Below are 59,288 nucleotides of genomic sequence, written 5' to 3' on the forward strand. Positions count from 1 at the left end.
TGGATTCAAAATGTGTTGGCCCTCTCTCTGTTCTATATATTATTAATCCTGCTGCCATCAGACTTCAGTTTCCAGCAGACATGTTCATAACTAATGTCTCCCTTGTAAAACTAGTGGTTTCTACTGAGTTCTCATCTGATTTGCACACTCCTTCTCTCATCATGGTAGAAGGTTATCAAGAATAAGAAGTGAAACATATCCTTGACTTCAGAGAATCTTTATAGATTCTTTGCAATATCCTATCCATATTACAGAAGGGGGTGGGGAGAGAGATTGAGATATCATCAATATGATGTACTAACAACATGTATTTGTTATAACACTATTTTATTTTACAGGGTGAATATCTGCAACACCCCACATTTGTAACTTTGTTTTCATTTTAGTGATACATCACAATTTAAAAGGGTTGTTCACCTTTGAGTTAACATTAAGCTGTGTGGTTAGTTCAGGGACTGGGGCCCTTGTTAAAGTCGAGGGTCGGATGAATTCAACACAATATCAACAAATTCTTCAGGATAATGTTCAAGAATCTGTCACAAAGTTGAAGTAATGCAGGGGTTGTATATACCAACAAGACAATGACCCTAAACACACTTCGAAATCTACAAAGGCATTTATGCAGAGAGAGAAGTACAATATTCTGGAATGGCCGTGACAGTCCCCCGACTTGAATATCATTGAAAATCTATGGGATGCCATCAAATTTAACTGAACTGGAGAGATTTTGTATAGACGAATGGTCAAAAATACCACCATCCAGAATCCAGACACTCATCAGAGGCTATAGAAGGCGTCCACTTGCAAAAGGAGGCTCAACTAAGTACTGATGTAATATCTCTGTTGGGGTGCCAAAATTGATGCACCTAATTTTGTTATGATGCATATTCATTCTAAATTTTATTTCACTGCTGAAATACCACAGTTTCCATAAGGTATGTTATGTATTAAAAGGAAGTTGATACTTTTAAAGCTTAGCCAATGATAAATAAAACTCAGAAGAGTTAAGAGGGGTTCCCAAACTTTTTCATATGACTATATCTCCAAAATTGCCGCTCAGAACTGCTCTTTTTTAGCTCAACCCTAACTCCTAGAGTGTACTGGTACAGAAGCTACACCTGTCGCTAGCTATCGCTTCATTCACAGGGCCCTGTTTCGAGAAAAAGAAAGTGCCTCTCCTTGCCAGCACTATATCAAAGTGAGGCAGGAAGTGGTCACCCTACCTGTTAGTCCAATAGCATCTATATGCAAAACTTACTTAGGTACATTCCTTTCTGCCCAGCAACTAAGAGAACGGTACCTGTAGGGATTTAAAGCCATTGGGGCTATTACCCTATGGGTAAATATGGGTTGTTTCGGGTTTTTTTGCAAATATATATCTGTATATACACTATGGGGTCTATTTATTAAACCTCAAATTTTTCTGGACACGTTTTTGAAGGGGAAAAAACTTGAATTTTTATAGGGGAAATTTTTTGTGATTTATTATGCTCTGAAGCTGCTAAAAATGTGACTCTAAAATACTCCAGCTAAAAACCTGTCGAAATCATGTAGAAATGAATGGCAGATGGTCCTTTAAAAAAACAGTAACATCAAAAAATAAAAGTGTTTTAAAGTAATAAAAATATAATGCAGTGTTGCCCTGCACTAGTAACATGGCTGTGTTTGCTTCAGAAACACTATTATTGCTTATATAAATAAGCTGTAAAGGTAAAAAGGATATCAAGGGCCCTGGTTGTCTGCTTCCTCTGCCGGTATATCGTTTGTCTGTTATCTGTTATTAAAGCAAGGATCCAAAGTTTCAAAAGGAAAACCAGCGCTCACAGCACGAGGTCAGATCCACGAAAAAAAGAGAAAGAGAATAAAACAGAAAAGAGAGATTTCCGCCAACATAGTGTAGTATTTTCCAAATGTGTACACACACCTTTATGTGATTAGCATGTACAATAAATAAATAAATAACTAAAAGTGTCCCTTGTATCCACTCCAACGTATTATCCACTATCCTAGGCTTTAGCTCATACGGATTTGAATAGAGGGGTACTCATGAACGTTTAACGGATACTGCGCAGTAAAGAGGTGTAGATATCAGCAGCGGATTTTACATGCGGCTCCAAAGCTTCATCCCAAATATTCCAGTAAAACTACATGATATTTTCATTACTTTAAAACTTTTTTGGTGTTACTGTTTACCTTTAACAATTGGAACATGTTTTTACCTTCAGGATTCTCAATAGTTTCAGACTACTTACATAGTTACATAGTTAAATAGTTACATCTGGTTGAAAAAAGACAAAGTCCCTCAAGTTCAACCCCTCCAAATGAAACTCAGCATCCATACACACACCCCTCCCTACTTTCACATAAATTATATATACCCATTTCTATACTAACTATAGAGCTTAGTATCACAATAGCCTTTGATATTATGTCTGTCCAAAAAATCATCCAAGCCATTCTTAAAGGCATTAACAGAATCAGCCATCACAACATCACCCGGCAGTGCATTCCACAACCTCACTGTCCTCACTGTGAAGAACCCTCTACGTTGCTTTAAATGAAAGTTATTTTCCTCTAGTCTGAAGGGGTAACCTCTGGTGCTGTCAGTCCTCTGGTGCTGATGTCTGCCCTCGCGAGAGGTCGCGTCATTTTCGCGCATCGGCGTGTCCGCGTCGAGTTGGTCGCGCGCGCGGACGAAGGTTCGTGGGCGCGCGCCCGTTTTTGACGCATGCGCACAGCGCGTAAAAGGACGCCGAGGCCTGCAAATCACTGCGAAGTGATCTTGCCCTGACACTAAGCGTTCCTGAACTTTTGACTGTCTGATCTATTGGTTTCCTGAATATTTTGGCCTGTTTATCGACTCTTCTTTCGGATTCTCCCTCGGTACCGCAGATCCTGTTTCCTGACCTTGCCTGGCTTGACTACGTTCTTGTTTTACCCTATTCGGCTACTTCGACTCGGTTTCTACACAAGTGCTGCTGAACACCTATTACCGGCACCTCTGTTACTCTCTACCTGGACTTATTCCTGTCTCCATTCGGGCTCTAAGTTCCAGTAAGAGGCATAGGGGAGGCTATTAATTCGTCAGACCTACCACAGCGCCTGATAGTATCACTTCGCCAAGTATGGAGTCTGACGGTGATCAAGCCTCTAAGCCATTTGATGCCCTCGTGCAGCAAATCACTTCTCTCACCAAGGCGGTGCGAGACCTCCAAGGGGGTTATCAACAGATCCAGGTGCAGCTTCAAGATCTTGCTTCTCCTGCCAACCCTCCTCCAGCTCCCGCATCTCAAGCTCTACCTACCGCTTCTGCTCCTGCATTTTCTGAACCCAAGGTGGCGCTACCTGAAAAATTCGCTGGAGATAGAAAACTTTTCCGGGCTTTTTTCCATGGCTGCCGCCTGGTCTTCTCCTTAAAGCCACAGACCTATGCCTCCGAACAAGTCAAGGTGGGAGTGATTATTTCTCTACTGTCTGGGGAACCACAAGCTTGGGCACATCGCCTCATGGAGAGTCAAAGTCCACTCCTGAATGACTCTAGTACTTTTTTCCAGGCATTGGGTCAAATCTATGATGACCCTAGACGTGACGTATCTGCTGAAGCAGCTATTCGCTGTCTTCGTCAAGAAAGACGACCCGTGGAAGAGTACATCTCAGACTTCCGGAGGTACGCTGCTGACACGGAATGGAATGATAAAGCTTTAAGACATCAATTCCGTATTGGTCTCTCTGATGCCTTAAGAGACGAATTGTCTCGTGTAGCAATGCCTACTGATCTGGAAGGCCTTATTGATCTGGTGATTCAGATGGATCAACGCCTAAGAGAAAGACGTGCTGAAAGATCTTCTTCCTGGCTTCTTCCCAAGGCTCCTTTGCTCCCTCGTTTTTCTTCTTCTTCATCTGCTGTGGAATCGGGTGAGCCCATGCAAATTGGTCTTTTGAGATCGGCCATTTCACCTGAAGAAAGACTTCGTAGACGCCAATTAAATCTCTGTCTATACTGCGGTTTGTCTGGCCATTTCTTGAAGGATTGTCCCACTCGTCCTTCAGGTAAAACAAGACTGTCTTTTTTGTCCGTTAACACCTCATCTAGGGGAGTTTCACCATTAATTCTTCCCATTTCTCTACAGTGGCTCCAAGGAAGAATTAAAGCTTCTGCCATCATCGACTCTGGGGCTTGTGACTGTTTCCTTGTGTCAGGGAGCCGGGAGCTCCCTCCAGGGAGGTTGTCTGGATCAAGGAGGAAGCCCTCTTGAGGGAACAAGGTCGCGGTATCCAAAGGGTTAAACGGAGGATAGTCAGGATCAGGCAAGAGTTCACAGGCAGGCAGAATACAATCAAAGTCCAAAGTCCAGGCAAAAGGGTCAGGATACAAGGCAGGAACAATATTAGGCAATAAGGCACACAGGAAACCCAGGATATGCTTCAGGAAAGTAATCCTATTCTTGGGCGCCATTCTGGCGTCTAGTTGGAGTTTTTATTTTCAAATTTGGCGCCATTCTGACGTCATTGACGCACTTGCGCCGACGTCGGCGCGCTGACGTCATCACCCGGCGCCGCTACCCACGTGGCGGCCATGGGCGCCGCCATTTTGGGAGCGACGCCGGCGAAGATGGACGCGCCGCCCGGAGCTCCTGGGCCTGCTCCGGGCGGCGATCGTTACAGTACCCCCCCCCTCACGGGGGGCCTCTGGACCACCAGGACTTGGCTTCTGGGGAAACTTGGAATGGAACTCCCTCACCAGACGAGGAGCGTGAACATCACGGTGTCCTTCCCAGGAGCATTCTTCAGGGCCAAAGCCCTTCCACTGAATGAGGTACTGAAGGGACCCTCTGGAGATTCTGGAGTCTAGGATTTTCTCCACCTCGTACTCGAGTTGACCCTCCACTGAGATGGCAGGAGGAGGAGACTGACCGCCAGAGAACCGGTTGGTGATGGCGGGTTTCACCAGAGACACGTGGAACACGTTGGGGATTCTCATCTCTGGTGGAAGCTGGAGTCTGACAGCCACAGGGTTGATTATCTCCAAGATGGGAAATGGTCCCACGAATTTTGGACCCAACTTGGGAGATGGTATCTTCAACCGGATATTCCTGGAAGAGAGCCAGACATTATCACCCACCTTGTAGAGAGGAGAGGATCTTCGACGACGATCCGCGAAAGTCTTATGAACCAGAGCACTCTTCTCTAGGTTCAACTTGGTCGCAGCCCAAATAGCAGACATATGGGCTGCGGAGTCGTCGGCAGCCGGGACGTCAGATAGCACAAAGTCTTGGGGAAAAGCTTGAGGATGCTGACCATACACCGACATGAACGGAGACCTTCCTGTAGAGGAATGACAAGCATTATTATGAGCGAATTCCGCCCATGGAGGAGATCAGACCAGTCATCCTGGCAGAGGGATACGTGGTTCCTCAGGAACTGCTCCAGGGCTTGGTTGACACGTTCAGCTGCCCCATTCGTTTGCGGGTGGTATGCAGATGAAAACTGAAGAACAATTCCCAGGTCTTTGCATAAGGAACGCCAGAACTTGGCAGTAAACTGGGTGCCTCTATCGGAGACGATCTCCACCGGGAAACCATGCAGGCGGAAGATGTACTGGATAAAAAGCTGGGACAACTCCACCGCAGAGGGCAACTTCTTCAGAGGGATGAAATGGGCCATTTTGGAGAAGCGATCAATAACAACCCAGATCACAGTATTCCCACCGGAGGGAGGAAGTTCGACAATAAAGTCCATAGAGAGGTGCGTCCATGGACGAGAGGGTACCGGCAAAGGCTGTAACAACCCACTGGGGCGGGAATGGCTAGGCTTAGAAGTGGCGCAGACATTACAAGCAGCCACAAAGTCCTTTACATCCTTGCGGATATCAGGCCACCAGACTAGGCGCCTCAGGAGTTCAAGGGTCTTAGCCGAACCAGGATGTCCAGCTTGCCTGGAGCAGTGGGTTTGTTGCAGGATGGCCAGGCGAAGTTCTGGAGGGACGAAGGCCATGCCAATCGGAGTATCTTGAGGAGCCGAGGACTGCCCAGCCAGAATCTGGTCGGCAAATTGGGGATACAGAGAGGCAATGATCTTGACTGGTGGAATGATTGGTTCCTGTCTCTCAGGGTCACGGTCCACCGGAGTGAAGCTACGAGACAAGGCGTCGGCCTTCAGATTTTTGGAACCTGGGCGATAAGTCAAAACAAAGTTAAATCGGGAAAAGAAAAGGGCCCACCTGGCTTGTCTGGGATTTAGCCTCTTGAGGGACTGTATGAACTCCAGATTCTTGTGATCAGTGAAAATCTGGACAGGAATTTCAGAACCCTCCAGGAGGTGACGCCATTCTTCAAGGGCAAGCTTGACTGCCAAGAGTTCTCGATTCCCGACGTCATAGTTCTGCTCTGCGGATGAGAACTTCTTGGAGAAAAACGCACAGGGGTGCAATTTTCCATCAGAGGAATGTCTCTGAGACAGGATAGCTCCGGCTCCGACTTCAGAAGCATCAACTTCGATGCAGAAGGGTAGTGCAGGATTGGGATGTCGAAGAACAGGAGCGGACATGAAGGCCTCTTTCAAGGACTGAAAGGCTTCTATAGCAGATGGAGGCCACAGGCTGGGTTTACCCCCTTTTCGGATGAGGGCCAGGATAGGTGCAATGCGGGAAGAGAACCCCCGGATGAACTGTCGATAATAATTAGCAAATCCGATGAATCTCTGGATTGCTTTGGTACTCAGTGGGAGAGGCCACTCCTGGATGGCCGACACTTTCACGGGGTCCATCTCAAATCCCTCTGGAGAGATAATGTATCCTAGGAAGGGGATCTTGGATACCTCGAAAACACACTTCTCCAACTTGGCGAAAAGAGAGTTCTTCCTCAGACGAGAGAGTACCTCCTTCACCTGGGAGCGATGACTTTCAAGGTCCTTGGAAAAGATCAGGATGTCGTCCAAGTATACGACTACGAACCTTCCTAGGAGATCTCGGAACACATCATTCACAAACTCCTGGAAGACGGCAGGGGCATTGCATAGGCCGAAGGGCATAACGAGATATTCATAGTGCCCATCCCGAGTGTTGAATGCCGTCTTCCATTCGTCACCCTCGCGGATGCGAATGAGGTTGTAGGCCCCCCGGAGATCCAACTTGGAGAAAATCTTGGCCCCTTTCAGCTGGTCAAAGAGCTCGGCAATCAGGGGCAGAGGGTATCTGTTTTTCACGGTGATCTTATTCAGACCCCGATAGTCTATACAAGGCCGAAGGCCTCCGTCCTTCTTCTCCACGAAGAAGAACCCAGCCCCTGCAGGAGAGGTAGAAGGGCGGATAAACCCCCGCTGGAGATTTTCTTGGATGTACTCCTTCATAGCGGTAGTCTCTGCAGGAGAGAGAGGGTAGGTGCGCCCTCTGGGGGGCATAGCTCCAGGCAGGAGTTCAACCGGACAGTCGTAGGAGCGATGTGGGGGAAGGAACTCTGCAGACTTTTTACAAAACACATCGGAAAATCCCTTGTAAGTGGAGGGCAAAGTCTTTAATTCCGCAGAGGAGACATTCACCTTCTCGAGGGGTTTTGGCGGAAGGCAATGTTGCAGGCAAAATAAACTCCAACGAGAGATCTGCCCAGTGGACCAGTCTATGGTGGGGTTATGCAGACGTAACCATGGAAGACCCAATATCACTGGAGTAGAAGGACAGGGGATGATGAAGAATGAAAGTTTTTCTTGATGCAGCGCCCCAACTTGTACAGATAGTTCCGCCGTGAACTTTGTGACGAATTCAAACTCCAGGGGTTTGTAATTCGCAGGGGAGAAGACAATGGAAGCAGAGGAATCTTCATGCGTTCGGCAAAAAAGGCATCCATGAAATTGCCATCCGCTCCGGAGTCGAGGAAGGCCCTTTCGAAGATAGACTTACTTGCCAGGTGAATCTGCAAAGGAAGGAGAAGCCTGCGTGAATTTTCTTGATACTTCTCCAGAGAACCTCGAGTGATGCCCCCTACATAAGAAACCTGAGACATACCTCGGGGTACAAAACTCTTGGCTTTGGCAGGACAGGCGTTGGCAAAATGGGAATGCCCACCACAGTATAAACAGAGACCTGCCATACGTCTTCGGAGTCTTTCCTGCTCGGAGAGGCGAGTCTTTCCTACTTGCATGGGTTCCTCCAAGGGAGACATCGACACATGGGTCACAGGAACAGCGGGTGTTTGCAGAATCGGCCTTTGAAAGCGAGGGGCCAACATGGGAGAAAATCGTCTACTGCGCTCTCTCTCCACCTGGTGCTCTCTGAGACGAGTGTCCACCTTAATGGATAGAGCGATCAACCCTTCCAGGGTGTCAGGAGTCTCTCTGGAGACGAGATCATCTTTGATGCGAATGGATAGGCCTTGGTAGTATACAGCCTTGTAAGCGTCATCACACCAGGAAGTCTCCGCCATCAGTGTTCGGAAGTCTATAGCATACTCATTGACACTGCGGCTTCCTTGCCGGAGCTGCAAGAGACGGGCAGGGGCGTTCGTAACCCGACCTGGAGCATCAAAGACTATACGAAAAGCTTGGAGAAAGTCTTTAACATCAAAAGTCAGCGGGGAATTCTTCTCCCAAAGAGACGTTGCCCACTCCAGTGGCTTGCCTTCCAATCGAGACATCACATACCCCACCTTGGAACGCTCGCTTGGAAACTGTGTGGGTTGGAACTCAAATTGAATTTGGCATTGCGTGGCAAATCCCCTGCAGGCTTGTGGGTCCCCACTGAAACGAGGGGGAGGTGGAATGCGAGGCTCACCTGTCGGGTAGCTTGTGTTCGTGGGGGCTGCCGCCATGGGGGGATCCCCAGTAGGTGGAGCAGTAGAGGACGCAGAAGGCACTTGAGCCAGCAGGACATCGAGTGCTTGCCCAATGCGAACTTGCTGGTTTTCGTAGTCCTCCATGCGGGATGCCAGTCCGCGGAGCGCTCGTCCGACATGAGGTGTGGCTTCCTCAGAAGGATCCATGGCCCAAGAATAATGTCAGGGAGCCGGGAGCTCCCTCCAGGGAGGTTGTCTGGATCAAGGAGGAAGCCCTCTTGAGGGAACAAGGTCGCGGTATCCAAAGGGTTAAACGGAGGATAGTCAGGATCAGGCAAGAGTTCACAGGCAGGCAGAATACAATCAAAGTCCAAAGTCCAGGCAAAAGGGTCAGGATACAAGGCAGGAACAATATTAGGCAATAAGGCACACAGGAAACCCAGGATATGCTTCAGGAAAGTAATCCTATTCTTGGGCGCCATTCTGGCGTCTAGTTGGAGTTTTTATTTTCAAATTTGGCGCCATTCTGACGTCATTGACGCACTTGCGCCGACGTCGGCGCGCTGACGTCATCACCCGGCGCCGCTACCCACGTGGCGGCCATGGGCGCCGCCATTTTGGGAGCGACGCCGGCGAAGATGGACGCGCCGCCCGGAGCTCCTGGGCCTGCTCCGGGCGGCGATCGTTACACCTTGACTCTGAGTTTGTTAAGAATCACGACATTCCCATTCGTCTCAAACAAGATCCCTTTTCTGTAAGAACAGCCGATGGGTCACCACTTTCTTCCGGGCCTGTGACACATGAGACGATTCCCCTGAATGTTTTGATTACTCCCTACTATTCAGAGTCTATTGTATTCAATGTCATTTTTTCTCCTTTGTTCCCCGTTATTTTTGGATTACCCTGGTTGAGACGTCACAATCCTTCAATAAATTGGTGCACTGGTGTTCTGCAATTCAACTCAAAGTTTGGTGTCACTCATTTAGCCACTGAGAGTTGTGAAAATACTTCCCTAGCCCTATATACACCCGGTGATGCTCGTCTGACAACAATACCTTCCTTTTTGCATGAATTCCTAGACGTTTTTGATGAGAAGGGGGTTGACAAGCTTCCCCCTCATCGGGTTTATGATTGCCCGATTGATCTTCTTCCCGGAGCGGCTATTCCCTTCGGACGTATCTACCCTCTTTCAGAACCTGAACTATTGGTGTTAAAGAATTATATTGACGAGAATTTAAGAAAAGGATTCATCCGTCCGTCAACTTCGCCAGCTGGGGCTGGCATATTTTTTGTAGAGAAGAAGGATCACTCTTTACGTCCATGCATTGACTATAGGCAGTTAAACCATATAACTGTCAAGAATTGTTATCCTCTTCCTCTTGTTCATGAACTATTTCAAAATCTTCGAGGTGCAAAGATATTCTCAAAGCTCGACCTACGAGGGGCCTACAATTTGGTGAGAATTCAGGAGGGCGATGAGTGGAAGACAGCCTTTAGATCTCGCTATGGGCATTTCGAATACCTTGTCATGCCGTTTGGTCTCTGCAATGCCCCCGCGACGTTTCAGCACTTCGTCAATGATATTTTTAGAGACATCCTCGATCAATTTGTTATTGTCTATTTGGATGACATACTTATTTTTTCTGCATCGTTAGAAGAGCATATTCAACATATGAAGAGGGTTTTCAACAGACTCCGGACCCATGGTCTTTTTGCTAAATTGGAAAAGTGTGAATTTAATAAATCTTCCATCGAATTCTTAGGCTTCATCATCTCTGACCAAGGAATATGTATGGACAAGAAGAAGGTTGCGACGATTCTTGAGTGGCCAACGCCTGACAGTCGCAAAGCAGTTCAAAGATTTGTGGGTTTCGCCAATTTCTACAGAAAGTTTATTAAAGACTTTTCTAGAATCATTGCCCCCATTACAGATTTAACCAGCTCTTCTAGACATTTTTTCTGGACTCCTCAAGCTCAGTCTGCTTTTCAAAGATTGAAAGAATTATTTGTCTCGGCTCAGATTCTTAAACATGCAGATCCTGCTTTGCCTTTTGTCCTTGAAGTAGATGCTTCTGAAGTCGCGGTAGGGGCTATTCTTTCTCAAAGGTTTGGATCCCAAGGTTCTCTTTTTCCTGTAGCTTTTTTTTCCAAGAAACTTTCATCCTCTGAGAAGAATTATGATGTTTCCGACAGGGAACTCCTCGCAATTAAGGCTGCCTTTGAAGAGTGGAGACATTTGTTGGAAGGAGCTGCACATCCTGTTTTGATTTTCTCGGATCACAAGAATTTGGAATATTTGCGTACAGCCAAACGTCTCAAGCCTCGACAGGCGAGGTGGGCCTTATTCTTCTCTCGTTTCAATTTTCACATTACTTACAGACCAGGAGCCAAGAATGGCAAGGCTGATGCCCTTTCCCGTATGTTTTCCGAAGAAGGTGAATGCCCTGAACAGACCCATACCATCCTCTTACCACAAAACTTCCTTTTGTTACAGTCTGAACTTATGTCTAGAGTCAAAGAAGCTTCTTCTGCCTCTGATATCGCCCCGGATCTAGAACCAAAGGATGGTTTTCTCTTCTCCAAGAATAGAATTTTTGTTCCTGAGAAACTTCGTGTGGAGGTTCTTCAATTTGTTCATAATCATCCTTTGTCTGGGCATTTGGGAACAAAGAAAACCATTGACTTAGCTAAAAGACTTTTTTTTTGGCCAGGGATAAATAAGGATTGTAGGTTGTTTGTCCGTTCTTGTGAGACCTGTGCTCGTTTTAAATTCTCTCGTTCCCATGGGACTTCTTCATCCTTTACCAGTCCCTGACAGGTTTTGGGGATCTCTTTCAGTGGACTTTATTGTGGAATTACCTCCCTCACAGGGTTTTAATACAATTTTTGTTGTAGTTGACCGTTTATCCAAGATGGCGCACTTTATTCCCCTCACGGGTATTCCTTCTGCTGCCTCTACGGCTGAGGTCTTCATTAAAGAAATCATCAGACTACATGGAGTTCCTGATGAGATCGTGTCCGACAGGGGAGTTCAATTCACATCCAAATTCTGGAGAGCACTCTGCCAGTCCCTGAAGATTAAACTTCTTTTTTCCACAGCTTTTCACCCTGAAATTAACGGGCAAACAGAAAGAACAAATCAAACCCTTGAGCAGTATCTTCGTTGTTTTACTTCCTTCCTACAAGATGATTGGTATCAACTTCTTCCATTTGCTGAATTTTCATACAATAACTCTGTGCACTCTTCTACCAAGGAGACTCCTTTCTTTGCCAATTACGGCTTTCATCCTCAGGTATTACCCAACCTACCCAGAGAAGTAACAGTACCCTTACTACAAGACCGACTTGCCTTTTTGTCAAGTAATCTTCAAAAGATCCGGCAAGCTATGACTTTGTCACAGAGATCGTACAAGTTTTTTGCTGACAGAAAGAGAAGAGGAGGTCCAGAATTTAAGGTAGGGGATCAAGTATGATTGTCCACTCAGCATGTTAAATTAGACTGCCCTTCCAAGAAGTTAGGACAGAAATTTCTTGGCCCATTTATCATCACTCAACAAATAAATAAAGTGGCTTTCAAGCTGAAGTTACCGGCATCCTTCAAGATCCATCCAGTATTTCATGTGTCTCTTTTCAAGCCAGTTGTCAAGAACACGTTTCCTGGTCGTTCTTCTTCTCCTCCAGTGCCAGTGTCTATCCAAGGGGTCGAGGAATTTGAAGTAGGTGCAATTCTGGATTCCAGGTACCGCAGAGGTCAGTTACAATATCTTATACATTGGAAGGGGTATTCTCCTGAAGAGAGGTCTTGGGAACCAACAAACAATGTTCATGCTCCTCAGCTTATTAAGCTGTTTCACAAACGCTATCCTGCTAAGCCTGGGCCCGTCCTGAGGCCGCGCCTTGAGGGGGGGCAATGTCAGTCCTCTGGTGCAGATGTCTGCCCTCGCGAGAGGTCACGTCATTTTCGCGCATCAGCGCGTCTGCGTCGAGTTGGTCGCGCGCGCGGGCGAAGGTTCGCGGGCGCGCGCCCGTTTTTGACGCATGCGCACAGCGCGTAAAAGGACGCCGAGGCCTGCAAATCACTGCGAAGTGATCTTGCCCTGACACTAAGCGTTCCTGAACTTTTGACTGTCTGATCTATTGGTTTCCTGAATATTTTGGCCTGTTTATCGACTCTTCTTTCGGATTCTCCCTCGGTACCGCAGATCCTGTTTCCTGACCTTGCCTGGCTTGACTACGTTCTTGTTTTACCCTATTCGGCTACTTCGACTCGGTTTCTACACAAGTGCTGCTGAACACCTATTACCGGCACCTCTGTTACTCTCTACCTGGACTTATTCCTGTCTCCATTCGGGCTCTAAGTTCCAGTAAGAGGCATAGGGGAGGCTATTAATTCGTCAGACCTACCACAGCGCCTGATAGGTGCTTTGTTCTGGTTTTCATTCGTTTATATGATAAAGTCGAAAGGAGAAAAACATCGAAAGAGAAAAACCTCACCATATTACTGAGCTGGAAAGAGTGACTGAAGCTGTGGTAGAAAACATGACCACTTAATTTGTTATATGGGAAGGTACTGATTTATTAACACATGTACTAAACTGTGCAGTTGTCAATAGAAACTATTTTTACAATGGTCTTTGCTTTCATTTTGCAACTTTTAGTAGACTTTAAACGCAATTGATAACTGGGTGCTACTGGCAAATGCACTTGTTCGATTTAGCATCTATGGTGAAGAATCAACCCTAATGTGTGCAATAAAGTGGTATAGCTTGTAATAATGTGGCTGTGAATCAAAAATAGTTAATCTGTCAGCTTTGTGTACAGTACATCAACTTTACTAACATCCAGGCTAAATAATAATACACATGCTTATTGGTCAGCCCTGCTGTAAACCTTTCACTCACAGCCAATTTTCCCTTTGAATCAAATGCCATAGTATTTTGATATATTACGATTTTTCACTAAAGGGGCATTTCCTAAGGGGAACTTTTAGCTTACCTATTTACAACTAAGGGATCAGTACATAAGCTTGTTCTTCTTTATTGGTGGTAAAGACAGCTACCCTTCATAGGAAAAAAACAGAAATCACCTTTTGTATTGCCTCCATTGAGTGTACCGTGTAGTCAGTGCTTTTGGGAACTAGCATGGTGATGAATGTATTTAGTGGCAAAGAATTTCTTGCAGATAATAATGTTGCTTAGATAGTAAATGAAAATTACGTTTTTTGCCTGGCAAAAAAGTATGAATAAAATGTTTTTTCCCTTTGAAAGTAAAAATGTTTTTAACGCTTTACTGATGGTAAAGCTACCGCACTTTTTTATAGACGTTCTATGTGCTAAATACAAAACTTTTGTTTGGATGTATACACATTTGTCTTTTGACTGTAAGTAAAGTACATTGAGAAATACCGTACAATACAGCCCTGTAATATGTGTCTCTGTCCACAAGAAGGAGCTGTTGTATCATAAATACAGTAAACTGGTGTGACATACAAAAAGGGGCCCCTATCCATGACTTTGCTAAGGAGCCTCACTGTTGAGAGTGAAAACCTGGAGAGGCAGCCCCATATGCTTTATTAAAACAAAATCGAGTTGTTATTGCCTGGGCAGGATTTACAGTTCCTGCTTGTAGAAAAACAGAGAATCACTATGAGGCAGATTTATCAAGGGTCGAATTTCGAAGTGGAAAATACTTCGAAATTCGACCATCGAATAGAATCCTCCGACATTCGAAGTCGGAGGATTTTATTCATCGTACGATCGTATTCCGATCGTAGTACGATTTGTCACAAGGTTAGTTTCAGAACTTATGACAGAAGTTATACTGTAAGTTGTGTAAGTCATTAAAGACAGAGTAAAGAAATACATCATATATATACATTATATATTCTGGAAATTCCATTACATTTCCCTCCTTTGGAACATTTTTTATGTTCAAACTTAACTACCCATGTGACATACAGTACATAAACAAAATTCAGCTACTACAATTCATTCTATAAAATAGCCTAAATATATTGACGTAGATATATTTATATATCTATAAAAAAATCCCTTAAAATGCAAATTTCATCTCTGCAACCCACCTTGACAGCCGTACACAATAGGTGACTTGCGAGTACTGTAGGTGAAATGCACCACAGAGAATTCTGATAAATCAGCAAAATCCACCTCTGGGGCACAAACAATCTTCTGAATTGACTAATACCTGAGAAGTACAGTATGTAACATAATATATAACAGTATAGAGAAATGCAATTGAATGGCTTGCATAGTAACATATCAAAGGGAACAAGAACATGTCACATAATTTGGCCAGAACAAATCTTCACTTGACATGATCAAAGTGAAGATGCATAAAGGTGGCCATACACGGGCAGATAAAACTGCCGATATCGGTCATTGGACCGATTTGACAGCTTATCTGCCCGTGTATGGGGGCTTCCGACGGGTCTTCCCGATCGATATCTGGCCACGATATCGATCGGGAAAGTTGGATTTTTACCCGACCGCCCCGTCGGAGCCGCTTGTCACATCGTAATTCGATCGTTCGGCCATACGGCCGAACGTTCGAATTACCCCCGATATAGCCACGCAGTTTAGTGGCATATCGGGGAAAGATCCGCTCGTTTGGCGATGTCGCCAAACGAGCGGATCTTGTAGTCTATGGCCACCTTTAGACGTTGTTAAATTCTTTAGTTAAATTCCACCTCTCTCTGAAAGCTGCACAGGGAAATATTTTGAGATTAGCCTCAATGAGAAACAAATACACAAAACAACCCCTATATTCAAGACGCAATCCACGAACACTCTTTGCAAGATTCAAGATCACAGTGAATCCATCCTTTACTGATGTGGGTATCTAGTGAGATATCTCTGCCCTATTGGTTATTGTGCCTGTAGTATGGGTTATTGCACTTGTGCAATAGTTAGAGGTGCTCAGTTGTGCCAAATGCATCTGCCCCTGACAACCTCAACTACACTAGGGTAAATGCTGCATTGTGGGTAAAAACATGGCATTGCACTCAAAACTGACCATTGTACTTGGTGGTTGAAAATTACCCTTATAGTTTGACTCGAATTTAGAACCCTGTACTTTATTGATGGCCAAATGAGATTCTATATGATTGGTTTCTAGGTAATAGGCTAGGTGATTTTGATCCTAGGTACAGTAAGCCAGGGTGAAACAGATCTAGATACACTGCATGGCAAAGTTGTCACAGAACTAGTTAAGGATCAGTAGAGGTGTAGGTGTCAGGTTGCTACCAAATGAAAAGTACTGATTTATGTATTTTTTTGCAAGAATATAAAATTGGCAGTTTTTTACGTACTTATCTGTCCACTTTGCAGAAACAATTGTACTAAACTGTGTTTTCTTCCTTGCTTGGTCCCTCCAATACTGGCTGTGTTCAAAGGTTACAGGCAGGCAACTGGGTTGTTGTAGAGGTTTCATCCAGAAGGGCCTGTAACTTTACTTTGCTGGCCCTTACTCAAGGAAAACCTACTTGGATCCATCCCTCACAGAGCAAAACATCAATTTAATGGTAAAACATGACACTAACCTCAGCTGAGATTATGAAGTGACTCAGGACCTCAATAAAGACTAAGACTTTAGGAACACCACATGTTGTTTGTAAGGAAGACCATAATAATGTCCTGACCACCAGTCCAAGGGTAGGTGTATAAGATGTCAGGGGCCAGGCCAACCAACCTCCTTCCTGGCACACATGCGCACTCTGTGACAATGAGCGCAGGGTTCCGGACCAGGATTAGGCAAAAGAAGAGGTACATGCTTAAAAACCCCCACTTTGTTGTGCCCTAGGCATGTGCCTCTTCTGCCTATCCCTAGTTCCAGCCCTGCAGGGGGGTGGGGCTACTTGTGGTAGTCAGCATGGGGTTCCACATAGTAATGAGCCTTCAGTAGTGGCTAATATTGTGTGCACAATAATCTTGCAAGTTGAAAAACAAATATCACATAATTTTGGATTGTGACTTAGAAATGTAAGGTTAAAGTCACGTGGACTACCAGACATTTGTTTTAACAGTTCAGGACTAAACAGGTTATGGTTAGGTAATACAGCATGTAGCTCCTCTAATACAATTACCCACTCTATGGATGGCTGACACACACTTGCCTTTCCATTTCAGCAAATGCTACCTCATCCACTATAGGTCAGCAGGCTGGTTTGGTGATGAAGTTAGCATTATGGGGCTCCAGGTCCAAGTTGTTCATGCTCCCTGGCACCTTTATTTCTGTAGTAATTGGCCCTTCCGTTGGATTGCACATGCTATTGTTAGCAAGAAAAAATATATATTCCAATCACCATATATACACACCTAACCATATTATTATCTATAGTGTATATGGTGTTCTTATCAACCATATCAGTCTCTATCAAGACACTGTAAGCTGGGGTAAACATATTTGGCCTAATGTTACAAATTATGTGTTTGCCTTTTAGTTTAGTACCACTGTGGAAGTCTTCAGTGCTTCGGTAATCTTCAGTAAGTAAGCACCGTATCGGAGGATGCGCAGTTGTAGCAATATTCTGGTCCCGAACAACTGTGCATGCGCCGAAAGTCACGGAAATAGCCAAAGGGAAGGAAGAGGACCCAAAGATTGCTGAAGCGCCTTAAGATGGTGCCAGTGAGCTCTGCTGCGCTGAATCTGCAAAGAGAGGTAAGTAAAGACTTAGGGGCAATTACTGGAGTTTACACCTAGGCTGGGGAGGAGCAGGTGGTAGGGGTTTTTATGAATAAAGGGTTTGGTTCTCCTTTAAGGCTTTGCTAATCCTGATGGCTTTTAGTAGTTACTGTGTCAAGACTTTCTAAAATTTTATGTACAGACTAGAGACTTGTTGTGGCTAGTGGTTGACAGAAGAGCGTAGTGGAAACAATATACACATTGTTGATAGGGCCTTTCTTCACCACCTGTAAGACCCTCATTACTTGTTAGTGTTCCTTCCCCTTACTTAGTTCTGATATAATGTAGTATGTAGTTACTCATTATTTCTTGGATGATTTTAACTGTGCCTCTAAGGGTTGCATTTACTGAAGCTGTAAAAAAAAATCTAGAGCTACTACGAAGTTCAGTTCATTACTCTTTTTTGTTTTCTTTCATATGAAAAATTTCATGTAAATAGCTCAACAGGAGGTTAGTGTTTATTCAACCCTACAAGCTTGATATAGTGTACTGTGTGCAGGACCATAGACCATTTTTTAGTCATCCAGAATACAATAAAGCCTTGTATTGTAATAGTTTTGGATAGAAGTATTCCTTATTACCACAAAAAAACTTTTTTAAACAACTATCAATGTACTAATGTACTATCAAGTCTGAAGAGATCCCATGAAAACTCTCCACTCCATAAGGTATACAGCAGTTGTTTCTGATTCAATACAATAATTATTTTTATAATAGGACATGCAAAAAACTTTTTAAATGAAATTCCTGGCAATTGGAGCCCAACATTGCATGGGTTTTGGGTGGATTAGGGGCACAATTGTGCACAAGTGGGGATACCTAAAAAACGTGCACACCAAGAATTGAGCACATCTTCAAACATATTAAGATTGCATGAATTATTTATCAATCTTGTTGCCCTGCTAAACATTCTTAAAACAGGGTAGCCCTGAATGTCCTTGTTTGCATTAAGCCATAAAATATTTGCATATATGCCTGTTGACTGCACATTTTTTAGACCATTGCTCTTTACAGCCTCCATCAATTAAGTTTTCTTGCTAGTGGCAACATTCTGTTCTCTGTTGAATGAAGTTATTTGGGTCAGGTCCCTAGTTACTTTTTTTATTTTGGCCTAGGGCTTAATTAAAAAATGTAAAGACTCCTTGTGACATATCTGCAGAAAATCATGTCTCAGGGTAACAATTTACAAAAGCTTATCCATTAGACACTGTGGAGGGTATCCACCGAAACTGGAGAAGGGTTCACTATATGTATGGTTACAGTAAATAAGTTTGTGTGAGTGCCATTTGGAGGCTTTGGGATAAATGTTTATATTTCTTCTTTAAGTACCTTATGTATTAAATATAGCACCATGTATATATAGATTCAACATTGGCTCACACATTGGGCCATAGTACAATTAGATGAGACAATTCTCAGGGTTCAGTTAATTATGTCTGTTGCCTTAAATTTGTTAGCAGCAGCTGCAGATTACGCCTAGCACCAGTTTTGCTGGTGATTCTCAAGTGCCTAAGGGGAGCAGGTTGATGGTACTTTAGGACAATATTTAAAGGGATACTGTCATCGGAAAACATGTTTTTTTTATCAAAACGCATCAGTTAAAAGTGCTACTCCAGCAGAATTCTGCTCTGAAATCCATTTCTCAAAAGAGCAAACAGATTTTTTTTATATTCAATTTTGAAATCTGACATGGGGCTAGACATTTTGTCAATTTCCCAGCTGCCCCTGGTCATGTGACTTGTGCCTGCACTTTAGGAGAGAAATGCTTTCTGGCAGGCTACTGTTTTTCCTTCTCAATGTAACTGAATGTGTCTCAGTGAGACATGGGTTTTTACTATTGAGTGTTGTTCTTAGATCTACCAGGCAGCTGTTATCTTGTGTTAGGGAGCTGTTATCTGGTTACCTTCCCATTGTTCTTTTGTTTTGCTGCTGGGGGAGAAAAGGGTGATATCACTCCAACTTGCAGTACTTGGGGCAGCTGAGAAATTGACAATATGTCTAGCCCCATGTCAAATTTCAAAATTGAATATAAAAAAATCTGTTTGTTCTTTTGAGAAATGGATTTCAGTGCAGAATGCTGGAGCAGCACTATTAACTGATTCATTTTGCAATTTTTTTTTCCCATGACAGTATCCCTTTAAAGGGTACCTGTCACCCAGACATAAAAATATGTATATTAAAAATCCTTTTCAAATTAAACATGAATCCCAAATTCTTTTTTAAAAAAAATATATCGATAGCCATTATAAGCACATTTAAAAATCTCAACTGTCAATCATATATTGTCTGCCTCCCCTCTATGCCTTAGTCATAGAGGCAGGGCAGGCAATTACTTTCACTTTCAATTCTGCACTTCCTTAATGTCACTGCATTACCCATATTCCCCTCCCTCCTCACCATTCAATGTTGTAGCCAGTATATGATCATGGGCATCAGGTGCCCCGTTCTGGTGCATTAACAAGAATTTAGTGTGATGTAAAGCTTTCCTTAATAACAGTGCTCACAGAATAGCACCTGCCTGCTTGATGTGATTATGAATGCTAACACTTAAAGAAACACAATTTAAATAATTTATATAGTGTAAGTGAAGTCTATTTTGCTTGACAAACATCATAAATTAAAATTAGGAATTATTTCTTGATTCCTAAAGGTCCCCTTTAAAGCATAGCTAAATAGAAGTCCTTCCACCTTAAGACCACTCTTATGTTAATTATTTGCTTAAAATATTACACATTGCCTTGTGGGTGGTGTTGAGGTGTGAAAATATGCCTTCATCTGAAGGAAATTCTCAAATTAATTTGACACAAATTTAGGCAATGATTGTAAGTGGTAGTCCCAACTCTCCTTCTAAGGTTGTGAGGACTACTTTAGAAATAATAACTATACATAAGGAAACTAAACTTAGCAATGTTTTTATGCTAGAGTTTCACTTGCAGTCTGTTTGCCCAGCAAAAAAACCTTTTTATTATTATTATTATTAATAATGTGTATTTTTGAGCACCAACATATTTAGCAGCACTGTAAAATAAATGTGTTAATACAATAAACAAACTGAATTACATACATACATATTGACCAGTAACCAATAGGTAAAGAGGGCCCTGCACAGAAGAACTTACAATCTAAAAGAGGAAGGAGTTGAGACACAAGGTGTAAGAGTGGGCAAGACCAGAAATAAGCAAGGTGAAAGGTGTAGCATATGGTATTGCTAAACTGATTGAGGGTAAACTTCTTTAAATAAATGTGTTTTAAGAGATCTTTTGAAAGCAGAATGGTTGGGAGAAAGATAAAACAGAGCATGGGAGACAATTCCAGAGAAGGGGTGCAGCCGTTACAAAGTCTTGAATACTAGCATTTGAGGAGGTAATGAGAGAAGAGCTGAGGAGCAGGTCAGTAGAGAAGCATAGTAAGCAGTTAGGTGAGTCACTAGAGATAAGTTCAGAGATGTAGGATGGGCCAGAGTTATGAACTACTTTAAACTGGTAGTGGAAGCCAGTGCAGGGATTGGCATGGCAGAGGAGGAGTGTTTGCTTAGGTGTATAAGCCTGGCAGTAGTATTTATTATGGACGAGAGAGGTGACAGTCTCTGGCACGAAAGGCCAATTAATAGAGAGTTACAGTAGTCTAGATGTGATATGATGAGAGAGTGAATAAGAATTTTAGTGGTATCTTGGGTGATAAATAATCATATTTTGGATATATTCCTTAAGTGAAAGTGACATAATTTAATAAATGACTAGATATGAGGAGTAAAGGACAGGGCATTAACTATGATAGATTCTTCTGGGATGTTATGGGTGTTAGTTGGGGGAAGAAAACATTTTCTGTTTTAGAGAGGTTTAATTTAAGGTAGTGTTGTCACATCCAAGTAGCAGACAGGCAGGAGGAGATTTGAGTTAAGAGATTTGGGTTGAGATCAGGAGAGGAGATATAGACCATTTGGTCTGCTGTGCTGATGCCGTGCCATTTACACTACAAATCAGGGGCGTAACTACAGATGAAGCAGACCCTGCGGCTGCAGGGGGCCCAGGAGGTACAGGGGGCCCCACGAGGCTCTCATTGATGAGCAATTTGAACATATATTGGTAAAACAGGACAAACACTGGATATGTTGGGGGCCCTAAAATTAATTTGCTGTGGGGCCCAGCAACATCAAGTTACGCCACTGCTACAAATCATATGTGACTAACAAGTACATTGAAGGGGTCATTACTTAGTGAACACAGTGTGCAAAGGGCAAAAAAATAGCATAGCATAGCACATACCATTTGCACTTTGCACACTGTGTTTTGCTGTTACAGAATGGCTGCAAGATAAAATGAAAAAATCCCCCCAGCTGCTGCGGGACACTTACTGATAAATCCAGCGATGGAGTAAAGGGTACAGGTCCCATTTTTTTAAACCCGGAAGTGATGCCATGCGCACAGTGCATGCAACGTTATTCTGTGTGTTTGGGGTGCAGTAAAGGACCAGTACCTATGGTGGCACAGAACCTAAATACATCCCTGGTAACTTGCTCAGTGCTGCCACCTGAAACAAGTTTTTAAACTCGCCTCCTTGGCACAGCACACCTGCCATCTGTGAATTCATGGGGACAATGGCCCAATCCTAATGTAGACAGCAAAAAAGTTAAGGCTTGGTGATGGGTTCTTTCTACCATAAAGAAAATTATGCCAGTGCCTCCCGCTCTACTGCAGAATATTTCTACCCTGCTGGGGAGAGAGCCTGAGAAGCAAAGGCAACATGTGCTTTGTGCCATGTTGAATCTGTGATAAGACTTTGGCATCAGCTGAAGCACTGCAAGAGGCAAATGTTGGTGATCAGCCTGATTTGACCCACCACCTAGGCAGATAAATTGACCATGATCCCATCATTTGCCAATTTTTTGCTAATCTTCCTATACCTGGCCGCCTTAAATTGCATTCATTTAAAATTTTTCACGGACCTTCCTTTTGTTTAAAAGACAGAAATTTAAGGGGCCGTTTAACAGTTTGGGAACATCTCCATTTTAACTTCACAGCATAGATATTCCCATGCACTAAGGACATTGTGGGGGATAATTTAATATGTAGCACTATTATATTTCAAGCACTTAGAGGAATCTACAGTATATGAATGCATAATAAATGGAACAGAGAGTGGTGTGACCTTTATTAGTTGTAAATGGTATTTACCATTCTGTGCAGCAGCAGAATCTAAAAAAAATACCACCTATAGACAGATAAGTGTTGCACATTTACATTTATTTGTGAAGATAATCAAATACATCACATTACAGTTGATACTGAGTATATACAGTAGGCACATATAGTTACTTCTTTAATGTCAGACCCCGAACATGAGTGACTATATATATATATATATATTTTTTTTTTTTTATATACATTTTTAAGGAAAGTAAAGAAAAGGAAAAATTTTATTATTAATTACAATAATTAATAATATATGTGAAGCTATCTGGGTATGACAAAACCGTTCTCCTTGAAATTCCATTTATAGTGAAAACAATAATTTACATCCATTTCTTTGGATCTCAGCATTAAATAAAGTCCACAAACTGTTGCTTTTATAATTTCAAAAGACTTGATACCAAGGTTGCTTTCAGTTATTAATTTTAAGAAGGACAAGGATAAAACCAAGCATCACAGTCCAGGATACAGCTGGAAAGAAAGACATGAAATATGTTATGTACCCGCATATACCAACAAAACCTGTTAAAAAGATTCTTTATTGTCATGGTGAATGGCTAAATTTGGCATTTATAAAAAGCATAACCTTAGTAATAGTAAAAGCTTTTATTTGATACGAGGATGCTGGATCTTGCTACAGAATGTATAATATTGATCAAACTGTACAGTGATTTATCACATTGATGTGCTATCCATGCCTTCCTTTAGCAGATATTTTTGCACAATCATATTAATAGACTGACGTTCAAGAGAGGATGAGGCCATAAATCCTATTCTATACATTTACTGCTCGCAGAACATGCCAAACCAACACCCCCTGGTAGATGCAATAATGTTCGTATTATGGGGAAATGCTGCATTGTGGGTAAAAAAAATTGGACTTTGCACATAGCACTTTAGTAAGTAAATGAGTCCTATAGAGTTGTAACGTTGCATAGTCAAATGGATTATTATTTAAAAACTAGCATGTCTACAATGAGAGTTCTGAAAAATGCAGCATAGATGCTCCTCTAGCCATGCTTTTGTATGCCTCCATAGTAATCTAGTCTGTTGTAGCTTAGAACTAGTTATTCCTGCTATCTGAATATATTGAGTTATACAATTCTTCTTTCTATAAACAAATCACACAGTATAATATTATTTACCACTTAAATGCACTGTACCAATATGGGAGCAAGGATGAATAATCCTACCTTTTTGTGATCCACTGTTCAAAAATCTGTTATCTAAAACAATGAAACATTTGTAGTTATTATTACAAAAGGCATTGTAATCTACCGTAAATTTGTATAAAGCTAAATTGGGAAAAGAATATGGTGTATATCTATTGTGAATGAACATACTGTATACTGCTTTTTACAATGTTACCCATTCACACACATAGTTAAAGGGCAACTGTTTCCAAAATATGTAATAGAGCCCACACTCCGGTTTGGGGTAAAAGTATATATTTTTTAAAATGCTCCCCCCCACTGGCGATAGGGTACTCGCACCAGCAGGAATCTCCCGATTCGAGTGGCCATTTTGGGGCACACACATACATTATGAGCGAATGCCGCAACTTGCTCATTATGCGCATGAGCTCAGACTAACATGGTTACTCACACAGTGTCTTAGCATTGGCGGGGTTGGCATTTAAAAAAAAACTACTGTTACCCCCAACCGGAGTGCAGGCTCTATCAGCCCACACCTTTGGTTGGGGATTAAATATTTTAACAACAGGTGCCCTTTACACACCTTTTCCACTTTCATTTTATTATATGGTCAAAAGTATGTAGAAACCCCTTCCTGTAATTACATTTAGCTATTTAAATCACACCCATCATTGCTGACACAAGCCCCACTACACCAAAGAATGCTCAACAATGCTTTCCTCTTTGTGGTAACAGTTTGGGGAGGCTGTGTCCCCCCGAAACGTTGAATATTTATTGTTGGTGGCATTAATAAAAGGGGCACAATCCCCGACTGCAATATTGGTGTGTGCGGACCGTTTTTCGAAACTACAAAGCAGTAAGGTGACCTGGCAAGGTCAACGGTGGACCAGCACCACTACGCAGAATAAGTGGAAGGAGGTGTGCGGTAATACTAAGTTTTATTGAAACAGTTTGGGGAAGCCATTCCAACAAAATAATAACCCATACACAGAATTGGTTTACTGAAACAGAAGTGGAAGAAATTGACCAGCCTGTACAGAGCCCCGACTTCAACACAACTGAACACTTTTGGGATCAATATGAATTTTCAAACTGACTTTAAACCATGACTGAAACCAAGTCTCACCAATAATGTTCCCATCTAATGTAAAGATTTCCCAGAAGACTATAGGCTGTTAAATATATTGGTTTGGGAAAGAGATAATGGACTGGACACATTCTTTTAGCCATCTAATATGCTTCTATACCCAACTGATATTGCTGTTACATGCATTTGGCTTCAAATAAAATATGCAGTATGTGTTTGTGCCACAGGAGCAAAGGCTGTTGTGAATGATTAAATACTCTGTAAAGTACTGTATATTTATTGTTTGTCAGTTATTTCTATTCATACTTTCTACTGCATAGTTTTATTTTCCTTTCTTGTATGTAAGCTCTATCAGGTATCTAACTTTCTTAACTGTTAACAATTAAATACATTTGTTTATACATTTTATGGCAGCAGTAGAAAATGCCAGAAACGAATGTGACACACTGTAGTAAAGCTCGGGTATATATCAAATGTAAACAGTTTGGACATCAGCAATCATATTTATTGAGCTAGGGAATTAAAGTATATATACATTACATTCGGACTTGTTTGCCTGTGGGAGGGGAACATGAATAAAGCTGTTTAGGGCTTCACTTACCATCAAGTGGAATATTTATCATTGTTTGTGTATAGGTAGAGGAAGCACGTGCAGTCTTACACTGTTAAGGAATAAAAGGAAAAGTTCATGAGATCTAGATGTCTGTATTTCATAGAGGATTGCAGTTTCTTCCCCAGTACGCTTCTGAGAGTGTGAATGATGTTAATCCACTGGTAAAAATATGTTTGGAGACCCTAGGATCACTGACAACACTGTACATATCACAAAGCTTTATTTTCATCTAACAGGTGCAATCAATAACTAGGAATTACTTATACCTCGCTTAATTACTATGAATTTTTATGCAACATGTTTATTTGCAAGGCTCTCGTTTATTTCAAGCAGAATGAAAAATGCCACAATATATCTGGTGCGATAAAGAGTTACAAAAATATCCTCAAAGCATTTCACAATAAATATAATGTAATATTTCACTCTCAAATAATTTACAATATATTTATTCTTATCCCCTCAATACAATACATATATTTTTTATATCAGTTCCTCCAGTCATAAAGTACTCATACAATAATAGCACTGCAGTATGTTGCAGATTCCTCCAGATTCTGACTGGTATTCTGCACAGTCAAGACTGGGGTATTGCTCATTATACGTACCTTATCGCATTGACTATTCGTAGTGTTTGGGCATAGCATAGCATTACAGAAGATGTAGACATTAGTTTGGCTCTGGAAGCTGAATGTGCTTAGTTTGATTCTGGCTTCAAGAGCTTTTCCATTCTGTTCTACCCATGAGTCTACATCATTTGTATATGCGCAACTGTAAGGAAAAGCCAAAAAACAATTGTCATTTTGCTTACAATATATGGCATTGGATAATCACATGTGAAATGGCTCAATGTAAAAAATGTGGAAATATTTATTGATATGGTTGTGTCAATAAGGGAATAAATTTTGGTCACTTATTTTGTTTCACAACATATTGTTCCCCTCTAAATGACCCTTTAAAGGAGAACAAAAGCTCAACTAAAGAAGTAAGCTAGAAATGCTGTACATTATGTTTCAGGGTTCTTTACTAGCCCTAAGCAACCACAGCTCTTTAGCAGGGAATATTTTTCACTCCAAAGATGCCCCAGTAGCTCCCCATCTTCTTTTCTGCTGATTCACTTCACATGTTCTGTGCTGCTGTCACTTACTGAGCTTAGGGACCCACTCACAATATACTGAATATACAGAATAGAAACTTCACAATATAAGGCTGATTAGTACTTACTAGTAATACAGTAATACAGATAATTACTAAATGTCAGTTTAGAAACCAGCGCAACTAGCATCCAAATTTAATAATCAGCCCTTTAGCATCATCTTAAATTACAGGCAAACCTCATTTTCTGTTTAATAATTTGCGACGGCCCCTAAGATTAGCTTAGTTCTCCTTTAAAATATCACTGTTAAAAACATACGATTATGAAGTTTAGATCTTTTTAACTGCCACCCTGAGCATAAATAAAGGCTTTTAGAGAGTGAAGCTGGAACTAAGGATTGATGTTCTGTATCAATACATTTAACATGTTCTGATCAAATTGCCCCTTAGCAAACCAGAATCAGACAAAAACATGTCCTTATTTGTCTCAACCAGATTTCAATTCAACACATTATTGTTTGTGTTAAAGAACTTTAGTTAAGCGTTTACTTACCCACCGCGCACAATATACACTTTGTTAATGTCTGATGGGTCACTGGTTGGGGTGGCATAACACTCTTCCACCCTTAGAGTAAATGCAGCTCCATCAGCATCTTTAACAAACAGTCCCAGGTAGATATATGTCCCCACCTCCACTGTGTCCTCTGCTTGTATTGGTGAAGTATAATCAGGATTATTATATGCAGACATAGTCAAGGCATAAGAACCTGTTCCATTGGGTCCTGAAATACTCACTGTGCTGTAAAACATATACATGCAAATATGTGACTACATTCAGTGGGCCCATAAAGTTTTTTTTACCATAGTTTTATTGTACTATACAGATATGCAGAATAGAATTAACCTACACCATGTAATTAACTACACAGAAACCATGATATTTTGCTGTAACCTCTTTATTTTCTTCATATTCTGAGTGGCCTATTTAATTTTCATGCCATGATGTACATTGGTTGCAATATGGGTTGATACTGACTCAAAAAGGTAAAGTTTACAAACTCAAATTAGAGTTTCTGAAACTTGAATGTTTGAGATTTATTAAGTGAAGGCTACAAAAGCGGTTTGTATAATTATTCAATCTCCACCCAACCACAGTTCTGACTTCCCTTTGTTGCACTATATGTAAATTGTCAAGAGGTGGATTGATCCTTGGCACTGCCCTAAGCATGAAAATTCGAAGAAAGTTAAAAAATATATGGAGATGCAAGTATACATTTTTTAAAATTGTAAAATAAAGATATATTTTTTAACTTAAACTTTTCTGGTCCTGCGGATCCATTTGAGTGCTGGACAGCCCTGTTCTTTCTTCGAATTTTCTAGGGTGCTGCTCTCTAAAGCTGGGGGTCTGGGGCTGGTATACCCAGACCACATCTACTACACGGTGAGATATTTAATATATATTCTGGGGCACCTTGTCTCTCTAACTACTGCCCTAAGCATGCCCCCTCACCCTTCCCATCTCTTACCTGATTGATGCATTCATATTATAGTTTATGTGCATGAACATAGGATAGTATTCTTCAAAAACTGCTGTGAGCAAAAAGTGAGGAAAGAATTCTTTTTTTTAATGTTGTGTTAAAAATATATTAATTCATCCAGTACAGGACTAAAGGAACCCAGTGGCGTAACTAGCCATTGACGTTCCCTACCAAATGTATTGTTTTGATTAAGAGGGATTGAAGGATTTATGGACTAGCCTTGTAACCATTATAATACATATGGTAGTACAATGTACAGTCCAGAAAAAATTGTTTAGTGGGAGCACTTACCGGACACTGGGCTCAGAGTGCTGCACACCCCACCGCCATCCCATGCGGTCAATTCATTCCAGGAAAAAAGCAAAAAAGCGGAGCACTGAGGAGACCAGTATATAAATTAAAAGTAGAAATGTATTTAGTAGACATAAAAACTCCAATTAAAGCAGCAAAGTATGGACCCTGGCTGCCAGCTTAACGCATTTCGTGGCTCCCTGCCACTTCATCAGAAGGCAGTGCTCTGCTTTTTTGCTTTTTTTAGTACAATTTACAGAAAGGTAGCCGGATTATGGCTCCTGACTGGGGTGCTTGAAACAGAATCAAAAGTCTTCTGATTGTGATGCCCTCTGCAAATGATGTGATCCATGTTGTTTACATATTCATTTGTAGAGATAAAAATATTACGATTGCACTAGGTCAATTAACCATAATATTTGAATAGAAAAAAAATGCTGTTTGGTAAAGCTGGAACTTATTGTCAGACTCTGCTGGGTATGAGCAGTGATGTCATCATACACATAGTAATACCCCCCCCCCCACACACACAAATCTGTCTCAACATTTCACCCACATGGCAATACAAGTTTCATCTGAACTCACATTGTTTATTAAGAACTCCTAATTTACTCACCTTAGAACTGGTTTGAGGGCATAAATAAGGCTTGTCTGCATTGTCATGTTGTAACTGCAGGTAAAATTGAGGGTCATGGGGTTCACTGTGATAACACTTTTATTCTGAATTCCAATATAAAGACTGTTTTTATAATACAACTTAGAGGAGTCAAACTGCAAAAGAGAGACAAGTCTATTAAAAACATGTCAGGAATGCGACTTAGGCATGTTTTATCTCTGTATTAATATAGATTTGTATCATGACAGTACAGAAAAGGGACCTCTTACAGAGAACACAGAGAATTTTCCATGAAATCAGTGATTCTGCTGGACAGGGGTAATATGTCAAGTGGGGAGCATAACACTAAGTAGCAGATCAAGAAGAGAATATTATTACCGTCATTTTGTTTCCGCACCATCCTGACTGCACTTTGAGCTGCATGCTCTCCACACGATTGTTGTTGATAATTTCCGGGTAATGAATATTGCAGATGTCAGAGTCATTATTGAGTAGGTGCATGTTTGTGTAATCAAAGCCCAGGTGGGTCAGCAAACACTGACTAACAGAGATGACCATTATGTTGGGAAGACAGGTCAGCAATGGACTGAAGTCTGCAAATTCTAATAACAAACTTTTGTTTAGAAAGATTAAAAATTACATTGCACTTGACAGATATTGTTTATCACTCCCTGTACAAGTCTTTTACAATCTAAGTTGCTAAACACACTCTAGGTACAATCTGGTCAGTGTTGCACCCAAGACCCCAAAACCATGTACCTCCATCTTGGGATCATATATCCGGTACTGTTATAATGTGAGAATGTATGTCTATTATACATCACATCACCTTGCTTATGTTAATATGGAGATAAAGCATGGTAATATGTTATAGGATTCTTTGGCACATTTGTATTACAGAGGGAAACTAGAGTTTGCTGCACGCTACTAGAGTGACATTTCACCACTCTCTATACAAGTATATGGAATTTTTAAGGATATATTTATGAAAGGGTAAAGTAAAAGTTCAGGGCCTCTATGGAGCCCTGTATTTACTGCCTACCCAAGCGCACAAGCACAAGTTCCATTTAATGAAAGAGGTTTTATTCACAACTGGCTGTGGAGAAATTTGCAGGACTACACTTGCGGTCTTAAATGACCCCTAAACTCTTTTAATATACAGACCGAGTTTTGGACAGTCTGAAAGATACGACTGATATAGCACAATTAGTTATTCTTGTCATTTGTATAAATTTGTATAAAGAGAGCCATGACATCCTTGCCTATCAGCCCCAACAGACACTGACATAATGATTTGTGTTGGTGAAATCTGAATATTGCAGATAAACATTGTAACTTGGTTGAATCACAAACTCAATCTTGAATTTGGTGCTTTCCATATTTAAAGGGTGGTTTGCCTTTAATTTAACTTTAGTATGTTATAGAATGGCCTTTTGTACGCATTATTGTAACTGGCATTTAGAATTTCTTTTTTAATTATATGCCTTCTTCTTCTGACTTCTTTTGACTCCAGCTTTCTAATGGGTTTACTGACCCCATCTTTTTATTACTCATCTTTCTATTCAGGCCCTCTCCTATTCATATTCCAGTTTCTTATTCAAATCAATGCATGGTTGCTAGGGTAATTTGGATCCTAGCAACTGGATTGTTAAAACTGCAAACTGGAGAACTGCTGAATAAAAAGCTAAATTACTCAAAAAACACAAATAATTAAAAAATGAAACTAAATGAAAATTTTCTCAAAATATCACACTCTACATCATACTAAAAGTTAATTTAAAGGGAACAACCCCTTTAAAATGAACAAAATATGGAATGTTCTACATTTAACAACGTAACTGTTGGTCCATTATTAAATCGATTGTCTAAAAAAGATGTATCTTAAATGGTTGTTCATCTTTGCGTTAACTTTCAGTATGACATAGAGAGTGATATTCTGAGACAATTAGCATTTGGTTTTCATTTTTTTTATTATTTGTGGTTTTTACTTATTTTCTTTTTATTCAGCTCTCCAGTTTGCATTTTCAACAATCTGGTTGCTAGGGTCTAAATTACCCTAGCAACCATGCATTCATATGAATAAGAGACTGGAGTATGACTAGGATAGGCCCTGAATAGAAAGGCAAGTAACAACAAGTAGCAATAACAATACAATTGTAGCTTTACAGAACATTTGTTTTTAGATGGGGTCAGTGACCCCCATTTGAAAGCTGGGAAAAGTCAGAAGAAAAAGGCAAATAATTGAAAAAAACTATAAAAAAGAAAACATGAAGACCAATTGAAAAGTTGCTTCTAATAGGTAATTTTGTACAACATACTAAAAGTTAACATAAGGTGAACTACCCATTTAAGGAGTTAAACACTGAACTATAAGTAAAAATCTGAAAGTATGTATTTTAGACCTGAAGTTAAAACTAAAACGGACGATAGAAACAACACAGTTCAATATATTTTGTTTATTTACAGTCCAGGCATGAAGCTTAAGTTAACCCTTTGGAGATAGATAAGAGAAGAAGAGACTTACTCTTGCCAGCATAAGATGAATCATTACAGACACAAGTTGCTACATCATTAACACTGGCACATTTTTCATCACTGAGACATGGTGGGTTACACGTTAATTCATCTATAAGATAAATATAATAGAGAAATGAATGGAACAATATTAGTACACCGTTTCTTTAATACCTAGTAGATATGAAGTGTAAATAGCAGAATATATCACTTACCACTGCAGCACGATGTATTGGAATTCCAAAAATAACCAGAAGGGCAGCAACTAGAGATATCTTTTATACCACAAGTGGTGGGCACACAGGTTTTTGTCTCATCCGAACCACATGAACATCCATTGTCCTCAGAACAGAAACCATTGCATCCTGTATCTGTACACATAACAGGATCTGTTCCACCTGCAGGTAAAAATGTTGTAAAGTACCCAATGTACAACATTTAGCAGTTACTCAAATAGCATTAGAAAAATGTATGTAATAATAATAATAACTTCCCACTTCTGCCCTAAAATGTGGCCAGTGCTTACAAAACAGAGGGGCTCAGAATCCTTATATCTTCAATAAAATAACAAGTAATATATAATAAATGGTGCAAAGCTTGTTACAGGCCTATAGACATAAAATAATGTAATGTGTATTTAAAATATTTAAGAGTATAGTGTAAATAATCAAGCAAGATTGTGACACTGGAAGAAAGCTCTATCCCAAACCACTGCTCTCTATACATTCTATATTTAAGATTCACATTTGCATGTAGCATATTTTTGTAGCCATTTTCCCACAGGAAATACAGTTATCAAGATTATGAAACATAAGTTATCAAAATCAAGATAAAATCATACTTACTGTAGCAACCAGCCCCTAAAAGGAAGCAAAACAAGAAACATTATTAGTTTTCAAAACAAATTTTCTAGGTGTATTTTTTTTCTCACCTTTTATCAAAAAAAAACTCTGTTTCCATGTCATGACTTTTAAAAGGGATTTAGGGTATAAACCTTGACACTTTCACAATTTCCAACTTGCTGAGTGACTTTAAGGGCCTTAAAAACTCCTGAAACATTTTAAATCTATAATGTTTCCACAAACCTTTGTAAGTTTAAAAGAAACCAATGGCAGATTCAATACCCCGAGGAAAACTTCCTTGGGTAAATAAGGATTTGAATTTGCATATTCAATTTTCTCATGGAATAGTATCTGGCTGGAACTGGCCTAAACTTTCACAAATCGGAACATCCAGAGAAATCACCAAAAAATAATACTGAATTAACCAAACAGAAAATGATTTTAATTATCCTCTACTAATAAAATAGATAGTAAATTAATTCAGAGATAATGAATTAATAATTTCATTCAGTAGATTATATATCTTGGAACTTTTTTACAAATAGCCATTTATGATGTTCTATAAAAAATCACTTTGCTATACTCGATAAAAACTATTTTCAGCATTATTGCCTCACCTTTTCTTTATATAAAGTACACTTCCCTTACCTGCATGTTTTAGCAGAGCAGCCAGCACAATTAGACAGATATATTTCATTTTGGTTCGTTTTTGACACCTTCTTGTATGTAGGCACTTCTGTCTTCAAAGCACAGATATAAGACAACTCAGAAAAAATACAAAGTTCTTATGATTGCAGATTGAGAGGCAATAGCAGCATCTTTGCAAACTGAGGCTTTTATAGGGGGTAGAAGTGGGGAGTGGTTAATTATAACTGCAGGTGATTGGGCAATAACTGGGTCAGGAATTGAGTAATGTCCCTGAGTATCTAGAGGGTGTACCTGAAATTAGGGCATATTTCTGTTTCAGTAGCATGGGCTGAGTATCTACCTGCAGGATAAAGCTGGATGTATTTCAATGTATACTGACCTTGTTACACTTTTGTCACAAGAATGTACAAAGTGTGATTCCTATTGACACTGGAATGTTTCTGTGCAGATGAAAAGATTTTTTGAAGATGAAAGATGCCCCTGCCTTTCCCCAAAGGTTATTACATGGTGGAGGTACCTTAATTCTAAACTCACCCTTTGACTGTGCAAGATATTAATCCTGTCCTGATAATTTGTATGTATGTATATTTTTATTATGTATATTTTTATTTGTATAGCGCTCCTTGAGGGAAAAGCACTGTACAGTAGAACAATAAATTAATAGAAGAAACATGGGGTCATTGCAATAATAAATACAATTAAGTATAAAAATATATATAAAGTATACTTACAATACCTATTAAGTGCATATTGTCAAGGAGCCAAAAGGATGGAGGCACCTGCCCCACAGAGCTTACAATCTAAATGGGAGGGTAACGTACAGAAAAATCGGGGGATATTAAGAGCTGTAGGTTACAGTGGGTGGCCCCGCCATATTAGTGCTAGTTCCCAGTTCAGGTGTTATGCAAGTGCTCAAGAGGTAGTGTTTGAGTTTAGTTCTGAAGGTACTGAGGGAGAATTCTCTCCAGAGAAAATAAATTAAAATGTATATGTGTTTAACTACTAAGAATGTGGCAACATCATAGCCAAATTCTATTTTCTCCTTCAAATCTGACTAGCAATCTTAAAAAGAAGAAATCTGCTCTACTACTTTATAATAAACTTTATAATATAAAATTTATAATATAAATGCATCATTCATCATGAATGATGAAATATGCAAACCAAAATTCCCACTAACTTAAGAGTAATGTAGAAAATAAACCATCTGAAATGACACACAAATGTATTAAGAAAGAATGATACAATAATACATTAACTAAGAACTTTTATACTAGAACCTAACCTTATTTAATATTTAAAATTATGCCAGCTACTATTACTAAGGAATAGGGATGTCACGGACTGTTCGCCCGCGAACTAATTCGCGCGAACATCGGCTGTTCGCGTCCGCGAACGTCGCGCGACGTTCGCCAATTTGGGTTCGCCTTAGCTGGCGCTTATTTTTGACCTCTCACCCCAGACCAGCAGATACATGGCAGCCAATCAGGAAGCTCTCCCTCCTGGACTACCCCCACACCCCCTGGACCACTCCCCTTCCATATATAAACTGAAGCCCTGCAGCGTTTTTTCATTCTGCCTGTGTGTGCTTGCAAGAGCTAGTGTAGGGAGAGAGCTGTTTAGTGATTTGAGGGACAGTTGATAGTAACTTTGCTGGCTAGTAATCTACTTGATACTGCTCTGTATTGTAGGGACAGAACTCTGCAGGGATTTGAGGGACAGTGAGTTTAGGTTAGTTAGCTTTGCTGACTAGTAATCTACCTTCTACTGCAGTGCTCTGTATGTAGCTGCTGTGGGCACTGCTTCTGATCTCATCTGCTGACTGCTGTAATAACCCAATAGTCCTTGTAAGGACTGCTTTTATTTTCTTTTTTGTTTTTTTACTTTGCTACTATAAGAGCCCAGTGCTATTAGTCTAGCTGTGTTGGGGAGTGGGACTGGTGTGCTGCTCCTCCTAGTAGTTCACCATTACCAGCACCAACCAGAGTCAAAATTGTTACAAAGTATCTTATTTGCACCTGTTAGCTGTTCTGAGCTCTCTGCCAAAAGCTAATTAAGTTAGAAACTGTTTTTTTTTTCTGGCTGTTCAGTGCAGAGAAAAGAGGGACTGGTGTGCTGCTCCTCCTAGTAGTTCACCACTACCAGCACCAACCAGAGTCAAAATTGTTACAAAGTATCTTATTTGCACCTGTTAGCTGTTCTGAGCTCTCTGCCAAAAGCCAATTAAGTTAGAAACTGTTTTTTTTCTGGCTGTTCAGTGCAGAGAAAAGAGGGACTTTCCAGTACAAAAGAGGGACAGGGGGTTGAGTGGTCAAAAGAGGGACAGTTGGGAGGTATGCAAGTGCCACCTAGCTGTGTGAGCTTTTTCACATTCTGTCTAAATAACAATAATAATTCCGTGTCCGTAAACATCACCTGAGTGATGTTTTTACAGCAGCAATAATATATTCCGTATCCACTACTGTATACGTTGCCCTTGCAGGCATTGTTTGCCCAGTCTTTAACCAAGTGCCACCTAGCTGTGTGAGCTTTTTCACATTCCGTGTCCAGAAATATCACCTGAGTGACGTAGTGTGATTTCTGCCCTTTACAGCACAAAACGCAGCGCTGTGTCAACAATGTATTTTTCAGATACATTTTTGCCCTTGATCCCCCTCTGGCATGCCACTGTCCAGGTCGTTGCACCCTTTAAACAACTTTAAAATCATTTTTCTGGCCAGAAATGTCTTTTCTAGCTTTTAAAATTCGCCTTCCCATTGAAGGCTAAGGGGTTCGCGACGTTCGCAAACCGTTCGCATTTTTGGACGCAAGTTCGCGAATATGTTCGCGAACATTTTTTCCGCCGTTCGCTACATCCCTACTAAGGAAGCTGAAGTCCATGTTTTATTATATTCTTTCAAATTCTTTGTTTATATATGACAAGTTACGCAGTGCTTTACATTCATTTATAACGAACGGGGAACAAATGGTGAATAACAAAAAAGGGTTTACAGAGTACAATAGGTGTAGAGGGCCCTACTCACAAGAGTTTACAACTAAAGGTTAGGGTGAAAATGAGACATAAGGATTTTACAAACAAATTTGTGTTAATGGAAAAAATTGAGTGAAGGCTGCGCTGTTGCACAAGTAATTATATCAGGGGAAAGCAGCACCAAAAATTAGTGGATCCACACTTCCACTGTAAGTAATGTCAGTCAGCAAGAGAGGTGCGCTATTAACCTTATAGATCCTTAAACACAGGCACCTAAAAAGAAAAGAAACTACACATAGAGTAGTACGTTCAGCTCTTCTTAGAAATAACTCAGATGTTAGAACTACTCACATTCACGATCATCAAACAAGAGCGTGTAGATTAATCTTTTTTAGCAGGGTATATGCCGTGTTGCAGCGTGCGATGTTTCTAAAGGGAAGAGACGCTACAGATGGTGAAGAATCGTCAGAGATCCGACTTAGACCCTGCCGGTCCTATGGACTTACCAGACTGCCGTCAGAAGAGAGCGTTGGAAGACTCGCAAAGAGATCGCTGGATGCCGGCGTGTTTCCCAGGCGCTGTTTAGACACCCTAAGTTCAGACAGCCTCGCTCACACACTGCGCGTCCACAAACACTGCTGAATCTTCTCACACAGTCAGTCCGCTCGCCTCCGGTGCCGTGCAGAGGTTAAATAAGTGATTCCGAAGGGGATTAAATCTATAGCAAACTTTTATTTCATTAACACAAAAGGCCCAACGCGTTTCATATCCTACGATACTTCCTCAGGGGCATCACACGTGTAACATCACGTCCAAGATTATATAGGGCAGATCATTATTTCATTAGCCTAATTGGTAATTGGCTGCAAGATTTCGTTTCCACAATTAACAATTTCGTTTAAAAATACATTCATTAAATAAATTACAATAAAAGAATTAATCTAAACATACTTAAATAGTCATAAAACATTATTAAGTTAAAAAACATTTCAAATCGATTTCTATATTTAAACCATTAGGAGCGAGTGTTTTGAGTTTATGTATCCAGTATGTTTCTTCCCTTGATATTATCTGTATAATATCACTTCCTCGCCAGTGATTTATCTTTTGTACTATTCCCATGAATTTTAAAAGTGAGGGGTCTGAGTTGTGATGAGTTTTAAAATGGGCTGAGACACTATGTGTCAATAATCCCTTTCTTATATTATTCATATGCTCCCTTATTCTAATCTTCAGAGTTCTATTTGTACGTCCTATATATTGTAAGTTACAAGGACATTCTAATAAATAATTACGTTGTTGCTATTGCATGTTATCAGCGATTTAATATTGAATTCCTCTTTTGTTATTTTTGAATCAAAATTTTTATAATTTCTATCATTGATTGCGCTTGTTTTACAGCCTTTGCAGGTTCTACATGTGAAGAATCCGCTTAGTTTTTCTTTAGAAAAATGGTTACTTATTGGTTTTTGATCGACAGGAGGTAGACAGCTTGGTGCTAATAGTTGTTTGATTATTTGTGGTTTTTTGTATAAAATATAGGGTTTTTCAGGTAAAATATCTTTTAAATCTTTATCTTTTTTCAGAATATGCCAATGTTTTTTTATAATAGCTTCTAATTTTTTGTTTGAATTATTGTAAGTGGTAATAAATGAGATAGGGTTACTTAATTTAGTTTTTCTTTCAGTGTTATTTATTAATCCAATTCTCTCTTTTTTATCACATTAAAGTTTGGCTTCCCTAATCGTATGGTCCTTATATCCTTTTTCTCGTAAACGAGTACTCAGAATTTCACATTCTTTTTCATAGTCACTTGGTTTGTTGCAGTTTCGTTTAATACGGTTAAATTGTCCATAAGGTATATTCTTTAGCCATTTGTTATAGTGGCAGCTACTATTAAGAATGAATCCATTGCAGTCAGTTGGTTTCCTATAGATGCTGGTCTCAAAATGTCCATCCTCCACAAAAATTGTAAGGTCTAGAAAATTCACATTTTTTGTACTGTGATTACTGGTAAAATGGATATTGTGGTTATTAATATTCAGGTTGTTTAAGAAGTCCTTTAATTCATTTTCTGGTCCATCCCATATAAATAGGCAATCGTCTATATAGCGTTTCCAGAAAATTAGGCCTTTATTTTCATCGTTGTTGTTTTCTGTATTAAGTAAAGGTTGTATATGTTGCTCCTCCCAGTCTCCCATGAACAAATTTGCATAACTGGGAGCATATGAATAATATAAGAAAGGGATTATTGACACATAGTGTCTCAGCCCATTTTAAAACTCATCACAACTCAGACCCCTCACTTTTAAAATTCATGGGAATAGTACAAAAGATATGGCGAGGAAGTGATATTATACAGATAATATCAAGGGAAGAAACATACTGGATACATAAACTCAAAACACTCGCTCCTAATGGTTTAAATATAGAAATCGATTTGAAATGTTTTTTAACTTAATAATGTTTTATGACTATTTAAGTATGTTTAGATTAATTCTTTTATTGTAATTTATTTAATGAATGTATTTTTAAACGAAATTGTTAATTGTGGAAACGAAATCTTGTAGCCAATTACCAATTAGGCTAATGAAATAATGATCTGCCCTATATAATCTTGGACGTGATGTTACACGTGTGATGCCCCTGAGGAAGTATCGTAGGCAGGGCCGCCATCAGGGGGGGACAGGGGGGACAAGCGTACCGGGCCCGGGCATGAAGGGGGGCCCGGCAGCGCTGCATTTTTTGAAGATCCGGGCCCCCCTTACGAGCGCCCGAGCCGTACGTCTTGCCTCTTGCGTGCCGAATGCGGAAGTGCCGAAAAGCCGAAGCCGATGCGCCGAAAAGACCCGAAGTCACGGAAAAAGCCGAAGTCCAGAAATCACGAAGCGCCGAAAAGACCCGAAGTCACGAAAACAGCCGAAGCCGAAGTCCTGAAGCAGCGCAAAGACCCGAAGTCACGAAAACAGCCGAAATTGAAGTCCTGAAGCGGTGAAAAGACCCGAAGTCACGAAAGGAGGCGAAGTTGAAGTACTGAAGTCATGAGTTCAATCCTACTGAACACCAGTTTGTGTTTTTTTTTTTTTAATCCCCTGGCCACCAATGTATTATTTTAATATTCTATAGGCCCCTGCCACCAATCTTTTTTTTAAAACTTTTTTTTTGGGGCCCCAATTTTTTTTTAACTCGTAAGGGGCCCCTTGCCACCATTGTTTTTTTTTTTAAAAAAAAAATTAATTTTCTTTTTGGTGGCCCCAAATTTTTTTAACTTGTAACAAAGTACAAGTACAGTTTTTTTTTTTGTTTTTTTTTGTTTTTCAAAATTTTTTTTGAGGCCCCAATTTGTTTTTAACTTATAAGGGGGCCCCTGCCGCCAATGTTTTGTTTTTTTTTCAAAAAAAAAATTAATTTTTTTTCAAATTTTTTTTTGGGGCCCCAATTTGTTTTTAACTTATAAGGGGGCCCCTGCCGCCAATGTTTTTTTTCAAATTTTTTTTTGGGGCCCCAATTTGTTTTTAACTTATAAGGGGGCCCCTGCCACCAATGTTTTAAAAAAAAAAAAAAAAAAAAATTTAATTTTTTTTTTTGGGGGCCCCAATTTTTTATAAGGGGGCCCTGACCATCAATAGCTTTTTACAACTTGTGTGGGGGGGGTTACTTTTTTAGCGCTGATGTCTGTGTGGTCTTTTAACTGCGATGTGGAGTGGGCGGGATATGGGGCGGAGCTTGGTCGTCAGTGTGGGCGGGGCCCAGGGGGCCCCAAAAATTTTGTTGTACGGGGCCCCGTGATTTCTAATGGCGGCCCTGATCGTAGGATATGAAACGCGTTGGGCCTTTTGTGTTAATGAAATAAAAGTTTGCTATAGATTTAATCCCCTTCGGAATCACTTATTTAACCTCTGCACGGCACCGGAGGCGAGCGGACTGACTGTGTGAGAAGATTCAGCAGTGTTTGTGGACGCGCAGTGTGTGAGCGAGGCTGTCTGAACTTAGGGAGCGGTGTCTAAACAGCGCCTGGGAAACACGCCGGCATCCAGCGATCTCTTTGCGAGTCTTCCAACGCTCTCTTCTGACGGCAGTCTGGTAAGTCCATAGGACCCGCAGGGTCTAAGTCGGATCTCTGACGATTCTTCACCATCTGTAGCGTCTCTTCCCTTTAGAAACATCGCACGCTGCAACACGGCATATACCCTGCTAAAAAAGATTAATCTACACGCTCTTGTTTGATGATCGTGAATGTGAGTAGTTCTAACATCTGAGTTATTTCTAAGAAGAGCTGAACGTACTACTCTATGTGTAGTTTCTTTTCTTTTTAGGTGCCTGTGTTTAAGGATCTATAAGGTTAATAGCGCACCTCTCTTGCTGACTAAATTTGTGTTAATGATACAGCAATGTTAATTAAGGTACATTGAATAAGCTTCTCTAAACAGCTTCCCTCCAACAGAGCATTTGAAAGTTTGGAAAGATGGAGACAGTCCAGAGTTCCAGAGAGAAGCAGAAGCCCAAGAGAAGTCTTGTAGACGATAATGGGCTGAAGTGATGAGAGGAGAAGAAATGCGAAGCAGAGGTTGCATGAAGGAGTGTATTTTGAGATCAGGGATGAAATGTAGGGCGGGACTTCATTGTTAAGGGCCTTGAATGTGAGTATGAGTAGTTTGAATTTGATTCTAGAGGAGATTGGGAGCCAGTGAAGAGATATGCATAGGGGGGCAGCTGATGTTGAGTGGTGAGATAGATGAGTGAGTCTAGAAGCAGAATTTAGAACAAATTGGAGTTGTGAAAGGCGACCTGTTGGAATACCTGCATGGAGTAGGTTGCAGTAAGGCTGGAGACTGGATAAGTGTTTTGGTTGTATCTGAACTGAGATATGGTCATATTCGGGCAATGTTGTGCAGCTAAATATAACAAGATTTTGCAACTGTGTGGATGTGTGGGGGAAAAAAACAGATGTGAATCTTACTCCTAGGCCTGTGTGATTGAATGAAAGGTGATGTTATTAACTGTGAGTGAGATCTGTGGGACAGGGGAAGGTCTTGGAGGAAATATAATGAGTTTTGTTTTAGAAAGATTTAGTTTCAGGTGGTGCTGAGACATCCAGAAGGAGACAGCAGAAAGGCATTCTCTAACTTGGGAAAGGACAGAAGGCGAGAGGGGTAAGGCATAGACAAGTAGAGTTGGGTGTCATCAGCAAAAATTTGATATTGAAGGTCAAACTACTGAATATGTTTTCCAAGCCAAGTAGTATAGAGTTTGAACAGCAGAGGGCCTAAGACAGAGCATTGAGTAATTCCAACAGAGAGAGAAAATGTGGTTGAAATAGAGTTATAGAAGGAAACTTTATAGGAATGATCAAAAAGATAAGATGTAAACCATGAAAGAGCAGTGTCATGAATGCCAGCTGAGTATAGAATGTCTAGGGGGAGTGGGTGGTCAACTGCATCAAAAGGCTGCAGAGAGATCTAGATCTGGAGTATGGAATAGTGACCTTTAGACTTTGCCAGGAGAAGATCATTTGTTACTTTGGTGAGTGCAGTTTCAGTTGAGTATGTTTGGTGGAAGCCAGATTGCAAGGGGTCGAGAAGGGAGTTGAGAATGAGATGCTGGACCAGACATTTGTAAATAAACATTTCCAGCAACTTGGATGCAAAGGGAATCTGGACGATAGTTGGCGGGAGAGCTGGGATCAAGGGAAGGTTTTTTTTGAGGATAGGAGTAATTAGTGCTTATTCGTACAGTATAAAGATGGGAAAGTATCAGTAATGAGTGAATGGTTAAATAGGTGGGTAAGTGCAGGAGAGAGTGTATCAGAAATTGGATAAAGGAGGCAAGAGGTATGGGGCCAAGGGAGCAGGTTAGAAGTTTGCTAACTTCATCTAGTGTTGCAGTTGGGCAGTTACATTAATGGGTGAAGGGTAAGGAGGGACAGTGCCAGATTTATACATAGGGTAGCCCTAGGCCGGGACCACTCATGGCCCCCCTTTCCCCCTTTTTGCCTCACTGCTACTCCCTTTATATTCATTATTGAATTAGAGAGGCTCCAGTGAAGGGCAACTAAGCTGGTAAAAGGTATGGAAAATCAGCAATGAGACTGGCCAAGTTGGTGATGTTCATGCTGAGGCTCATAAGGGGTGATATGATTACTATGTATGAATATATAAGGGGATCATATAATAATCTCTCTAATGCTTTATTTACCAGTAGGTCTTTCCATCTGACACAAGGTCACCCATTAGATTAGAAGAAAAGAGGTTCTGCCTAAATATTCGATTCGGTTTTTACAGTGAGAGCTGTGAAGATGTGGATACATTACATACATTAGATACATTAGATAGCTTTAAAATGTGGTTGCACTGCAGTAACTATGACAATTCACCACAAAAAACCCCTACAACCCCAGTGTCCCCCAAAATGTTACCAGTTGGATATATTGTATATTGGTGGGGGGTCCTCTTACTGGGTTGAAAAGTCTGGATGAGCTGCAATTGGCACAGCAACCTAGATGAAAGGCAACGGTAAATTCCACTTCAGGTTTCTGCTGAACTGGAAAACTGGATTCTGTCTTTGGGTGTAAAGACAACAAAGGGTGGTGATATGTCCCTTGGTAAGGATATACATAAGCAGTGCTCCCTCTGGTGCAGTTGGAAGTGTGCAGCAATGCTGTCAGCCCCTTCCAATGGACTAGCAGGATAATGTCTGTTTATTTAACTTCCAATGTACCTTAAACTGGCAACGCAAAGGTTAATAACTTACAGTTCAGAAGGAACCTTGCTTCTCCTTACACTTCGGCTTTCTCCCATCTACTCCGTTGCACGCGTGCATGGAGGTGTGCGTGCAACAATGATATATTAGTTGCTGCCGGGAGTGCGAGCAGATGCTCAAATGCGCATGCGTATGCACGGAAGATCGCAGGCACGCGCTGAAGACACACAAGGCTGCCAAGATGAGGGACAAGGGTCTGAGCTGGGGGAAAGCTGCAGAAGAGGTACCATGCCTGGTGACCCTCCACTTTTGCGCCCTAGGCACGTGCCTCTTCTGCCTACCCCTAGTTCTTGCCAAGTAACTTGCCAACCTGAAGTAACTTTAGTAGCACCTGAAGATGTCCCATGTGCTCCTCTCTTTGCTTCTTTACAATGCAGCATCTGTTCTGTGGTGCAAGACAGTCTAACCATCTGTAAATTTGCCCTGTGGAAAACTCTGTGACAGGCAACAGTTCAGCGCAGGATCCACAACCGCTGCCTGGCACTATTTAACAACATCTCTTGACTCCATCTGGCTGGTTGAAGGGAGATTAGGCACAGAAAGCTAGTTTTCCAGACAAGCACCCAAGTGTAGCAGGGTGACTTACTGTCAGTGTACCTCAGGCACCCTTAGGCTATGGTACAATGGTACTTAAAATTCTTCACCCTCAGGTGGATCCTGGCTTTAGTTCTGGTGCACAAATAAATCAGCTTGGAAATAACAGCAGGCCAGGGGTTGCTTCAAACAAATAAACTTCTTTATTGAACAAGCAAGCCTTTAGTGAATGCAACAGTTCTCAATGGCAGTTTGTATGAATTCACATCAATCCCAGAGATCCTCTCAATAGATTGTAACACTTACAGTTAGGAATATTCTTGGTAAACCTCTTCCCCAGAGGTAACACTGCCTGTCTTGGTGATCCTTTCCCCAGCAGAGGTGTACTCACTGTGGTATCTTGCTCTCTGGCAGCTCCCCCTGCTCTTGTGCTTACCTACTCTCTGGTGGTATCTTGCTTCCTTGGCAGACCTCCTGCCCCTGAGCTCACTCACTCACCAGATAGGTCTTGCACCTTGGCAAATCTCCTGCCGTAAACTTGTGTCCCTGTGCTGGCGGCTGATCACTACAAGGGTACTAACCCCACTGTCCTCCTCGTTGGGGCCTTGAGCTGCCCGGCTAAACAACCTAGCCTGACCTTTCACTCCTAGCGACTATAACAGTGTTAACTATACTGAACTTTAACTAAAAGGCCTGGGAACTGCCCAGACCCAATCCTGTACCCACCTCCCTACCAAGTGGGATCCAGGAAGAGTTCTGTGTGCTCTCCTTTTATACAAAATTATACTGCCACCTAATTCATTAATTTCTATGGGATTTTCAAAAGAGTATTTATCAATGGGTGAAATTGAAAGTTCATCCTTTGATAAATACGCCTTTCAAACCCCTATAGAAATGAATGGAGAGTGGCATAATTTCACTCTAGAGGACTGTAGCGATCTCTAACTTCACTTTTTGATAAATATACCCCTAGGTGTCCAATTCCAGATGAATCTCATCTGCCACTTAGCTACCCAGATTGCCGAAAACAAAGTATAGCCACTGATATAAACTGTCCAGTCAAGCACAAGGTACTGTTTTGTTATTACAGCAAAGCAGGAAATATTTTTTTAAAATTTGGATTATTTGGATAAAATTAATTCTATGGGACAAAGAAATAAACCCAGATGATAAAATTAATGTCACACGGGGCTGATCTCAATGCTAACATTTGCTTTCCTCTTTGCCTGCACCTGGAACCACTGCAACAACTCAAGACCAGACGAAATAAGTCCTCACGTGTCATTGGCCTTAGGGTAAAACTCCACGTGTGCTTTTCATCAGATTTTGTGGGTCAGCCACCCAATAGCATGAGATTTTAAAGGATGCTACAAAATCTGATCCCCCTACGTTAAAAAGTAAAGTAGGATCAGATAAAGTCAGATGGAGGCAATTTCAGTAAGAAAAAAAGTCTTTTCAACACCATCTGTTTGTATCTTGTCGGATGAAGATGCAGTGTGCATGTTCCCATCCAGCAGTCATGTCATATGGAAAGTTTTACATTTAGTTTATGCATCAAATTTTTATATCAGTCCCATTATATTTTGACCCATGCGACTACTGATGGACGAATTTCATGCATTCGGAGCGAAAAAAATTGTCATGGTTGTCAAAAAATTGTTTCACAGAATTTTTTTTGGATGCCCAATGACTTTAAATGAATTTCACGAATTTTTCAATGTTTCACTAATTTTTCGGGACAAATTCGCTCATCAATAGATGCCACTGCATCTGACTTGTCGGATGCGTTTTTTCATCCTGCAGAAGCACTTGTGCAGTTTAGCCCTTAGTAAGTTATTAAAAGATCTAATTATAAAAATTATGAATGAAAAACATGCATTAAAAATACGAAAATCTCCTTTGATTACTAGTGAAAAAAAATCTGAAAACCTCTAAAATTCCTAATGGTTAAAAAAAAGTCCAATAGGATCAGTGCAGCTCCCATTGACTTCTATAGAACCTGAACTACTTTTACTTGCAGAGGTTTATTATTAAGAGTCTTGCTCGTTTTAGAGTAATAAAAAAGTGCTTTTTCATTCAGTTACTCAGTTACTCAGTTACTCAGTCTCACAAGGGCTTATCCCAGGACTTGCATTGTAAGGTTTTTTTTGGGGGGGGGGGGGTTGTATCTTTGGACTATTTAGAAACTTGGTACTTATGTCAACCAAAATATGCCTGGTTGCCATCAGCTATAGTAAATACTTTAAGAGCCCACAAACCAGTTACTCTTGTTTTTTTAATAGTACACAAACACATGTGAGTAATAAAATATATATATATATTTATAATAAAATAAATACAATGTCTACAGCATGAGCAATATGCAACTTTGAACTGAATCAAGCAGATCTCAATACAAGTATAACTGATATATAAATACAAGAATAATAGCATGTTGTCTTCAGTGAGATTATTGAACATTGGTGGGCAAATATAAACAGCAAATGGCATTGTCTATTGTTTTGGTTTATAGAATCATAACTTAATAGCTCGTAAATGATATTTGCAGCTTTCAGTTTAATGAAATGTTACCAATCAATCAATAGCATACCATTTTATAGTATACATGCATAGTCAAAATATATGTAATAAAGTAAGAGATTAGATATAAGATATATTAGGACACAGTCTTGTGTGACACTAACATGAATCACACCAGTAATCTTGAAACTCAGAAGCTGAGTGGTTGACCTTTAAGGCTTATCTAACAAATCTGGCTTACAGTCTTGGAGTATAAGAAAGGGGAATCATCTGTCACAATGCAAGTGACAAATTGTGAAATGATCCAGTTTAGTCCTAGTTGTGTGAAAAGCAATAAATTATATCCAGTCTTTTTGAAACATAGTCTCGATTATGACTAAATCCCATGACCATCCTCGGCTCAGCTAAATGGATGTCAGTGGTCTCCTCAGTAGAGTTTAAGAAGGGCAAGCAGGAAGCCAGCCAGCACAGTCCAGCACATAGCTGATGGAAAAAAACCACATTAGATTATATATTTATCTACAGAAATTGAATTTATGTAAGAAAGCAAAACAGAAATGAACAAGGTAGCAGTGACCATGAAAATATGGTTATATGGTACACAGCACTGCATGGTGCCATATCTGCAAGATATATCTAAGATAATTTGCATATGGTTTTCATGGTTCCATTTTTGTGTTTTTTGAATTATTTATCTTTTTGTTTAGCAGCTCTCCATAGTGGAATGTCTCTGCTTCCTTAACCTAGCAACCAAGCTTCATATTAGAGACTCGAATATGAATAGAGAGGCCTAAATACAAAATTATACAAAGTATCAATGACAAAAAAAGGTAGCCTTTAAGTGCTATAGCTGCTTGGCCTCAAGGGTCATTGACTCCCATCAAGAGCTGGGAAGAGATAGAAGTAAAAGACAAATAATTCAAAAACTATAACAGTGATCTCAAGCAACTTGTTGCTCACCAACCTATTGAATGTTGCTCCCAGTTTCCTCAAAGTGGGAGCTTATTTTTTAATTCCTGACTTAAAAGTATGCTTTAGTTGCATAAAAACCATGTCACTGCCCAACATAGCCTTCTGTAAACAGTCCACATAGGGACTACCTATGGCCAATCACCACCCACATTTTGCAACCCCAGGAACTTTTTCCATGCTTATGTTGCTCTCCATATTTTTATTCATATTTGAATGTGGTTCATGGGTAACAAAGGTAGGAGAACCCTGTTCTATTAATATACTAACAGTTAACATAAAAGGTGATCAACCCCTTTAAATAATTCATGGTATTAAATGAGTAAATTGACCACAAGTAAAATGTTAATGACTTTTGACAACTATTATCAAATATTATCCGCATAGACAAGCAAACAAAAAATCGAAATCTGCCTCTCTGAGCTTTTCATGGAGATGTTTTTGTCTCCCAATATAAACAGTGTCAAGGATGTGCCAGGGACTTGGTGTTTATGTTTCAGCTGTAAACAGTAATGCTAGTTTGGGCCCGGGTTCAGAGTGTCCAACCTCTATCCTATTCAAACTTCTTACCAGAAACACCCACTTTACCAGAAACACCCACATGCAAAGAAAATCCCTTCAGTTCTGGTGGACCCCAAGTAGTTGCATCACTGTAATTAGGTGCAGCTGCAGACAACTGTCCAATTTAAGGGCTATTTAATCCTGAGTTTACCCAGAGCTGATAAATGAGCAACATATTCTGAGTCCCCAGTTGTGACCCTTGGCCTGTTTGGCCATGGACTTGTTTTGCATGCTACCTGCCCAAATCTTTGCCTGTGTGGTGGGTTTGCTTTTTGCCATTCTTATTAAAACTTGTTTCAGGTGCACATCATGCCCAGTTTTCAAGTCACTGATGTCTGATGTTTGCTAGAAGTTACCCAACAGTTACCCTTTAAGCTAATAGCAGGTAACCCTGTTACAAATGTCTAAAAGTACCTAACCATACCTAGTTTTATACCACATTTCTCAAGGATAGCCTAGTATGGTGTAATACAATCAGAAATATGAGAAAATAGGGAGATACAATGAAAAGTCTTACCTGAGTGGGATACAGAGCTATCTGAATAGTATTTATCTAGAAAACAAACATGACATTTCAGATTAGTAATATGATAATATGAAATAAAGTGACAAGAAGAATGAGACACGAAAACAATCAGAAAAAAGTGAAGTCACCCAGGTATAGCAACATACCATAGGGTATAGTAACTCAATCATTCTGCACCTGCTGCAATTAGGCCCTCTGGGTGCCACACAACTGCTTCAGTATTAGTTCGATAACATTGGAACACTGAAGGCCTCACCCTTGTCTACACCTTGCGCACACCAGACTTCTGAACACATACCTTGTAAATTCACTGCAATTTCTAGGGTGCCTTCATCTGTGCTAGCCTGGCGGCTACGGGTGCACTACAAAAAAAAATATGATATGCATGATAAATGGGGACTATAATTAGTACAAAATGTATAAGCTTAATCCTTAAATGTCCAAACATTCTAGATCATACTGTAATTGTACTTCTTTACGTTGTAAATTTTCACTAACTTACCCCAGTACATACTCCACTTTTGTCACATAGTCGGACCTTGCATGTGATATACACCAAAGGCTGACCTTGAAATGCAAATGAACTAATTTTGATTCTGGCCTCAAGAGCTTGACCATTCTGCTGTACATCTGCAAAGACTCCATCGTTGGCTGGACACCTATTGGTAAAAATGGTACTAGAGTAAGAATATCATAGATATCTTTATTTGCTTTCCTACCACACTTTTCACTTGATGGTGTAGATGCCTCTCCCCTTGCCTACGTTTATTAGCAGAAATCCTTATTGCATTACATTCAATGTAAATGTAAGATTTGCAGTAAGTAGCAATTACTAAAGAAGAAAACAAATATTTACCCTGCGTTCACAATCATAATTTTGTTCACGTTGTTCTGGTCACCATCAGGAGTGGCAACACAGCTCTCAACCCTCAAAACAAATTTGTTTCCATCTGCAGCTTCAGAAAATACTCCTAGAAAGATGTCGGAGCCAGTCGATAATTCTTCAGTAGATAGTATAGGCCTCGAATAGGCTTCGTCTCTGTAAGCAGCCATTTTGGTGGTAATTGAGCCCTGACCATTTATTGTAAGGTTGACTGAACTGTAAAGTAAACAGTTATTTATTGTTACATACAATTATTTTTTATATAAAATATAATATATATAATATAAATATAAAATTAATAATATATTGTAAAATATTACTTATCGAAATATTGACTTATTTTGTAGTTTGCTTTTCTTTCTAAAGGATAGGTCTGTACTCTGTAGACATACAGTAGATCTGTTTAACTATTACACAGTTTCTCCACATGTAACATAACACACAGAGTTTGCCAATACAGAAACCTGTATCAGCCAATAGGATGTTTGCTTTTAAACATTGGATCTAGAAATACTATCTGCTGATTGGTTGATATATGTGATACGAACTGCCGATAGCTTGCTATAGGTCATAAGAACTGCAGCAAACTTTGCACTTTATATTACATATCCACAACAGTTTGTGATGGCAGTTTAACTACAGTCCTAGGTTAGGCATCCTTATTTGAATGTTTCGTAACTTACCTCATCACGACTCGTATAGCTGAGTCCAGGTTGATTTGCATGGAAAGATTGTAAGAACAGGTGAAACTGACTTTGAAAATGGTTGTAGAACCAATAACAAGGGTGTTTGTATAAGAAACTGTGGAAGCATTAACCTAGAGTAAACAAGATCACACAGATATAATGCAATAAATAAATGTAATGCTGATTAATTCATGTCCTATGATAATAGAGTAGGATAGTAAACATTTATTAATGGACAGAATGTAAGCCAATTAGAAGTGTAGTTATAGACTTAAGGGCACATTCATAAAGGCATTTTAAAGAAAGGCACAGAAATCTGCCAAACATTCATGGTTCACTATGAATAAAATATAGGCCTATGACTAAGGGGCCGATTCATCAATAGTCGAATATCGAGGGTTAATTAACCCTCGATATTCGACTGGGAACTAAAATCGTTCGACTTCGAATATCGAAGTCGAACGATTTTGCGCAAATCCTGCGATCGATCGATCGAAGGATTAAATCCTTCGAATCGAACGATTCGAAGGATTTGAATCCAACGATCGAAGGAAAATCCTTCGATCAAAAAATCACAGGCAAGCCTATGGGGACCTTCCCCATAGGCTAACATTGACTTCGGTAGGTTTTATCTACCGAAGTAGGTGGTCGAAGTATTTTTTAAAGAGACAGTACTTCGATTATCGAATGGTCGAATAGTCGAACGATTTTTACTTCGAATCGTTCGAATCGTTCGAATTCGAACGAATTTAACCAATTCAATGGTCGAAGTACCCAAAAAATACTTCGAAATTCGAAGTTTTTTACATTCGAATTCTTCACTCGAATTTTGTAAATCTGCCCCTAAGTGTTTGTAACACGAAAAGCGTAAGGCTGTGAACACAATAAACCATTTTACTTTGATTCAACTGCCTGGTGGAAGATTGACTTTATTGAGTACTTGCTCCAAAGATTTTTCGGTTTGACCTCTTCTCTGATGTGGTGAGTTACCATTTAATAATTGAGGACCCCACCTCAAAAATGATTATATCACTATGTATAAAACAAAGCTGTGGAATGGTTTTATGTGTATGATTTGCCAGGGTTTAATTCTCGCATAAATATAGCTTATATTTTTATATTAACACCGTTTTTACACACTTTGTTACTCTTATTTATACATGTTTTTTTATACCAAAATATTTTCCCTGAATTAATTTGTCCCATTGACTTCAATTGTTTAAGCCAGGTCTGAGGTGGTATAATAAAAATTATGATGTACTGGCTTAGTCTGTTATATATAAAATAAATCTAAAACACACATTTGTAAATTATGATTTCTGCAATCTCGACACTTCGGGGCAGATTTATTAAGGTTCGAATAGTAAATTCGAAATTTGAATTTTTCGAGTTAGATCTTTGGTCAGACTTCACAATTTCGATTTGGGAAAAATCTAAACTTGAATTCAAATTCAAATTTGAGATTTATCATACCTCGACCCTGGGAACAACTCAAATTCAGTAATAAACCAATGGCAGAAGTCCGTTGACCCATTTGTAGATGCCAACAGCCTTCCTGACATTCAAGTTTTTTTTTCGGAGAAAAACTCGATTCGAGTTCCATTTGAATACAATTCGAGTTTTGGGTCGGTAACATTCTTTTGAATTTTAGATGTTCCAGTTTTTTCTTAAATAAGATGCCATTCAAGTTTCTAGGTCATTCAATGTGATTCCAGTTCATTTGAAGTAAAAAAAAACTCTATCACTTGATTGTTGATAAATATACTCCATGGAGTCAATAATGTGTAAGGACAATGTGTAAGGACAACAATGTAAACAACAATTCTAAATGTAACCATTTCACACACCTTCATAAATAAGCCTATATGTGAGGATAACAGTTCTAGCTAGTGTTGGTTTTTTTCTGTAGCAAAAAAATTTTCTTAAATAAACTTTAAATAAAATATTTACCATCACCATATTGCCACACCAGTTGGACTGTGTTAAGGCCTGGATACTGTTCATTGTCTTGCCATCAATAACTTCAGTGTATGAGTTGGTGCAGGTATCAGTATCGTTGCTTAGATGTAAGCTATCGAATCCAAGTTTTTGCATGAGACACTTACTCAGTGAGACAGTCATTGTACCACTGTTACATTTCACTGTTGGAGAGAGGGAACTAGAAGCTAAAAGAAAAACATAAAAATAATAAGCATAACTTAAGCATTCCATAAACAAATAGATACACACTACCAGCTTGCCCACTTTTTACTTAATTGGTATGGCCCCAATCTGAAGCCTCCCTCTGAATTGATACCTGATCAAGGCTTATTTAAATATCAATCAGGCAGGCTTGAAAAAACAGTTTGTTGAATATCTTTCTCAGGTAGGGTTGCCACCTTTTCCCGGAAAAAATACCTGCCTTCCTATATATTTATCTTTTTTTCCTATTATTAACAGGTGGCAACCCTATTCTCAGGTCATGGAGTTCTTGACAAGTGTAATGTAACAGATCATCCTATAGGCTGCCAGTCCACACAGGGGATACCAAATGGCCAATCACAACACATCTTTTTCACCACCCAGAAAAAAAATGTATGCTTTTGTTGTTCTCCAACATCTGAATGTGGCTCATGGGTAAAAAAAAGGTTGGGGACCCGTGTCCTAATGCAATATTGTTAAACAAGGTTATGTCGGTTTGCGATATGCCTGTCATTATTAATAGGCAGCAAATCCCTTAATGATTTTTCCTACCAGTGCTCACTAGTGATGGGTGAATCTGACCTGTTTCACGAAATGGGAAAAATTCGCCAAATGCATTGAAGTCTATGGTTGACAATTATTTTTTACACCCACTGTCTTGTTCGCGCCGAAACTAGGCTCATCGTTAGTGCACACTTCTATTGTACATCTCTCTATATCTAGCAGCAATAAGAATTTATGGCTTTAATTGCCCTTGCAAGTCAGTCTGCTGCAGTACAAGTTTGCTTGTCACAGATGTGTAACAATAAAGCAGTACCTAGTACTTCATCCTAGTCTATATTGGTGGCAAAACAATCTTACTGGGCTTATTAATGTTAAAACTATAGCAGCAGACTAAAAGTATGGTGAACAAAATTACAAAAAAAGCTCCCTTATCTGGAAAACCCCAAGTTCCAAGGATTCCATATAACAGATTATATACCAATAATAACTTTACACCCTCCCGTATATGTATTCCTGAAGAAATAGTCAAAAGACTTACTTAATCCTGTATCTGGAACATTATTACAGGCACAGGTTGCTGTATCATTCACGACGGTACACGTTTCATCGCCCTGACATGCAGGGTAACATGCTGGTGTGCCTGTAAAATATATCATGATAATTATCTGTAATCATTGTAAGGCAGCTATATCACACTCAGTTGTCGCTATAGCCAAGGCATGCAAAATAAGTAGAAACAACTTACTCGTGCAGCAGCTGAGAGATGAGGACCAGAAATATCCTTTAAGGCAACATGTGTTATCTGCTGCATCACAATCAGCAGCAGTGGTGGCAATGCATTCCCTTTGGTCAGTAGTGCACTGGCAGGGGTTTCCAAAGGAACATACACCACCACATGTGTTGCAAGGAGGTGGATCTGTGCCAGCTGCAGTTAAAGAAACAGGAAATGTTAGATTCAGATTTACCACTCGTGCGTCTACTTCAATAATTTGATGATAACATACTGTGGTTTGAATATTTATCACATGGATAACAAACTCAACGGAATTGTCTTAGATGTGGATTGGAAGCCTGCAACTCTTGTAACAACTATTGCCAGGCTATCTATTTACCCAGTTTTTATTTTTATACTGGACTGTTCCTTTAAGGCACAATTGTATAACTTTAAACATAGTTAATCAGCAACAGATAAATTGTAAGTTGGACCTTATCATCTTTTTAGCACAATTTTCTTTTGGTACCAGTGGCAAAGTCCCAGGAACATATTTTCAGACATTAGCAACTGTAGCCATACTGACTGCTGCGCTGATCACTATGCCTGTATAGTAATTTCTGTGTAACACCACCATGAAGGCATTTACTGTGTACAGTGGGAAAATGTCAGAATTACTGTTACTGGGCACTGACATACGCTACACAATCTTTGAAGTTTATCATACTACAAATATTCTGACACAATTCTTTTATGAACTGATGATCCCAAGATATTGGATATGTTACCCACCATATCGACCAATAGTGCCGGTGTACTGGTTGGTTGAAGGCATTCTAAATTCTAAAAGTTCATTGGGTGGAATAGTGTACACATTTAGCCAAGTCACTTCCACACCCTAGTGGGAACCCTGAAATTACTTCCTGCCATAGGGCAGTTCTAGAACCACTCTGACTTTCATGGTTAAAGAGTCAAGATAAAATTTAATTACTATCACATAACAGAAAATAACTGCTGAAGATATGCGTATTGATATCCCTTAATGATTAATCTATGAACCGCTAGTTCTCAAACACAGTTTAAGGGGCTGATTCACTAAATTCGAGTGAAGGATTCGAAGTAAAAAAACTTTGAATTTCAAAGGTTTTTTTGGGCTACTTCGACCATCGAATGGGCTACTTTGACCTTCGACTACGACTACGACTACGAATCGAAGGATTCGAACTAAAAATCGTTCGACTATTCGACCATTCGATAGTCGAAGTACTGTCTCTTTAAAAAAAACTTCGACCCCCTACTTCGGCAGCTAAAAGCTACCGAAGTCAATGTTAGCCTATGGGGAAGGTCCCCATAGGCTTGCCTAACTTTTTTTGATTGAAGGATATTCCTTCGATCGTTGGATTTAAATTCTTCGAATCGTTCAATTCGAAGGATTTAATCGTTCGATCGAAGGAATAATCCTTCGATCGTACGATCGCAGGATTTGCGCTAAATCCTTCGACTTCGATATTCGAAGTCGAAGGATTTCAATTCCTAGTCGAATATCGATATTCGACCCATAGTGAATCAGCCCCTAAATGTATGGAAAATTACTAGCATATTTCTAGGATCTGTTTACAGACCTTTCTGTCTCATTATCTTATGCATACAGCATGTATGACAAGTGATCGTGGCAATCTAAATTTATTCAAGAATTATTTGAAGGAAGTCAGTTACTTACCATAACAGGTTTCTGCAGCACCTATGGGAAGGAAATGTTTTCACAGGGTTATTAGGCAGCCCACATTCACCTAATACACCAAAGTGATATTTACAAAGATTATTCATCACTTCCTGTGCCTGGAGTTTACATTTCATATACCGTATGGTCAATGTTATCAGGAGTCAATTAATCTGCCTGTATGGTTTGGAAGAGTGGGAGGAAACACATACAGTCACTTGGAGAAAATACAAACTCCTTGCAGGGTGACCAAGCTGGAATTGAACTCAAGACCTTAGGGCAGAAGGACCACCCACTGTACTAAGATGCTACCCAACAGAAATTACGTTAGCTGTATTCGGTAATATCTACCCAAGGGAAACTGCTTATTCAAATTATTTAGCTGTTTAAATGAACCCCTACTGAAGAAATAAGCATATTAGAAGTCACAAATGAGTTCTGTGCCCATATAAAGACGTAAGTCGTCAGGCTTAACTCCAAGGTGACTTCTTATATCTTGTTATTTTACAAAAGCAGGTACATTATTTTATAATACACACAATTCAATTAATCATGTAACACAAATGATCACCAAGCTTCAATTATAACTGGTGACATCACTAAACAATGTATTAAGTTATATCTTACAGGACATTCTTTTGAAGAATTATAAAAATGGATAGGTCTCATCACACTGTCTAACTGGAGTATATACACCATTTTGATTATTTCATAGCCTGTGACAACAGTATTTTAATACTTTGCCATAGCAAAATAAGAGGAACCTACATTTTCAAACATACAGGGCACACATCAGCAGACATTGCCATGTAAAAAAACAGCTTAAAAATGGCATAATTCTTTGAGCAATTTTCGCTGGAATTTACTAACAAAGGTCTAAAACAGTGCAAAATAACAGTGACAAATATGGTGTTTGCATGTAATTAAATAAAAAACACCTTGATAAATTCTCCATTTATGTTACACAGCATAATAAAAAGGTTCCTTAGTGGTGTGCATTCACAAAGTCAGGTATGGTCTGTATAAAATGAGTATTGATAACTGGGGTAAAAAAAAAAGTAGGGGCAGAAATGGAATCACACTTACCTCTTTCCACCAGCAATGTAGCCAGGCCTAATACAAAGAGGAAATTCATTTTAGCCAGTTGTATCCTCTATTAGCATCAGTTTGTGAGAGAATCAGGTATATTGGCCTTGCTTTATAAAACCATCAAGGTAATGGGAGGGACAATATGGGGAGTTGGTTAACCATGAATGAACTTACGTTGAGAGAACTTCAAAATAGGAGTGTTGTGTTTGCGGGTCTGTTAGAATCTCAATACAAACATTACATTTTAGTATGTGGATTAAAGTTGAGAAAGAAGGGATGGAATACCATCACAGTGCAAACATACGTGGATTAGAGGAGGATGATACAACGTCAGCGAGAGAAGAGGGATTTCGTGTCATATTGTGAATAAAAGTAAAACGGGTGAGCATAATGGTTTGACAAGGAACACAAATCACTATGTAGTACAAAGTAACTCATCTTTTCATTAAAGTGAACTAAGTGATGAAAAACATGAATGAGAGCAAGGTGTGGCTAATAGAATAGATATCTAGGTGAACATTTAACAGAGAATACAGAAATAGCAGTTTTAAATTAATGCCAAGCAGTGGTGCAACTAGATATTACTGGGCCCCATAGCAGGCCCCCAAAATGTCTAGAGGTTGACCTGTTTTAGCAGTATTTATTGAAATTGTATATGAATTAAGGTCTAATGGGGCCCCTACACCTCTTGGGCCCCCACTGCAGGGTCTGCTTCCTCTATAGTTACGCCCCTGATGCCAAGGATACTTAATCCATTTGTTAAGCCATTAATAGTGACAATAATAGTCAATTATTGACATACTATGTGCATCAATTTATATCTTTGCTGTATACTCTAAATAATTGCTGGTTGGTGTCTTGCCTGGCATCCAATGAACAGTGCTATATAGCAGCCAATACCAAAGCATTGATGTATTTTTTGCTACTTATTACTTTAACTATTTACATTCTATGTGCATCAATGCATATCCATGTTGTATACTATAAATAAATGATGGTTGATGTCTTGCCTGGCTTCCAATGAATAGTGCACTATACCAACTAGGCTGGCATAAATCCATATTGGAGGCACAACAATCTTACAAGGGTTTTCAGGGTTATAGCCTTATGAAATGGTGCTCAAAAGCAGAAAACGTCTGGCAATCTGGAGACCATGTGGGACATTCACTAAGATTCGTAGTTGCGCTGGCGTCCGCTTCGCCGCGTTTCACCGCACTTCACCAGGCGTATTTTTGCTAGCACTCTAGCTAGCGTTAATTCGCCAAGTGAAGCGAAGTTATGCTAGCGATGGTTAATTTGCATACGGCGCCAAATTCAATTTCCAATGGAAGTATTCGTAGCAGAACTACACAAGCCTGGGAAACTTTCAAAACAGCAAATAAAATTTTTATTTTGCCCTACACATGTGCCCACTGTGTAGTTAAGTTGCCATGAGTTAGGAAATGTAGGGGGGAAGGAGGGGAGCCCCAAAAATGTTTTCGATCGTTTTCAGCCTATCACCCATAATAAAGAAAAATCGCCAGCGTTTTTTGGGACTTAGAAAAAATTTGAAATTTTTGAAGCAATCCATCTACTCTATTGCTCTTCGCCTGGTCTGAGGTGGCGAAGGAAGTCTAGCGTAAAAGGTAGCGTTCAGAACAATGCGGGCGTTAGTGAATTTGCGTAGTTACGTCCGTTGCGCAAATTCACCAGGCATAAGGATGCGAAGTAACACTAGCGAAGTTACGACAGTGTCCGTTAGTGAATTTGCGAAGTAACGAAAATGCCCAACGCTAGCGAATTCACGCTAGCGTTAGGCCCTTCGGCGCTTAGTGAATTTGCCCCCATGTCCCAAGCATTCTGGAAAATAGATCCCATATTGTTATGACAAGTCGCAGGGTTACCTAAAGTGTACTCCTACTAAAACAACTCTTATCAACAGCAATATGGCATATATATTAGTATATGGGTGAAATTGGTGAAAGATGTAAGAAACTGGAAGATTTAGAAAACAGAGAATTTGAACTTTGAAGCTGAATTTTCCATAGTCACTTGCTCTGAAATGTTTTTAGGAGCCAGCTTTAATTGAGTGGTGTATTGGTTTTGCCTCTGTTTATAGAGAAACAGTCACCAATATAATAGTGCTAATGACTCAGGTGCAATATTTTGTCTCTGTACAGATGTGTAATTTTAATTACATGTAAAATGTTTGCAACATATGAATTAAAGATTTTTTGTAGCAACTATTTTATGCATGCTTATCTAACAATTTCGGTGTTCTAAACCCTCTGAAGGTCACTTATTTCTTTACCATTCCTACGTCAGATTGCAGGTAATTACAGAGAGTCTTTTGCCACAGTTACAAAAAAAATTATGTTGTTGGCCTGTTAAAGGAGGTGCTGCTTTTGCGTACAGTGGTTACGGCAGTGACGTGATCACACATGAGATATAGCATCAAGATTTTTTGTTATAAAGGATGTACAAGTAGCTGTGGTAGAAAAGAATGACGACATTTGGACAATTTTTAAAATGCTATTTTTTGTTTGCACTAAGCAAACAAAGCACTTTTCAGGGTGGGGAAAAGCATTGATTTTGTAAGTCAAATAAAAAATATACGTAGTCAGGACAAGCTGGTTACAATATGATCTGATGTGCTGTGCTGTAGGAGACAAAAAGCACTTAATTCAAAATTTAAAAAGGTAAATGCCCTTTTTTACATTTACATAACTCCTGCTGTATAAAACTAGATCTAAATGAAAAACAAGGCTCCCACACAATTACACATTTATCACACACCTTATGTTAAAAATCTGTTTATTTCCATTTAAACAATATACATTATGTTATATAAAATATATCCTTTTACCGGTACTTTTGATGAATACACAACTTGAAATCCCAACTTATTTCACAAATGGTTTTCTAACAGTGGTTTTCTAATATGCCTTAAGTACAAGTAGAAAGAAATTGGCAGTTAATAGAACTCTAAAAAGTAACCACCAATAATAAAGGCATTAGTAATAGTTATGTGTGCAGCTCATACATATTAAAATTGCATCATTAGCCAGTAGCTAAGTCCCTTTGTCATTTTGGTGCAACAAAAAATAAAATAAATTAAATAATTTCAAATGCTAAACAGTGCTAAAAAAAACTCAGCTGCACAATATCCAAAATGTGTCAGGTGCAGTTGGCAATATGGACAGTGATCACTGATCTTGCACCAAAATCTTGATCCCTTACGCGTTTCGTGCATGCGCGCTTTCTCAAAAGATACAAAAAAAAAATTTAAATCATATTTTTTACATGTCTTTATGTAAGTGAGCGCATGCGAGAAACGCTTAGAGGATACAGGTGAAGAGAACAGAGGAAATGGATTTAAAACAAAAAAAAGAAGAGAATTAGTTCAGAATAGCCTCTTGATTTATAAGGTTGTTTGACACCTTAGATGTATGAATGATTGGGATGCAGGAGGGGTCGGGTTCTTTGCCCCCTCTTAAAGGGGATGTAACGGCAAAACGATAAAATCCCATTTTTACTTTCTCTTACTTCCCTGACCTCTAGCAGCTTTGTTTGTTTCCCTGTAAAGCAGCTGGTGACCGTGTAGAGATTCGTATCCACAGGCGCAGTGCAATCTGCATATTCTGA

General features: G+C 39.9%; 2 protein-coding genes across 2 annotated transcripts; both read right to left on the minus strand.

Moving 5' to 3' along the window:
• Positions 1-22,692: 22,692 nt before the first annotated feature.
• thdl18.S (thyroid hormone down-regulated protein (gene 18) S homeolog) lies at positions 22,693-33,110 on the minus strand. The gene is given in 11 exon segments (NM_001087483.1): positions 22,693-23,125; positions 23,848-23,880; positions 25,497-25,557; positions 26,114-26,276; positions 27,154-27,399; positions 29,046-29,200; positions 29,424-29,647; positions 31,570-31,671; positions 31,775-31,957; positions 32,405-32,419; positions 33,050-33,110. Coding segments are annotated over 11 exon segments (1,290 nt in total). The 5' UTR covers positions 33,099-33,110; the 3' UTR covers positions 22,693-23,066.
• Positions 33,111-45,616: 12,506 nt separating this feature from the next.
• Positions 45,617-55,737, minus strand: LOC121400559 (pancreatic secretory granule membrane major glycoprotein GP2-like). Its single transcript, XM_041583898.1, has 11 exons — positions 55,662-55,737; positions 54,576-54,596; positions 52,889-53,068; positions 52,682-52,783; positions 51,409-51,623; positions 49,456-49,589; positions 48,746-48,988; positions 48,392-48,548; positions 48,188-48,251; positions 47,881-47,916; positions 45,617-46,316 (listed from the first exon to the last, which is right to left on the minus strand). The coding sequence occupies exons 1-11, from the start codon at positions 55,708-55,710 to the stop codon at positions 46,261-46,263; spliced, it is 1,257 nt and encodes a 418-aa protein (XP_041439832.1). The 5' UTR covers positions 55,711-55,737; the 3' UTR covers positions 45,617-46,260.
• Positions 55,738-59,288: the final 3,551 nt, after the last annotated feature.

The sequence above is a fragment of the Xenopus laevis genome, chromosome 2S, assembly GCF_017654675.1.
Source record: "Xenopus laevis strain J_2021 chromosome 2S, Xenopus_laevis_v10.1, whole genome shotgun sequence".
NCBI classification, from domain to species: Eukaryota; Metazoa; Chordata; class Amphibia; order Anura; family Pipidae; genus Xenopus; species Xenopus laevis.

What these genes read in the sequence shown, in the direction of transcription:
- LOC121400559 (XM_041583898.1), bottom strand. Translation starts at nt 55,710, where the DNA reads ATGAATTTCCTCTTTGTATTAGGCCTGGCTACATTGCTGGTGGAAAGA. An exon ending in TACATTGCTGGTGGAAAGAG is followed by an intron (nt 54,597 to 55,661) that starts GTAAGTGTGATT and finishes TCCTTCCCATAG; the next exon opens with GTGCTGCAGAAACCTGTTAT. An exon ending in GCTATACGAGTCGTGATGAG is followed by an intron (nt 48,989 to 49,455) that starts GTAAGTTACGAA and finishes TTTACTTTACAG; the next exon opens with TTCAGTCAACCTTACAATAA.